At 37.4% G+C, this 52,355-nt stretch overlaps 4 protein-coding genes across 11 annotated transcripts; all 4 read right to left on the bottom strand.

Moving 5' to 3' along the window:
- Window positions 1–1,401: 1,401 nt before the first annotated feature.
- LOC139977900 (uncharacterized) lies at window positions 1,402–6,659 on the bottom strand. Its single transcript, XM_071987623.1, has 5 exons — window positions 6,410–6,659; window positions 3,927–4,016; window positions 3,628–3,756; window positions 2,928–2,974; window positions 1,402–2,470 (listed from the first exon to the last, which is right to left on the bottom strand). Exons 1-5 carry the CDS (start codon window positions 6,561–6,563, stop codon window positions 2,384–2,386), a joined length of 507 nt encoding a protein of 168 aa, XP_071843724.1. The 5' UTR covers window positions 6,564–6,659; the 3' UTR covers window positions 1,402–2,383.
- Window positions 6,660–8,528: 1,869 nt separating this feature from the next.
- LOC139977901 (uncharacterized) lies at window positions 8,529–14,992 on the bottom strand. The gene is made up of 5 exons (XM_071987624.1): window positions 14,552–14,992; window positions 11,265–11,354; window positions 10,809–10,925; window positions 10,108–10,154; window positions 8,529–9,651 (listed from the first exon to the last, which is right to left on the bottom strand). Exons 1-5 carry the CDS (start codon window positions 14,703–14,705, stop codon window positions 9,565–9,567), a joined length of 495 nt encoding a protein of 164 aa, XP_071843725.1. The 5' UTR covers window positions 14,706–14,992; the 3' UTR covers window positions 8,529–9,564.
- Window positions 14,993–17,753: 2,761 nt separating this feature from the next.
- LOC139977898 (uncharacterized) lies at window positions 17,754–51,962 on the bottom strand. Of its 8 annotated transcripts, XR_011796733.1 has the most exons (9): window positions 44,433–44,946; window positions 43,112–43,201; window positions 42,633–42,761; window positions 41,718–41,764; window positions 37,431–40,770; window positions 36,128–36,217; window positions 35,656–35,784; window positions 34,745–34,791; window positions 32,845–33,967 (listed from the first exon to the last, which is right to left on the bottom strand). XR_011796733.1 is itself a non-coding variant. In XM_071987617.1 (5 exons), exons 1-5 carry the CDS (start codon window positions 37,582–37,584, stop codon window positions 18,693–18,695), a joined length of 507 nt encoding a protein of 168 aa, XP_071843718.1. In that variant the 5' UTR covers window positions 37,585–37,765; the 3' UTR covers window positions 17,754–18,692. The 8 variants fall into 8 exon arrangements, 7 of the variants coding, with proteins under 7 accessions (XP_071843718.1, XP_071843715.1, XP_071843720.1 ...); XM_071987617.1 differs by lacking the exons at window positions 32,845–33,967; window positions 41,718–41,764; window positions 42,633–42,761; window positions 43,112–43,201; window positions 44,433–44,946 and adding an exon at window positions 17,754–18,779 and having other exon boundaries at window positions 37,431–37,765; XM_071987614.1 differs by lacking the exons at window positions 32,845–33,967; window positions 34,745–34,791; window positions 35,656–35,784; ... (4 more) ...; window positions 43,112–43,201; window positions 44,433–44,946 and adding exons at window positions 17,763–18,779; window positions 19,238–19,284; window positions 19,938–20,066; window positions 20,237–20,326; window positions 22,725–23,000.
- Window positions 24,829–30,513, bottom strand: LOC139977899 (uncharacterized). Its single transcript, XM_071987622.1, has 5 exons — window positions 30,194–30,513; window positions 27,429–27,518; window positions 27,130–27,258; window positions 26,429–26,475; window positions 24,829–25,971 (listed from the first exon to the last, which is right to left on the bottom strand). The coding sequence occupies exons 1-5, from the start codon at window positions 30,345–30,347 to the stop codon at window positions 25,885–25,887; spliced, it is 507 nt and encodes a 168-aa protein (XP_071843723.1). The 5' UTR covers window positions 30,348–30,513; the 3' UTR covers window positions 24,829–25,884.
- Window positions 51,963–52,355: the final 393 nt, after the last annotated feature.

Genomic DNA, 52,355 nt, shown 5'->3' with positions numbered 1-52,355 from the left:
TTCAATGAACACCAACAGTTATTCAGTAAAATTGATACCATGCCTCCCACATGTCTTTCCCAAACTTGAAAGCGTGAAAGTTCCTCTTTTATACCCCCCCCCCAAAAAAAACGGGGGCTTTATGTCGTGACAAACGCTCAAGAGAAAGATCATGAGTGATGGTTGGGTGTGTGATTCCTGTAACCTATCTGAATTATAACTTACATAAGTGTAGCGTTATGGGGAAAGACGTGTAAGTCTCGTTAATGTTGAGATATTTACTGAATTAATAATATGCTATGTAGAAACACGTTTTCAGATATTGTAGTCTTTTAGTTTCCTAAATCACTTTTCTGTTTATGCATATAACTATAAATTATAACGGTATGATATCTATAATTGTTTCTTTTGAAATTAAAATCGGGCTCGAATCAAATGAAGTTAGTCGGATAGAGCCATGGTATTTACTAAAGTGGCGTGCACGGAAACGGGGGTGGCGGGGGGGGGGGTGGGGAGAGTCGGCTAGGACATGATGTTGCCAAGCTCTCACCTACAATCATCAGTCGTGGGAGTTTTCTATATTTAGCCTATAGGGAGAATTAGAGTACTGCTACCGGTGTACAACCCCAGTTCTATTTTGCGGACTCACATAAGGTATTTATTAGGACGAAATTGTCTTTAGAATATATAGACCGACCTTGAAGTATAAATATGACTCAGAATGCACCATTGGTTGTTTCTGCACTTCTTTTGTTAACTGTGGGATAAGTCACAAACCCCTCTACGGCTTCAACGACCATAGGGAGGCATCCATCCTTTATAAGATCTTCTAGTCTCATATTTATATCTGTCAGAGGAATTTTGAGTTTGGCCTTCAACTTTCGACAAGTTAAGAGCACACACGACAGACTTTCATTTTTGGATTGTCAAGAGTTCCAATACGATTCTGAAGGTGTTTTGGTAGCTCGAACATATATGTAAGTATTGAAAATGTTATCACTTTGTTAATAAGTTGATCACAGGTTCAACAATTGTTGTTTTTTTTAAAAATTTCATCTCGTTAATTGAATGAATGACAAAACATAACAGCATGAACCTCCTATTCTGCTAGGAGTGTTAGCTCAGTGGGTAACGCCGGTGCCTTTCAATCATAAGGTTCTCTGCATGGTTCGAGTCACTCCAAGATTAATGTATGTCGTCCAGTTATAGGAGTTGTTGACAATTGACAATTCATAATCATGGAAGTTAAATATGAATGTAAGAGACTGACTTCGGTCAGCTTGCGGCTTTGATAAGCAAATGAGGCTTCTTCGCGAGTTTCTACTTGCAGGAGGATCTCATATACATACATACATATTTGGGTTACGTTTGTTTACGTTAAGTAATGAAACGGGCGAGAGATGAGAAGAGAGAAGGTTAAACGGAGTTTGTAAATCTGGAAACTTACTTTTGTATATTGAATCAAAACTGTCTGAGTATCTCTTAACTACATTGTGTATTACCCTAGCAAAATAGCTTATATTTACTGCTGATATACGCCTACGGGAATATACCTATCTCGGAGTCCGTCTTCATAATTTGGTGTAACTCGGGCTCAAATGCCAAGGAACTCCAGTCCCGGGTGTGCTTGGCCAGACTAAAATCCTTAACATATTTAGATACTTATTTAGAAATGTATTATTATGCAGCTAGTATCGGCTTATGTAAGTGTAATTTCTTTTGAATATCCACACTCTAATAGAGTTAAGTAAGAACAAACTGGTGAAGTATACTGGGTGCCATGAAAGAGTAGGGAAAATGCCTTGAGGGGCACTTCTTATAACACGTGACATTCCTGAATGAAGCTTTTAGAATCGTACATAAAAGAGTTTTCATTTGTATTGGTTTTCCATTGAATCTTTATGGGATAAAAGCTGTGGCTTATCCTACATATTAGCTATAGGAAGGGGGCCGCCATGCAACCGTAAAAATAATATCACAAACTATTGATAAACTACTTCTCGTCTGGACTTCACTCAAAAATATGTCGAACTCAGTTACTTGTCTCGCTATAACTGAAAGGACAGCTCATAGATATAATTATTTTTAACTAATGAAAGAAGAACGTTTACTACAGCATCCTGGTGAAATTTGTATGTAATTCCTACATTGAGCACGGCTTGAAACTTCAAAGTTATGCTTTATATGATCTCTTCCTCAATGATTACGAACGAATACTATTAGTCATCACGGTACCATTGCGATCTGCAGATAGACATTGGAACTGATCAAGCGTGGGTGGTGAAATCCGTTCTAACAATGACAAGTTAACGTTGGAAAAGTCGAGAAAAATAAGGTCATTTTCTAATTACCTTTCTGTTAGCTATAAACTGTTACAGTTAATACGTTTCGACCATATGGGTAATCAGTAAAAAGTGCAATTATTCGTGACCATTGTGATAATTTTTTCGTCATCTTGAATAAAAACTTCTGCGGCAATAGAGTATGTCCCCTGTTATACAAGTAAAAAGAAGGAAAGAAAGAAAAGAAGAACATGAAACGGCCAACAATCTAACATAGAACTTGAAATATGCAGGAAGACGTTTGGTAAGAACGATTTTGACCAAATGACCTTATTGTTAATAGCACTGATCTCCCTAGCTCTTTCCACGATCCCCAATTAACTGTGAATTACTGGGGTATGTATATATCCAGTCAGAGACCACACTGTCCCACGCAACCATATACCATGCAATGATCCCTATATAGCGGTGAACTACTTGGGTTTATATATTTATTTATATTTATACTACAGTTTCAATTCTTTTATATAAATATACATAAATGCATATACCCCTGGGGTTGGGGTTGCGGGGGGGGGGTGGTATGATGGCTAAATTTGGCCGGCCTAATTTGCCTATATGTCATCACCTAGCACGTTAGTTACAGATAAAATAAATTTTACGTACCCTTGGAAGGTAAGTTAAGTTAAACAATTTCTCGAAGTGAATATGATCTGTAAAGCGGAATAAATGGTCAATATTATTTTCAAGTATACTGTCTAGTTATATTCAATATGTATGAAGACTACTATTCCCAGTATTGAAACTGTTGACCTTATTTCAGGGTCGTGCAACGTTATGGTTTTTAAAAGCAAACAGATTCACACTGAGTTTTGTACCACAGTAAATACTGGATCATGCTGATAAATATGATAAATCCGTAGCATGCGCTATTAGGTTTACAGTAAGAACTGAGGATATGTGTAATCCAAACAAATGCATCAAACTAGAGGATTTGATGGGGTTACACGTATCCCCAGTTCTTTCTGTAATCATATGCAACTGATTTATAACACGATCCAAATTTTACTCTGGTACAAAACTTGAATATTTACAGTAGTTACTGTGTTTTCTGTTTGTATCGTGTGAATAGCAGAAAAGAAAATTGTGCAGTTTCCTGCCAAGTTTTAACTTATCGTTGGTTATATTGCGGCTGAGAACCTCCAAAATGTGTATTATGTAAGTTCAAGATTGGAATATTTTCTATTACATAATTTCATAAGAAATTCCTTCGTTTCTCTGCAGATGTTATCAACATTGCAAAAACAAACTTGTTCACAATGTTCTGAACAGTTACGTGAAGTTAATTGGTCAGCGCAATATTTACCTCCTTTCTTAGCAGGGCACCAATCATGTCTCCTGGCCAAATCACATACTGTCCTGTCCAGTTTGAAAGTTAGTTCACTGCCTTGCAATGTAGCATTTGCAGATACCCGAATTGACCATACGTCCTTTGCTGCAAATGTACCCAAAACATTATTTGAATGTTAGTAATAATTACTTATCGTATTACCTGCCCGACTACTACTGGTCGGATTAAACAAACTTGCAAATTTAAATAAATGGGAGAAAGAATCAACTGATACAGATAATGATGAGATAATGATCAATTTTATGTATACTTACGGAGCACCACATTGATAACGATATTGATGAGACTTTCTACTTTTGGTGGATTTGGTGTAAATGATAAGTTGAAGTGGTCCATCCAAGGACCTAGGAAAAAGAGAGTAAACAAATCAGAAAGTGCGGAGTCAGCCTTGGTTTATCATAAATATAACCTTTCGACATCCATACACTGCCCGAATTCTCAACTAGACCGTCGTGCCTTAGTTTGCGGAACGCGGTGAACACCGGTGGACTTACAACTGACCTCGGAACACTGATCGACGTATAAGAGCAATCACAACGACTGTTCCGCTGTTAACGAACGGAGCTCATTTAGGTCACATGTTCATTTGTCAAACCACTAATGGGTTATATTTGTTGAAACTGGGCGGTTTTCAGTCGTCGCAGACTGTACGACTGTACCCGACCCGATCCGACCAGACCCGATTTTTCGTGAAAAATGTATAACCGTTGTAACCAATGGCTATATTTGTAAAACGTGTATAGTTTTAGTTGTGAACCCGTACACACGGCACGGCTACCAGTCTCGACGAAAACGCTATATAGGCTATTCAATGTTCCAGACCGAAGCCGATACGACATAAAACTGACCAAAGTCATGATCAGTTATAGTCTTAAACACACACGCACAATGCACGACTATATATCCACGATTTTCCTCGTAACTACAGTCGAGTTGTGTTGGGTCGTCTTCAGTCCTGTAGTTTTGCAGCTGGATTTAGTTGGTGAACCGCCGCACACTCCCGGCGTGATGCGAATTTCGACCAAAAAGACAAAGAAATGCCATGGCCTATAACAAATGTATAACCATCTACCGGAGAGTTGATAGCAACTTGAACTTGAGCGTTTTCTTTAGACCTCGTACGCTATTGAATCAAATATGGTGTATTCGTACTCGCACGCAGAGCCTACTCTATAGTGTAGTTCATACTATACCTCATATGGCTTGTAACTATTTATGGTATAGCTCATAGTACTCATAGTAAAGTTCATGTATATAGCTCATAGTACTCATAGTACATCTCGTAGGGCTTGTAAATACTCATCTAATAGTATATCTTATATTATCGCTCATAGGGATAGTTGGTCTACTCATAGTATATCTTATAGTATTGATAGTATAGCTCATAGTATAGCTCATATATAGCTCATCGTATAGCTGATAGGGCTTGTTGGTCTACTCTCGGAATATCTTATAGTTTTCATAGTAAAGCTCATTGTATAATTCATGTATAGCTCAAAGTACTCATAGTATAACTCATAATACTCATAGTAGAGCTCTTCGGGCTTGTAACTTCTCATAGTATAGCTCATAATACTCATAGTGTAGCTCATATGGCTTGAAACTGTTCATAGTAAAGCTCATAGTACTCATAATATAACTCATAATACTCATAGTATAGCTCACAGGGCTTGTAACTTCTCAAAGTATAGCTTATAATACTCATATTGTATAGCTCATATGGCTTGTAACAATTCATAGTATAACTCTTAGTACTCATAATATAACTCATAATACTCATAGTATAGCTCACAGGGCTGGTAACTGCTCATAATATAGCTCATAGTACTCATAGTGTAGCTCATAGGGCTTGTAACTATTCATAGTATAGCTCATAGTACTCATAATATAACTCATAATATTCATAGTACAGCTCATCGGGCTTGTAACTTCTCATAGTATAGCTCATAGGGCTAGTAGCTCCTCATAATATAACTCATAGTACTCATAGTGTAGCTCATAGGGCTTGTAGTTATTCATAGTATAGCTCTTAGGGCTTGTAGGTCTTCTCATAGTATAGCTTATGATAGTAATTAACAAGATCTTCTGCATCATTCTGCACTGATAATTAAAGGAACTTCGACAATGAACGGTAAAGGTGTTTATGATTTGAAAAGTAGAGAGAGGAGGCGGTGTCAATTCAACCACTGATTTGGATAGCGGCATGAACCTTTATGGAAGGGCCATGCAGAAGCAAGTCAATGAATGTATAAAGAAGAACGTTTGGGCCTGATGTCGTTGACGGAGACCCCCATTAGGAAGACTAGGAGGGCGAGCGAGGGTGGGTGGTAGGGTCCCTGAAATAGAGCGTTCTCGCAAGGCAGATTAGTGCTACAAATGTGGTCTTTAATTATAAGTCTAATCTCTAACACCCCCACCTTCCGCCCCTTATGTACGTCATTGAGACAAGTTACCTGGAAATCAAATTCTGTTTGACCAAAGTAACTGGTACCTCAAACTAAGTCGTAAACGATGCAACTTGGTTAAACTTACATGTTTGTTTAAATACATACTTTGTTCGTCCATATTAAACCATACGGTTAAGTACTGGACAATTAAAAGGAGTTGTGCACGGGAAAATTAACCTGATACTATATGGGCTAATATTATATAGATGGCCTAATAATAAGAAGAGAGTGAAATTAGTGTACAACCCTATCCAAAATATAGTGTTACACAACGTTAATCAATGACTTACTAGATATGTGGTACTCGCATGGCATTGGCTGATCTTTAATAGTCGAAGATGTCTCGTGACTGTGTACCCTGTAGAGATGACTAGTTACCGGTGACGCAGGCAAACCATTTGTTATCGGGAACGCCATCAGAAACAGCAAGAGAATGGACATCATTGCTACAATTATTATTGGTCGCAGTATCGAAACTTCAGCAACAATTTACTATTTATTCAAGGCTCGTTGCTAAAACATGGATAACAACTTTAGGTGCTGACATCGAATACAGGTATAGCAAAGTTGAACAAGGAACTTCCGTATTTTACACAGCAGCGTAAGTGTGAAAACAATGGACGAATGGATGAATGACAATGGGCGAATGCATAATGATGTCATCACGGAGGTTCCTTCTTGCAATCGGGTCGTCAATATTCGTTATTGACTTAAAACTTGACAACTTTAAACTTCCTCTTCCCCCCCCCCTCAAAAAAAATGGTGCCTTTACTTTGAAAGTTCCTCTTCTTAACCAAAATAACGCGGGCTTTATGGTGTGACAAACGCTGGGTTTTCCTGTCAAACGCTGCACTCTTTCTAGCAAACGCAATTGTTGTGGGAAATTGGTAACTTCCGAACCCGCTCGACCAAAGTACATTTCTGCCGGTATCGCAACTCTGTCTCTCTTTCTGCTATATATTATTTCTTTCACTCTTCAAATTGCTGAAATTAAATTCAGCTTTTGCAAAACTCATTTCCACTACAGAAATTAAATATTGTAGTAATTAATAAAAGACAAAAACATATAAAAAGATGCACATGTGACTGAATTTATATTAAATCTCTCAGGTGGATAACATTTTACTTAGCTGTTATTGGAAGTTAAGATTCTTGACATTGATTTCTAACGCAAAGATCAAGAATAATGGTTGGGTGTGTTTTTCCTGTAACCTATCTGAATTATAACTTACATAAGTGTAGTATTATGGGGAAGAAGACGTGCAAGTCTCGTTAATGTTGAGATAGTTACTAAATTAATAATATGCTATGTAGAAACACGTTTTCAGATTTTGTTGTCTTTTAGTTTCCTTAATCACTTTTCTGTTTTATAACGGTATGATATCTATAATTGTTTCTTTTTGAATATAAAATAGAGCTCGAATCGAATGAAATTAGTCGAATAGTGCCATGGTATTAAATTCAGTGTCTTGCAAGGAAAGGGGGTTGGAGGTAAGGGATGGGGTTGCCATGCTCTCATCTACAATCGTCAATCGTGGGAGATTTCTATTTTTAGACTAGGGAGAATGAGACCACTGCTTCCGGTGTACGACCCCAGGCCTACTTTTCGGACTCACACCAGGTATTAATTAGAACAAAATTGTGTTTATAATATATAGACTTAATTTGTACTTTAAATATGACTCAGAATTCACGATTGATTGTCTACACTTCTTTTGTTTACTGTGGGATAAGTCACAAACCCCTCTACATGGGAGTCAGATTCAACGACCATAGGGAGGCACCCATCCTTTATAAGATCCTTCAGTCCCATATTGATATCAGTCAGGGGAAATTTTGAATTTAGCCCTCCGCTTGTGACAAGATGGTATCTTGAGAGCACACACGACAGACTTTCATTCTTGAATTGGCAAGAGTTCCAATACGATTCTAAAGGTGTTGTGGTACCTCGAACATATATGTTAGTATTGAAAATGTTATCACTTTGTTAATAAGTTGATCACCGTTTCAACAACTCTTTTTAAAATTTTTATTTCATCTCGTTTATCGAACGAATGACAAAACATAACAGCATTTGTTTTCATATTCTTCTATGAGTGTTAGCTCAGTGGTTAACGTCGGTGACTTTCAATCATAAGGTCCCTGGTTTGAATCATTCCAAGATTAATGTTTAGTTTGGTTTAGTGAAGAAAAGGATCAGGAGGGACACTCAAGTCCCCATCAAGGACCCTATAGAAGAGGGGAAAAATTGAAGACACAAACACTCAGACCCAAGACGCGATTCCTGCTTGCAGGAGGATCTTAAATACATACATACATACACCCTTACACATATACATATATACTTGGGTTACGTTTGTTTACGTTAAGTAATGAAACGGGCGAGAGACGAGAAGAGAGAAGGTTAAACGGAGTTAGTAAATCTGGAAACTTACTTTTGTTTATTGATTCAAATTTGTCTGAGTATCTCTTAACAACATTTTGTATTACCTTAGCAAAACAGCTTTTATTTACTGCTGATAAACGCCTATGGAATATACCTATTTTGGAGTTCGTCTTCATAACTTTGGTGTAACTCGGGCTCAAATGCAAAGGAACTCCGGACCCGGGTGTGTGCTGCAGACTCTACTAAATCCTGTTATATTTAGATATTTATTTAGAAACGTGTTTATATGCAGCTATTACTGGTTTATGTAAGTGTCATTTTCTCTGAGACCCACACTCAAATAGAGTGACACAAGGACAATCTGGTGGGCAACCATGAACGGGTAAGGAAAATGCATTGCGGGACACTTCTTAAAACATAGTTTTCTTTTCGTGACCTTCCTTAAAGAAGCTTTTAGAATCGTACATACGAGAGGTTGCAGTTGTATTGGTTATTCAGTGCATCTCTGTGGGATAACAACTGTGAAATATCCGACATATTAGCTACCAAGTGTGGGCCACCAAGTAATCGTGCAAATAATCTCACCCTATGATAAACTACTTCTCTTCTGGACTTCACTCAAAAATATGTCGAACTCAGTTACTTGTATCGCTATAATTAAAAGGACAGCTAAAAGATATAATTATTTTTAACTAATGAAAGGAGAACGTTTACTACAGCATCCTGGTGAAATTTGTATGTAATTCCTACATTGAGCACGGCTTGAAACTTCAAAGTTATGCTTTATAAGATCTATTCCTCGATGATAACGAACGAATACTATTATTCATCATGGTACCATTGCGATCTGCAGTCAGAGATTGGAACTGGTCAAGTAAGCGGAACGCGATGTGACCGACATAATAGCCAGGCTCTGTTTATTTTGGGCATGGGTGGTGAAATCCGTTGTAACAATGACTAGCTAACGTTGGAAAAGTTGAGAAAAATAAGGTCATTTTCTAATTACCTTTCTGTTAGCTATACACTGTTACAGTTAATACGTTTCGATCATATGGGTCATCAGTAAAGAGTGCAATTATTCATGACCAATGTTAAAATTTTTTCGTCATCTTGAATAAAAACTTCTGCGGCAACAGAGTATGTCCCCTGTTATACAAGTAAAAAGAAGGAAAGAAAGAAAAGAAGAACATGAAACGGCCAACAATCTAACATAGAACTTGAAATATGGAGGAACACGTTTGGTAAGAACGATTTTGACCAAATGACCTTATTGTTAATAGCACTGATCTCCCTAGCTCTTTCCACGATCCCTAATTAACTGTGAACTACTGGGGTATGTATATATCCAGTCAGAGACCACACTGTCCCACGCAATTGTAAACCATGCAATGATCCCTATATAGCGGTGAACTACTGGGGTATATATATATTTTTTTATATTTATACTACAGTTTCAAATCTTTTATATAAATATACGTAAATGTATATACACTTAGGAAGGGGGGGGGTGGGGTGGTATGATGGCTAAATTTGCCTGGCCTACTATGCCTGTATGGCATCACCTAACACGTTATAGTTACAGATAAAATACATTTTACTTACCCTTGGAAGGTAAGTACAGTTAAACAATTTCTCGAAGTGAATGTGATCTGTGAAGCGGAATAAATGGTCAATATTATTTTCAAGTATACTGTCTAGTTATATTCAATATGTATGAAGACTACTATTCCCAGTACTGAAACTGTTGACCTTATTTCAGGGTCGTGCAACGTTATGGTTTTTAAAAGCAAACAGATTCACACTGAGTTTTGTACCACAGTAAATACTGGATCATGCTGATAAATATGATAAATCCGTAGCATGCGCTATTAGGTTTACAGTAAGAACTGAGGATATGTGTAATCCAAACAAATGCATCAAACTAGAGGATTTGATGGGGTTATACGTATCCCCAGTTCTTTCTGTAATCATATGCAACTGATTTATAACACGATCCAAATTTTAATCTTGTACAAAACTTGAATATTTACAGTAGTTACTGTGTTTTCTGTTTGTATCGTGTGAATAGCAGAAAAGAAAATTGCGCACTTTCCTGCCAAGTTTTAACTTATCGTTGGATATATTGCGGCTGAGAACCTCCAAAATGTGTATTATGTAAGTTCAAGATTGGAATATTTTCTATTACATAATTTCATAAGAAATTCCCTTCGTTTCTCTGCAGATGTTATCAACATTGCAACAACAAACTTGTTCACAACTTCTTTAAAAGTTACGTGACGTTAATTGGTCAGCGCAATATTTACCTCCTTTCTTGGCAGGGCACCAATCATTTCTCCTGGCCAAATCACATACTGTTCTGTCCACTTTGAAAGGTAGTTCACTGCCTTGCAATGATACCCGGATTGACCATACGTCCTTTGCTGCAAATTTACCCAAAACAGAAAGAGAAAAATATTGCCATATTTGAATGTTAGTAATAATAACTTATCGTATTTCCTGCCCGACTACCTGATACCACTGGTCGGATTAAACAAACTTGCCAATTTAAATAAATGGGAGAAAGAATCAACTGATATAAAAATCGGCTAAAATTTGACCAACTACTGAGTCTGTGTTCGAGTAAAACTAATGCACCATGCAGTAAGTAGAATATCTGGAGAGTGTCGACGAATCGTACATCTCCAGTTCATTCTGGATTGTTGTGTATGGAGAGGTGGCGGGCGGGGAGGGAGATCATGATCAATTTCATGTATACTTACGGTACACCATATTGATAACGAGTTTGATGAGACTTCCTACTTTTGGCGGATTTGGTGTAAATGAAAAGTTGAAGTTTTCCATCCAAGGACCTAGGAAAAAGAAAGTATACAAATCAGAAAGTGCGGAGTCAGCCTTGGTTTATCATAAATATAACCTTTCGCCATCCAGACACTGCCCGAATTCTCAACTTGACCGTCGTGCCTTCGTTTGCGGAACGCGGTGAACACCGGTGGACTTACAACTGACCTCGGAACACTGATCGACGTATAAGAGCAATCACAACGACTGTTCCGCTGTTAACGAACGGAGCTCATTTAGGTCACATGTACATTTGTCAAACCACTGATGGGTTATATTTGTTGAAACTGGGCGGCTTTAAGTCCGTCGCAGACTGTACGACTGTACCCGACCCGATCCGACCCGACCCGATTTTTCGTGAAAAATGTATAACCGTTGTAACCAATGGCTATATTTGTAAAACGTGTATAGTTTTAGTTGTGAACCCGTACACACGGCACGGCTAGCAGTCTCAAAGAAAACGCTATATAGGCTATTCAGTGTTCCAGACCGAAGCCGATACGACATAAAACTGACCAAAGTCATGATCAGTTATAGTCTTAAACACACATGCACAATGCACGACTATATATCCACGATTTTCCTCGTAACTACAGTCGAGTTGTGTTGGGTCGTCTTCAGTCCTGGAGTTTTGCAGCTGGATTTAGTTGGTGAACCGCCGCACACTCCCGGTGTGATGCGAATTTTGACCAAAAAGACAAAGAAATGCCATGGCCTAACAAATGTATAACCATCTACCGGAGAGTTGATAGCAACTTGAAACTTGAGCGTTTTATTTAGATATCGTACGCTATCGAATCAAATATGGTCTATTCGTACTCGCACGCAGAGCCTACTCTATAGTGTAGTTCATACTATACCTCATATGGCTTTTAACTATTTATGGTATAGCTCATAGTACTTATAGTATAGCTCATGTATATAGCTCATAGTACTCATAGTACATCTCATAGGGCTTGTAACTACTCATCTAATAGTATATCTTATGTTGTCGCTCATAGGGCTTGTTGGTCTACTCATAGTATATCTTATAGTATTCATAATAGAGCTCGTAGTACAGCTCATGTATATCTCAAAGTAGTCATAGTATAGCTCATAATAATCATAGTATAGCTGATAGTATAGCTGATAGTAGAGCTCATATGGCTTGCTAGTCTACTCATAGTACATCTTATAGTTTTCAAAGTATATAGCTCATAGTATAGCTCATATATAGCTCATAGTATAGCTCATATATAGCTCATAGTATAGCTCATATATAGCTCATAGTATAGCTAATAGGGCTTGTTGGTCTACTCGTGGTATATCTTATAGTTTTACAGTAAAGCTCATTGTATAGCCCATGTATAGCTCAAAGTACTCATAATATAACTCACGATACTCATAGTGTAGCTCATCGGGCTTGTAACTATTCATAGTATAGCTCACAGAAATCATAATATAACTCGTAATACTCATAGTATAGCTCATCGGGCTTGTAACTGCTCATCATAATAGCTCATAATACTCATAGTGTAACTCATAGGGCTTGTAAATATTCATTAGTATAGTTCATAGTACTCATAATATAACTCATAATACTCATATTATAGCTCATAGTACTCATAATATAACTCATAATACTTATAGTATAGCTCATAGTACTCATAATAAAACTCACGATACTCAAAGTACAGCTCAAAGGGCTGGTAACTGCTCATAATGTAGCTCATAGTACTCATAGTGTAGCTCATAGGGCTTGTAACTGCTCATAATGTAGCTCATAGTACTCATAATATAACTCATAATACTCATAGTATAGCTCATAGGGCTGGTAACTGCTCATAATGTAGCTCATAGTACTCATAGTGTAGCTCATATGGCTTGTAACTATTCATAGTATAGCTCTCATAATATAACTCATAATACTCACAGTATAGCTCATAGGGCTGGAAACTGTTCACACATAGCTCATTGTAGTCATAGTGTAGCTCATATGGCTTGCAGCTATTCATAGTATAGCTCTTAGTACTCATAATATAACTCATAATACTCAGAGTATAGCTCATCGGGCTGGAAACTGTTCATACATAGCTCATAGTACTCATAGTGTAGCTCATATGGCTTGTAGCTATTCATAGTATAGCTCATAGTACTCATAATATAACTCATAATACAGATAGTATAGCTCATCGGGCTGGAAACTGCTCATAATGTAGCTCATAGTACTCATTGTGTAGCTCATAGGGCTTGTAGCTATTCATAGTATACCTCTGTACTTATAATATAACTCATAATACTCATAGTATAGCTCATCGGGCTGGACACTGTTCATACATAGCTCATAGTACTCATAGTGTAGCTCATTTGGCTTGTAACTAATCATAGTATAGCTCATAGTACTCATAATATAACTCATCATACTCATAGTGTAGCTCATATGGATTGTAGCTCTTCATAGTATAGCTCACAGAACTCATAATATAACTCATTATACTCATATTATAGATTATAGGGCTGGTAACTGCTCATAATGTAGCTCATATACTCATAGTATAGCTGATAGGGCTTGCAATTATGCATAGTATAGATCTTAGGGCTTTTAGGTCTTCTCATAGTATAGCTTATGATAGTAATTAACAAGATCTTCTATTTTGAAGAAGGTACCATTCTGCACTGATAATTAAAGGAACGACAATGAACGGTAACGGTGTTTATGATTTTAAAAGTAGAGAGAGGAGGCGGTGTCAATTCAACCACTGATTTGGATAGCGGCATGAACCTTGATGGAAGGGCCATGCAGAAGCAAGTCAATGAATGTATAAAGAAGAACGTTCGGGCCTGATGTCGTTGACGGCGACCCCCATTAGGAAGACTAGGAGGGTGAGCGAGTGGTGGGTGGTAGGGTTTCTGAAATAGCGCGTTCTCGCGACGCAGATTTGTGCTATAAATTTGATCGTTAATTATAAGTCTAAATCTCCCCCACCTCCCGCCCATTACGTACGTCATTGAGACGAGTTACCTGAAAATCATATTCTGTTTGACCAAAGTTACCGGTACCTCAAACTAAGTCGTAAACGATGCAACTTGGTAAAACTTAAAAAAAGTTGTACACGGGAAAATTAACCTTATTCTATATGCCTAATAATAAGAAGAGAGCGAAATTAGTTTACAACCCTATGCAAAATATAGCGTAAAGCTTATTAAACAGCAATCATTAAAGACTTACCAGAAATTTGGTACTCGCATGGCATTGGCTGATCTTTAATAGTCGAAGATGTCTCGTGACTGTGTACCCCGTAGAGATGACTAATTACCGGTGACGCAGGCAAACCATTTGTCATCGGAAAAGCCATCAGAAACAGCAAGAGAACGGACATCATTGCTACAATTATTACTGGTCGTAGTATCGAAACTTCAGCAACAATTTACTAATGAAGACGACAATTAATATGTTCGACTGGTAATAGCAATTACTCAAGGATGGTTGGTGAAACATGAATAACAATCTCAGGTGCTGACATCGAACACAGTTACTAGCAAAATAGAACTAGGAACTTCCGTATTTTATACAATATCATAATATATGCTGAATAATTGAAAAACCGTGGAATGCATGATTTGAGCTTGAATACTGTAATTGTTAATCCCATGGGTATATATTTAGCTACAGTAAAACGTAAGTTACCCTACAGTAGGCCTCAGTGCAGAACAATATCATCTTTGTTCATGGTGTAACTGCAGTAGGTTTTAACATCTGTGTACGTACTGTCGGCCTTTGTGTATTTGGCTAAAAGTATTCCTATATAGCTCCAAGTCTTTGCCTAGGCTAACCCAGTTTGCATTGAGTTAATTGCACGTTATTGACCTATCAGATTTCCACATTTATTATTACACCGAATCTTTTTGCAAGTAGTTGTACATAATTACCTTAAACATAATCATGATGAAAACCCTTGCTAGCTTGCTAGTATGATACTAGCGGGTAGTTTTTGGTTGGCTCAAGAGGACTTAATGGATAAAGATGACTGAGAAAATTCGTGTATATTTAACTAGTGTTTATTACAACGTGCTACGTAGTTAAGGCTTTAGCGGGAAGGGTGCACACAACAATACGAAAGTGATATGACATGAGAAACACTATACGAATAGAACACATACTATATGATGTGATAACTAGCTTGGTAATTTTGGAACTATTTAATTATTCGCCAGCCTTATCAGGTGACTGCACGTGATGTTTCTTCACATGTCAATCATCACCGATATCGGGATTTGGAATATGTTAATGAGCTAAATTGATGTCGATTTAAATAGATATATGTCAATTTGAGTTACTAGAAACTGGTATAAGTCTAAGGAAATTGACTTCTACCGATTGGATTCGACATATCACCGATTTAAACTGTTAGATGTTGATTTAAATCGGTAGAAGTCAATTTAAGCTGCTGGAAACTGGTATAAGTCGAAGGAAATTGATATATATCGATTTATATCGGTATAAGTCGATTCCCCACGATTTGAGACTAATAGCCCGCCCATAAGCAACCAGATCCAAATTGGAATGCTCCTAATTTGTCTGTGAATCCAGTAGATTCCCCAGAAGTTGTTGGTGCAGTACAAACGCACTATGAAGTAAGCAAACGGAAGGCTTTTAAACCGCTAAAGGTTATAAAGATCCAATGTCAGGGATAGTCACTTCGGATATCCTTAAGGAAAAACAACAAAGGGATTCTACTTTGGCAAAAGTGCGTGCAAAACTAGATGAAACTATTATTCATAAAACGGGAAGAACCTACTCTTATGTCATGAAGAACAATATAATCTCCTTCTAGATCTTTAACCTTTTCCCCTATTCAATAACGCCACTTGCTCAACGATATAGATTTGGAATCACTACGATAATAAGGTAGGTAGAAAACTACACACAGTCTTGAAGTCTGTATGACAACTGCTGACAACCAAATATGGTTTGAGTCCTTTTCAATGAACACCAACAGTTATTCAGTAAAATTGATACCATGCCTCCCACATGTCTTTCCCAAACTTGAAAGCGTGAAAGTTCCTCTTTTATACCCCCCCCCCCCAAAAAAAACGGGGGCTTTATGTCGTGACAAACGCTCAAGAGAAAGATCATGAGTGATGGTTGTGTGTGTGATTCCTGTAACCTATCTGAATTATAACTTACATAAGTGTAGCGTTATGGGGAAAGACGTGTAAGTCTCGTTAATGTTGAGATATTTACTGAATTAATAATATACTATGTAGAAACACGTTTTCAGATATTGTAGTCTTTTAGTTTCCTAAATCACTTTTCTGTTTATGCATATAACTATAAATTATAACGGTATGATATCTATAATTGTTTCTTTTGAAATTAAAATCGGGCTCGAATCAAATGAAGTTAGTCGGATAGAGCCATGGTATTTACTAAAGTGGCGTGCACGGAAACGGGGGTGGCGGGGGGGGGGGGGGGTGGGGAGAGTCGGCTAGGACATGATGTTGCCAAGCTCTCACCTACAATCATCAGTCGTGGGAGTTTTCTATATTTAGCCTATAGGGAGAATTAGAGTACTGCTACCGGTGTACAACCCCAGTTCTATTTTGCGGACTCACATAAGGTATTTATTAGGACGAAATTGTCTTTAGAATATATAGACCGACCTTGAAGTATAAATATGACTCAGAATGCACCATTGGTTGTTTCTGCACTTCTTTTGTTAACTGTGGGATAAGTCACAAACCCCTCTACGGCTTCAACGACCATAGGGAGGCATCCATCCTTTATAAGATCTTCTAGTCTCATATTTATATCTGTCAGAGGAATTTTGAGTTTGGCCTTCAACTTTCGACAAGTTAAGAGCACACACGACAGACTTTCATTTTTGGATTGTCAAGAGTTCCAATACGATTCTGAAGGTGTTTTGGTAGCTCGAACATATATGTAAGTATTGAAAATGTTATCACTTTGTTAATAAGTTGATCACAGGTTCAACAATTGTTGTTTTTTTTTAAATTTCATCTCGTTAATTGAATGAATGACAAAACATAACAGCATGAACCTCCTATTCTGCTAGGAGTGTTAGCTCAGTGGGTAACGCCGGTGCCTTTCAATCATAAGGTTCTCTGCATGGTTCGAGTCACTCCAAGATTAATGTATGTCGTCCAGTTACAGGAGTTGTTGACAATTGACAATTCATAATCATGGAAGTTAAATATGAATGTAAGAGACTGACTTCGGTCAGCTTGCGGCTTTGATAAGCAAATGAGGCTTCTTCGCGAGTTTCTACTTGCAGGAGGATCTCATATACATACATACATATTTGGGTTACGTTTGTTTACGTTAAGTAATGAAACGGGCGAGAGATGAGAAGAGAGAAGGTTAAACGGAGTTTGTAAATCTGGAAACTTACTTTTGTATATTGAATCAAAACTGTCTGAGTATCTTTTAACTACATTGTGTATTACCATAGCAAAACAGCTTATATTTACTGCTGATATACGCCTACGGGAATATACCTATCTCGGAGTCCGTCTTCATAATTTGGTGTAACTCGGGCTCAAATGCCAAGGAACTCCAGTCCCGGGTGTGCTTGGCCAGACTAAAATCCTTAACATATTTAGATACTTATTTAGAAATGTATTATTATGCAGCTAGTATCGGCTTATGTAAGTGTAATTTCTTTTGAATATCCACACTCTAATAGAGTTAAGTAAGAACAAACTGGTGAAGTATACTGGGTGCCATGAAAGAGTAGGGAAAATGCCTTGAGGGGCACTTCTTATAACACGTGACATTCCTGAATGAAGCTTTTAGAATCGTACATAAAAGAGTTTTCATTTGTATTGGTTTTCCATTGAATCTTTATGGGATAAAAGCTGTGGCTTATCCTACATATTAGCTATAGGAAGGGGGCCGCCATGCAACCGTAAAAATAATATCACAAACTATTGATAAACTACTTCTCGTCTGGACTTCACTCAAAAATATGTCGAACTCAGTTACTTGTCTCGCTATAACTGAAAGGACAGCTCATAGATATAATTATTTTTAACTAATGAAAGAAGAACGTTTACAACAGCATCCTGGTGAAATTTGTATGTAATTCCTACATTGAGCACGGCTTGAAACTTCAAAGTTATGCTTTATATGATCTCTTCCTCAATGATTACGAACGAATACTATTAGTCATCACGGTACCATTGCGATCTGCAGATAGACATTGGAACTGATCAAGCGTGGGTGGTGAAATCCGTTCTAACAATGACAAGTTAACGTTGGAAAAGTCGAGAAAAATAAGGTCATTTTCTAATTACCTTTCTGTTAGCTATAAACTGTTACAGTTAATACGTTTCGACCATATGGGTAATCAGTAAAAAGTGCAATTATTCGTGACCATTGTGATAATTTTTTCGTCATCTTGAATAAAAACTTCTGCGGCAATAGAGTATGTCCCCTGTTATACAAGTAAAAAGAAGGAAAGAAAGAAAAGAAGAACATGAAACGGCCAACAATCTAACATAGAACTTGAAATATGCAGGAAGACGTTTGGTAAGAACGATTTTGACCAAATGACCTTATTGTTAATAGCACTGATCTCCCTAGCTCTTTCCACGATCCCCAATTAACTGTGAATTACTGGGGTATGTATATATCCAGTCAGAGACCACACTGTCCCACGCAACCATATACCATGCAATGATCCCCATATAGCGGTGAACTACTGGGGTATATATATTTATTTATATTTATACTACAGTTTCAATTCTTTTATATAAATATACATAAATGCATATACCCCTGGGGTTGGGGTTGCGGGGGGGGGGGTGGTATGATGGCTAAATTTGGCCGGCCTAATTTGCCTATATGTCATCACCTAGCACGTTAGTTACAGATAAAATAAATTTTACGTACCCTTGGAAGGTAAGTTAAGTTAAACAATTTCTCGAAGTGAATATGATCTGTAAAGCGGAATAAATGGTCAATATTATTTTCAAGTATACTGTCTAGTTATATTCAATATGTATGAAGACTACTATTCCCAGTATTGAAACTGTTGACCTTATTTCAGGGTCGTGCAACGTTATGGTTTTTAAAAGCAAACAGATTCACACTGAGTTTTGTACCACAGTAAATACTGGATCATGCTGATAAATATGATAAATCCGTAGCATGCGCTATTAGGTTTACAGTAAGAACTGAGGATATGTGTAATCCAAACAAATGCATCAAACTAGAGGATTTGATGGGGTTACACGTATCCCCAGTTCTTTCTGTAATCATATGCAACTGATTTATAACACGATCCAAATTTTACACAGGTACAAAACTTGAATATTTACAGTAGTTACTGTGTTTTCTGTTTGTATCGTGTGAATAGCAGAAAAGGAAATTGTGCACTTTCCTGCCAAGTTTTAACTTATCGTTGGATATATTGCGGCTGCGAACCTCCAAAATGTGTATTATGTAAGTTCAAGATTGGAATATTTTCTATTACATAATTTCATAAGAAATTCCTTCGTTTCTCTGCAGATGTTATCAACATTGCAAAAACAAACTTGTTCACAATGTTCTGAACAGTTACGTGAAGTTAATTGGTCAGCGCAATATTTACCTCCTTTCTTAGCAGGGCACCAATCATGTCTCCTGGCCAAATCACATACTGTCCTGTCCAGTTTGAAAGTTAGTTCACTGCCTTGCAATGTAGCATTTGCAGATACCCGAATTGACCATACGTCCTTTGCTGCAAATGTACCCAAAACATTATTTGAATGTTAGTAATAATTACTTATCGTATTACCTGCCCGACTACTACTGGTCGGATTAAACAAACTTGCAAATTTAAATAAATGGGAGAAAGAATCAACTGATACAGATAATGATGAGATAATGATCAATTTTATGTATACTTACGGAGCACCACATTGATAACGATATTGATGAGACTTTCTACTTTTGGTGGATTTGGTGTAAATGATAAGTTGAAGTGGTCCATCCAAGGACCTAGGAAAAAGAGAGTAAACAAATCAGAAAGTGCGGAGTCAGCCTTGGTTTATCATAAATATAACCTTTCGTTTCGACATCCATACACTGCCCGAATTCTCAACTAGACCGTCGTGCCTTAGTTTGCGGAACGCGGTGAACACCGGTGGACTTACAACTGACCTCGGAACACTGATCGACGTATAAGAGCAATCACAACGACTGTTCCGCTGTTAACGAACGGAGCTCATTTAGGTCACATGTTCATTTGTCAAACCACTAATGGGTTATATTTGTTGAAACTGGGCGGTTTTCAGTCGTCGCAGACTGTACGACTGCACCCGACCCGATCCGACCAGATCCGATTTTTCGTGAAAAATGTATAACCGTTGTAACCAATGGCTATATTTGTAAAACGTGTATAGTTTTAGTTGTGAACCCGTACACACGGCACGGCTACCAGTCTCGACGAAAACGCTATATAGGCTATTCAATGTTCCAGACTGAAGCCGATACGACATAAAACTGACCAAAGTCATGATCAGTTATAGTCTTAAACACACACGCACAATGCACGACTATATATCCACGATTTTCCTCGTAACTACAGTCGAGTTGTGTTGGGTCGTCTTCAGTCCTGTAGTTTTGCAGCTGGATTTAGTTGGTGAACCGCCGCACACTCCCGGCGTGATGCGAATTTCGACCAAAAAGACAAAGAAATGCCATGGCCTATAACAAATGTATAACCATCTACCGGAGAGTTGATAGCAACTTGAACTTGAGCGTTTTCTTTAGACCTCGTACGCTATTGAATCAAATATGGTGTATTCGTACTCGCACGCAGAGCCTACTCTATAGTGTAGTTCATACTATACCTCATATGGCTTGTAACTATTTATGGTATAGCTCATAGTACTCATAGTAAAGTTCATGTATATAGCTCATAGTACTCATAGTACATCTCGTAGGGCTTGTAAATACTCATCTAATAGTATATCTTATATTATCGCTCATAGGGATAGTTGGTCTACTCATAGTATATCTTATAGTATTGATAGTATAGCTCATAGTATAGCTCATATATAGCTCATCGTATAGCTGATAGGGCTTGTTGGTCTACTCTCGGAATATCTTATAGTTTTCATAGTAAAGCTCATTGTATAATTCATGTATAGCTCAAAGTACTCATAGTATAACTCATAATACTCATAGTAGAGCTCTTCGGGCTTGTAACTTCTCATAGTATAGCTCATAATACTCATAGTGTAGCTCATATGGCTTGAAACTGTTCATAGTAAAGCTCATAGGACTCATAATATAACTCATAATACTCATAGTATAGCTCACAGGGCTTGTAACTTCTCAAAGTATAGCTTATAATACTCATATTGTATAGCTCATATGGCTTGTAACAATTCATAGTATAACTCTTAGTACTCATAATATAACTCATAATACTCATAGTATAGCTCACAGGGCTGGTAACTGCTCATAATATAGCTCATAGTACTCATAGTGTAGCTCATAGGGCTTGTAACTATTCATAGTATAGCTCATAGTACTCATAATATAACTCATAATATTCATAGTACAGCTCATCGGGCTTGTAACTTCTCATAGTATAGCTCATAGGGCTAGTAGCTCCTCATAATATAACTCATAGTACTCATAGTGTAGCTCATAGGGCTTGTAGTTATTCATAGTATAGCTCTTAGGGCTTGTAGGTCTTCTCATAGTATAGCTTATGATAGTAATTAACAAGATCTTCTGCATCATTCTGCACTGATAATTAAAGGAACTTCGACAATGAACGGTAAAGGTGTTTATGATTTGAAAAGTAGAGAGAGGAGGCGGTGTCAATTCAACCACTGATTTGGATAGCGGCATGAACCTTTATGGAAGGGCCATGCAGAAGCAAGTCAATGAATGTATAAAGAAGAACGTTTGGGCCTGATGTCGTTGACGGAGACCCCCATTAGGAAGACTAGGAGGGCGAGCGAGGGTGGGTGGTAGGGTCTCTGAAATAGAGCGTTCTCGCAAGGCAGATTAGTGCTACAAATGTGGTCTTTAATTATAAGTCTAATCTCTAACACCCCCACCTTCCGCCCCTTATGTACGTCATTGAGACAAGTTACCTGGAAATCAAATTCTGTTTGACCAAAGTAACTGGTACCTCAAACTAAGTCGTAAACGATGCAACTTGGTTAAACTTACATGTTTGTTTGAATACATACTTTGTTCGTCCATATTAAACCATAGGGTTAAGTACTGGACAATTAAAAGGAGTTGTGCACGGGAAAATTTACCTGACACTATATGGGCTAATATTATATAGATGGCCTAATAATAAGAAGAGAGTGAAATTAGCTTATAACCCTATGCAAAATATAGTGTTACACAACGTTAATCAATGACTTACTAGATATGTGGTACTCGCATGGCATTGGCTGATCTTTAATAGTCGAAGATGTCTCGTGACTGTGTACCCTGTAGAGATGACTAGTTACCGGTGACGCAGGCAAACCATTTGTTATCGGGAACGCCATCAGAAACAGCAAGAGAATGGACATCATTGCTACAATTATTATTGGTCGCAGTATCGAAACTTCAGCAACAATTTACTATTTATTCAAGGCTCGTTGCTAAAACATGAATAACAACTTTAGGTGCTGACATCGAATACAGGTATAGCTAAGTTGAACAAGGAACTTCCGTATTTTACACAGCAGCGTAAGTGTGAAAACAATGGACGAATGGATGAATGACAATGGGCGAATGCATAATGATGTCATCACGGAGGTTCCTTCTTGCAATCGGGTCGTCAATATTCGTTATTGACTTAAAACTTGACAACTTTAAACTTCCTCTTCCCCCCCCCAAAAAAATGGTGCCTTTACTTTGAAAGTTCCTCTTTTTTACCAAAATAACGCGGGCTTTATGGTGTGACAAACGCTGGGTTTTCCTGTCAAACGTTGCACTCTTTCTAGCAAACGCAATTGTTGTGGGAAATTGGTAACTTCCGAACCCGCTCGGCCAAAGTACATTTCTGCCCGTATCGCAACTCTGTCTCTCTTTCTGCTATATATTATTTCTTTCACTCTTCAAATTGCTGAAATTAAATTCAGCTTTTGCAAAACTCATTTCCACTACAGAAATTAAATATTGTAGTAATTAATAAAAGACAAAAACATATAAAAAGATGCACATGTGACTGAATTTATATTAAATCTCTCAGGTGGATAACATTATACTTAGCTGTTATTGGAAGTTAAGATTCTTGACATTGATTTCTAACTCAAAGATCAAGAATAATGGTTGGGTGTGTTTTTCCTGTAACCTATCTGAATTATAACTTACATAAGTGTAGTATTATGGGGAAGAAGACGTGCAAGTCTCGTTAATGTTGAGATAGTTACTAAATTAATAATATGCTATGTAGAAACACGTTTTCAGATTTTGTTGTCTTTTAGTTTCCTTAATCACTTTTCTGTTTTATAACGGTATGATATCTATAATTGTTTCTTTTTGAAAATAAAATAGAGCTCGAAACGAATGAAAATAGTCGAATAGTGCCATGGTATTGAATTCAGTGGCTTGGACGGAAAGGGGGTTGGACGTAAGGGATGGGGTTGCCATGCTCTCATCTACAATCGTCAATCGTGGGAGATTTCTATTTTTAGACTAGGGAGAATGAGACCACTGCTTCCGGTGTACGACCCCAGGCCTACTTTTCGGACTCACACCAGGTATTAATTAGAACAAAATTGTGTTTATAATATATAGACTTAATTTGTAGTTTAAATATGACTCAGAATTCACGATTGAATGTCTACACTTCTTTCGTTTACTGTGGGATAAGTCACAAACCCCTCTACATGGGAGTCAGATTCAACGACCATAGGGAGGCACCCATCCTTTATAAGATCCTTCAGTCCCATATTTACATCAGTCAGGGGAAATTTTGAATTTAGCCCTCCACTTGTGACAAGATGGTATCTTGAGAGCACACACGACATACTTTCATTCTTGAATTGGCAAGAGTTCCAATACGATTCTAAAGGTGTTGTGGTACCTCGAACATATATGTTAGTATTGAAAATGTTATCACTTTGTTAATAAGTTGATCACCGTTTCAACAACTCCTTTTTAAATTTTTTATTTCATCTCGTTTATCGGAAGAATGACAAAACATAACAGCATTTGTTTTCATATTCTTCTATGAGTGTTAGCTCAGTGGTTAACGTCGGTGACTTTCAATCATAAGGTCCCTGGTTTGAATCATTCCAAGATTAATGTTTAGTTTAGTTTAGTGAAGAAAAGGATCAGGAGGGACACTCAAGTCCCCATCAAGGACCCAATAGAAGAGGGGGAAAATTGAAGACACAAACACTCAGACCCAAGACGCGATTCCTGCTTGCAAGAGGATCTTAAATACATACATACATACACCCTTACACATATACATACATATTTGGGTTACGTTTGTTTACGTTAAGTAATGAAACGGGGGAGAGACGAGAAGAGAGAAGGTTAAACGGAGTTAGTAAATCTGGAAACTTAATTTTGTTTATTGATTCAAAACTGTCTGAGTATCTCTTAACAACATTTTGTATTACCTTAGCAAAACAGCTTTTATTTACTGCTGATATACGCCTATGGAATATACTTATTTTGGAGTTCGTCTTCATAACTTTGGTGTAACTCGGGCTCAAATGCAAAGGAACTCCGGACCCGGGTGTGTGCTGCAGACTCTACTAAATCCTGTTATTTTTAGATATTTATTTAGAAACGTGTTTATATGCAGCTATTACTGGCTTATGTAAGTGTCATTTTCTCTGAGACCCACACTCAAATAGAGTGACACAAGGACAATCTGTTGGGCATATTGGGAACCATGAACGGGTAAGGAAAATGCATTTAGGGACATTTCTTAAAACATAGTTTTCTTTTCGTGACCTTCTTTAAAGAAGCTTTTAGAATCGTACATACGAGAGGCTGCAGTTGTATTGGTTATTCAGTGCATGTCTGTGGGATAAAAACTGTGAAATATCCGACATATTAGCTACCAAGTGTGGGCCACTAAGTAATCGTGCAAATAATCTCACCCTATGATAAACTACTTCTCTTCTGGACTTCACTCAAAAAGATGTCGAACTCAGTTACTTGTATCGCTATAATTAAAAGGACAGCTAAAAGATATAATTATTTCTAACTAATGAAAGGAGAACGTTTACTACAGCAATCTGGTGAAATTTGTATGTAATTCCTACATTGAGCACGGCTTGAAACTTCAAAGTTATGCTTTATAAGATCTATTCCTCGATGATAACGAACGAATACTATTATTCATCATGGTACCATTGCGATCTGCAGGCAGAGATTGGAACTGGTCAAGTAAGCGGAACGCGATGTGACCGACATAATAGCCAGGCTCTGTTTATTTTGGGCATGGGTGGTGAAATCCGTTGTAACAATGACTAGCTAACGTTGAAAAAGTTGAGAAAAATAAGGTCATTTTCTAATTACCTTTCTGTTAGCTATACACTGTTACAGTTAATACGTTTCGATCATATGGGTCATCAGTAAAGAGTGCAATTATTCATGACCAATGTTAAAATTTTTTCGTCGTCTTGAATAAAAAGTTCTCCGGCAACAGAGTATGTCCCCTGTTATATAAGTAAAAAGAAGGAAAGAAAGAAAACAAGAACATGAAACGGCCAACAATCTAACATAGAACTTGAAATGTGCAGGAACACGTTTGGTAAGAACGATTTTGACCAAATGACCTTATTGTTAATAGCACTGATCTCCCTAGCTCTTTCCACGATCCCTAATTAACTGTGAACTACTGGGGTATGTATATATCCAGTCAGACACCACACTGTCCCACGCAATTGTAAACCATGCAATGATCCCTATATAGCGGTGAACTACTGGGGTATATATATATATTTATTCATATTTATACTACAGTTTCAAATCTTTTATATAAATATACATAAATGTATATACACTTAGGAAGGGGGGGGTGGGGTGGTATGGTGGCTAAATTTGCCTGGCCTACTATGCCTGTATGGCATCACCTAACACGTTATAGTTACAGATAAAATACATTTTACTTACCCTTGGAAGGTAAGTACAGTTAAACAATTTCTCGATGTGAATGTGATCTGTAAAGCGGAATAAATGGTCAATATTATTTTCAAGTATACTGTCTAGTTATATTCAATATGTATGAAGACTACTATTCCCAGTACTGAAACTGTTGACCTTATTTCAGGGTCGTGCAACGTTATGGTTTTTAAAAGCAAACAGATTCACACTGAGTTTTGTACCACAGTAAATACTGGATCATGCTGATAAATATGATAAATCCGTAGCATGCGCTATTAGGTTTACAGTAAGAACTGAGGATATGTGTAATCCAAACAAATGCATCAAACTAGAGGATTTGATGGGGTTACACGTATCCCCAGTTCTTTCTGTAATCATATGCAACTGATTTATAACACGATCCAAATTTTACTCTGGTACAAAACTTGAATATTTACAGTAGTTACTGTGTTTTCTGTTTGTATCGTGTGAATAGCAGAAAAGAAAATTGTGCAGTTTCCTGCCAAGTTTGAACTTATCGTTGGATATATTGCGGCTGAGAACCTCCAAAATGTGTATTATGTAAGTTCAAGATTGGAATATTTTGTATTACATAATTTCATAAGAAATTCCCTTCGTTTCTCTGCAGATGTTATCAACATTGCAACAACAAACTTGTTCACAACTTCTTTAAAAGTTACGTGAAGTTAATTGGTCAGCGCAATATTTACCTCCTTTCTTAGCAGGGCACCAATCATGTCTCCTGGCCAAATCACATACTGTCCTGTCCAGTTTGAAAGTTAGTTCACTGCCTTGCAATGTAGCATTTAAAGATACCCGGGTTGACCATACGTCCTTTGCTGCAAATGTACCCAAAACATTATTTGAATGTTAGTAATAATTACTTATCGTATTACCTGCCCGACTACCACTGGTCGGATTAAACAAACTTGCAAATTTAAATAAATGGGAGAAAGAATCAACTGATACAGATAATGATGAGATAATGATCAATTTTATGTATACTTACGGAGCACCACATTGATAACGAGTTTGATGAGACTTTCTACTTTTGGTGGATTTGGTGTAAATGATAAGTTGAAGTGGTCCATCCAAGGACCTAGGAAAAAGAGAGTACACAAATCAGAAAGTGCGGAGTCAGCCTTGGTTTATCATAAATATAACCTTTCGACATCCATACACTGCCCGAATTCTCAACTTGACCGTCGTGCCTTAGTTTGCGGAACGCGGTGAACACCGGTGGACTTACAACTGACCTCGGAACACTGATCGACGTATAAGAGCAATCACAACGACTGTTCCGCTGTTAACGAACGGAGCTCATTTAGGTCACATTTTCATTTGTTAAACCACTGATGGGTTATATTTGTTGAAACTGGGCGGTTTTCAGTCCGTCGCAGACTGTACGACTGTACCCGACCCGATCCGACCAGATCCGATTTTTCGTGAAAAGTGTATAACCATTGTAACCAATGGCTATATTTGTAAAACGTGTATAGTTTTAGTTGTGAACCCGTACACACGGCACGGCTACCAGTCTCGACGAAAACGCTATATAGGCTATTCAGTGTTCCAGACTGAAGCCGATACGAAATAAAACTGACCAAAGTCATGATCAGTTATAGTCTTAAACACACACGCACAATGCACGACTATATATCCACGATTTTCCTCGTAACTACCGTCGAGTTGTGTCGTGTCGTCTTCACTCCTCTAGTTTTGCAGCTGGATTTAGTTGGTGAACCGCCGCACACCGCCGTCGTGATGCGAATTACGACCAGAAAGACAAAGAAATGCCATGGCCTAACAAATGTATAACCATCTACCGGAGAGTTGATAGCAACTTGAACTTGAGCGTTTTATTTTAGACCTCGTACGCTATCGAATCAAATATGGTGTATTCGTACTCACACGCAGACCCTACTCTATAGTGTAGTTTATACTATACCTCATATGGCTTGTAACTATTCATAGTATAGCTCATAGTACTCATAGTAAAGTTCATGTATATAGCTCATGGTACTCATAGTACATCTCGTAGAGCTTGTAAATACTCATCTAATAGTATATCTTATATTATCGCTCATAGGGATAGTTGGTCTACTCATAGTATATCTTATAGTATTGATAGTATAGTTCATAGTATAGCTCATATATAGCTCATAGTATAACTGATAGGGCTTGTTGGTCTACTCTCGGAATATCTTATAGTATTCATAGTGAAGCTCCTTGTAGAGCACATGTATAGCTCAAAGTACCAATAATATATACGATAATAATATATACGATACTCATAGTACAGCTCATAGGGCTGGTAAATGCTCCTAATATAGCTCAGAGTACTCAAAGTGTTGCTCATATGGCTTGTAGCTCTTCATACTATAGCTCAAAGAAATCATAATATAACTCGTAATACTCATAGTACAGCTCATCGGGCTTGTAACTGCTCATAATATAGCTCATAGTACTCATAGTGTAGCTCATAGGACTTGTAGCTCTTCATACTATAGCTCAAAGAAATCATAATATAACTCGTAATACTCATAGTACAGCTCATCGGGCTTGTAACTGCTCATAATATAACTCATAGTACTCATAGTGTAGCTCATATGGTTTGCAACTAATCATAGTACAGCTCATAGTACTCATAATATAACTCATAATACTCATAGTGTAGCTTACAGGGCTTGTAACTGCTCATAATATAGCTCATAGTACTCATAGTGTAGCTCATAGGAATTGTAGCTATTCATAGTATAGCTCATAGCACTCATAATATAACTCATAATACTCATAGTATAGCTCATCGGGCTTGTAACCTCTCATAGTATAGCTCATAGTACTCATATTGTAGCTCATAGGGCTTGTAACTATTCATAGTATAGCTCATAGTACTCATAATATAACTCATCATACTCATAGTATTGCTCATCGGGCTTGTAACTTCTCATAGTATAGCTCAAAATACTCATAGTATAGCTCATAGGTCTAGTAGCTCCTCGTAATATAACTCATAGTACTCATAGTGTAGCTCATAGAGCTTGTAGTTATTCAAAGCATAGCTCTAAGGGATTGTAGGTCTTCTCGTAGTATAGCTTATGATAGTAATTAACAAGATCTTCTATTTCGAAGAAGGTACCATTCTGCACTGATAATTAAAGGAACGACAATGAACGGTGAAGGTGTTTATGATTTGAAAAGTAGAGAGAGGAGGCGGTGTCAATGCAACCACTGATTTGGAAAGCGGCATGAACCTTTATGGAAGGGCCATGCAGAAGCAAGTCAATGAATGTATAAAGAAGAACGTTCGGGCCTGATGTCGTTGACGGCGACCCCCATTAGGAAGACTAGGAGGGTGAGCGAGGGGTGGGTGGTAGGGTCTCTGAAATAGCGCGTTCTCGCGAGGCATATTAGTGCTACAAATGTGGTCTTTAATTATAAGTCTAATCTCTATCACCCCCACCTTTCGCCCCTTATGTACGTCATTGAGACGAGTTACCTGAAAATCAAATTCTGTTTGACCAAAGTTACTGGTACCCCAAACTAAGTCGTAAACGATGCAACTTGGTGATACTTACATGTTTGTTTGAATACATACTTTGTTCGTCCATATTAAACCATACGGTTAAGTACTGGACATTTAAAAGGAGTTGTACCCACGGGAAAATTAACCTGATACTAGATGCCTAATAATAAGAAGAGAACGAAATTAGTTTACAACCCTATGCAAATTATAGCGTAAAGCTTGTTTAACAGCGTGCATTAAAGACTTACCAGAAATGTGGTACTCGCATGTCATTGGCTGATCTTTAATAGTCGAAGATGTCTCGTGACTGTGTACCCCGTAGACATGACTAATTACCGGTGACGCAGGCAAACCATTTGTTATCGGAAACGCCATCAGAAACAGCAAGAGAATGGACATCATTGCTACAATTGTTATAGGTCGCAGTATTGAAACTTCAGCAACAATTTACTAATGAAGACGACAGTAAATATGTTCGATTGCTAATAGCAGTTGTTCAAGGCTCGTTGGTAAAACATGAATAACAACTTTAGGTGCTGACATCGAATACAGTTACTAGTAAAATAGAACTAGGAACTTCCGTATTTTACACAGCAGCGTAAGTGTGAAAACAATGGACGAATGGATGAATGACAATGGACGAATGGATGAATGACAATGGTAGAATGCATAATGATGTCATCACGGAGGTTCCCTCTTGCAATCGGGTCGTCAATATTCGTTATTGACCTAAAACTTGACAGCTTTAAACTTCCTCTTCCCCCCCCCCCCCAAAAAATGGTGCTTTATTTTGAAAGTTCCTCTTTTTATACTAAAACAACGGGGGCCTTATGTTGTGACAAACGCTCGGTTTACCTGTCAAACTCTTTCTAGCAAACGCAATTGTTGTGGGAAATTGGTAACTTCCGAACCCGCTCGGCCAAAGTACATTTCTGCCCGTATCGCAACTCTCTCTCTATCTGCTATATATTATTTCTTTCACTCTTCAAATTGCTGACAATATTTTATTCAGCTTTTGCAAAACTCATTTCCACTACAGAAGTTAAATATTGTAGTACTTAATCAAAGACTAAAACATATAAAAAGAAGCACATGTGACTGAATTTATATTAAATATCTCAGGTGGATAACATTTGTCTTAGCTGTTATTGGGAGTTATAATTCTTGACATTGATTTCTAACGCAAAGATCAAGAATGATGGTCGGGTGTGTGTTTCCTGTAACCTACCTGAATTATAACTTACATAGGCGACTCATTATGGGGAAGAAGACGTGTAAGTCTCGTTAATGTTGAGATAGTTACTAAATTAATAATATGCTATGTAGAAACATGTTTTCAGATTTTGTTGTCTTTTAGTTTCCTTAATCACTTTTCTGTTTTATAACGGTATGATATCTATAATTGTTTCTTTTGAAAATGAAATCGAGCTCGAATCGAATGAAATTAGTCGAATAGTGCCATGGTATTGAATTCAGTGGCTTACAAGGAAAGGGGGTTGGAGGTAAGGGATGGGGTTGCCATGCTTTCATCTACAATCGTCAATCGTGGGAGATTTCTATTTTTAGACTAGGGAGAATGAGACCACTGCTTCCGGTATACGACCCCAGGCCTACTTTTCGGACTCACACAAGGTTTAATTAGAACAATATTGTGTTTATAATATAAAGACTTAATTTTTAGTTTAAATATGATTCAGAATTCACGATTGAATGTCTACACTTCTTTTGTTTACTGTGGGATAAGTCACAAACCCCTCTTCATGGGAGTCAGATTCAACGACCATAGGGAGGCACCCATCCTTGATAAGATCCTTCAGTCCCATATTGATATCAGTCAGGGGAAATTTTGAATTTAGCCCTCCACTTGTGACAAGATGGTATCTTGAGAGCACACACGACACACTTTCATTCTTGAATTGGCAAGAGTTCCAATACGATTCTAAAGGTGTTGTGGTACCTCGAACATATATGTAAGTATTGAAAATGTTATCACTTTGTTAATAAGTTGATCACAGGTTCAACAAATCTTTCTAATTTTTTTATTTCATCTCGTTTATCGAACGAATGACAAAACATAACAGCATTTGTCTTCATATTCTTCTAGGAGTGTTAGCTCAGTGGTTATCGCCGGTGCCTTCCAATCATAAAGGTCCTGGTTCGAGTCACTCCAAAATTAATGTTTAGTTTGGTTTAGTTTAGTTGAAAAGGGATCATGAGGGACACTCAAGTCTCCATCAAGGACCCTATAGGAGAGAGAAAAAAACTGAAGACACAAACACTCAGACCCGATTACAATGCTCAAAGTGCTTCTCCAAGGCATTCTTAAACCCATTGACATTACTTGCAAGTACAGCTTTCTCATGCAAACCGTTCCACTCATTCACAAACCTATTAGAAAAAAAGTAATGCCGAATAATAATCCTACTTTGTGACTTTTGGAGTTTAAGACAGTGACCTCTGGTACAACTACTGTTAGGCAAACATAAAAAGTCGGTAAAGAATAAATTGTCAAAACCATACAGAATCTTGAAAACCTGAATCAAGTCCCCAGGTAACCTCCTAAGCTCCAGTGCGGTGAGATTCAACAGTTGTAACCGCCTATAATAAGGAACACTGTTTAAGGAACGATTGTATGTCGTCCAGTGACAGAGTTGTTGACAATTGAGAATTCATCAGTCATAATCGTGGACGTTAAATATGAATGTAAGAGACTGACTTCGGTCAGCTTGCGGCTTCGATAAGCCAATGAGGCTTCTTCGAGAGTTCCTGCTTGCAGGAGGATCCTATATATACATACATACATACACACACATACATACATACATACATACATATGTGGGTTACGTTTGTTTACGTTAAGTCATAAAACGGGCGAGAGATGAGAAGAGAGAAGGTTAAACGGAGTTAATAAATCTGGAAACTTACTTTTGTTTATTGAATGAAAACTGTCTGAGTATCTCTTAAATACATTGTTTATAACCTTAGCAAAACAGCTTATATTTATTGCTGATTTACGCCTACGGGAATATACCTATCTCGGAGTCCGTCTTCATAGATTGGTGTAACTCGGGTTCGATTGGCAAGGAACTCCAGACCCGGGTGTGCTTGGCCCGACTAAAATCCTTAACATATTTAGATACTTATTTGGAAACGTATTAATATGCAGCTAGTACTGGCTTATGTAGGTGTAATTTCTTTTGGATATCAACACTCCAAAAGAGTTAAATAAGAACAAACTGGTGGGTATACTGGGTGCCATGAAAGAGTAAGGAAAATGCTTTGAGGGGCACTTCTTATAACATGTGACATTCCTGAATGAAGCTTTTAGAATCGTACATAGAAGAGTTTGCATTTGTATTGGTTATCCATTGCATCTTTATGGGATAAAAGCTGTGGCTTATCCTACATATTAGCTATCGGAAGGGGCCGCCATGCAACTTAAAAAATGATCACACGCTATTGATAAACTACTTTCCTTCTGGACTTCACTCAACAATATGTCGAACTCAGTTACTTGTCTCGCAATAATTAAATGGACAGCTCATAGATATAATTATTTTAACTAATGAAAGAAGAACGTTTACTACAGCATCCTGGTGAAATTTGTATGTAATTCCTAAATTGAGCACGGCTTAAAACTTCGAAGTTATGCTTGATAAGATTTCTTCCTCGATAATAACGAACGAATACTATTATTCATCACGGTACCATTGCGATCTACAGTCAGAGATTGGAACTGGTCAAGTAAGCGGAACGCGATGTGACCGACATAATAGCCAAGCTCTGTTTATTTCGGGCATGGGTGGTGAAATCCGTTCTCACAATGACAAGCTAACGTTGGAAAGACTTAAAGTTGAATAAAATAAGGTCATTTTCTAATTATTTTTTTTTAGCTATACACTGTTACAGTTAGTACGTATCAAACATATGGGTAATCAGTATAAAGTGCAATTATTCACAACAATTGTTACAAATTTTTCGTCATCTTGAATAAAAACTTCTATGGCACCAGAGTATATCCCCTGTTATAGAAAGAAAAAGAAGGGAAAAAGAAGGCAAGAACATGAAACGGCCAACAATCTAACATAGAACTTCTAATATGCAGGAACACGTTTGGTAGGAACGATTTTGACCTTATTGTTAATAGCCCTGATCTCCCCAGCTCTTACCACGACCCTCAAATATAACTGTGAATCACTGGGGTATGTATAATGTCCAGTCAGAGACCAAACAAAACAAACTTCTTGTTTAACCAAGAGAATGTGAAGTAAACAATGATACTAATAACAGCCGTGCATTCATATTGATATGAATCCCAATTTTGAAGTAGAATAATTATACTTTGGAGAAACACATAAAACAACCAGTTAGTGTGCTTTTATAACACCAGGGACCGAGGCAGGGAAAGAGAGACTACGTGTAGTGAAACGTTTAATGGTGCAATAGGCATGCAGAAGGTTTGCATAAAACACGTAGTCCAGCGTAATAACTATATATGTCATAACAGTATCATAGAAAAGATAGTTGAAACCGTCAAGATATAAATAACATACATATACATATATATATATATATATAAATAAATATATATATATATATATATATATATATATATATATATATATATATATATATATATATATATATATAAATATTTATTTATATTTATACTACAGTTTCCATTCTACTATATTAATATACGTATATGTATATACAATTAGGAAGGGGGGGGGGTGGCCTAATTTGCCTATATGGCATCACCTAGCACGTTAGTTACAGATCAAATAAATTTCACTTACCTTTGGTAGGTAAGTTAAGTTGTACAATTTCTCGAAGTGAACATGATCTGTAAAGCGGGATAAATGGTCCATATTATTTTTAAGTATAGTGCCTAGTTATATTCAATATGTATGAAGACTATACTATTCCCAGTATTGAAACTGTTGACCTTAATTCAGGGTCGTGCAACGTTATGGTTTCCAAAAGCACAACCGATTCATATTGAGATTATAGTAACTACTATAAATCTTAAAGTTTTGTACCACAGTAAATACTGGATCATGCTGATAAATATGATATATCCGTAGCATGCGCTATTAGGTTTACAGTAAGAACCGAGGATATGTGTAATCAACAAATGCATCAAACTAGAGGATTTGTTGGGGTTACATGTATCCTCAGTTCTTACTGTAATCCTAAAAGTATATGTAACTGATTTATAACACGATCTTAATTTTACACAGGTACACAACTTTAATATTTACTGTAACTGTAGTTACTGTGGTTTCTGTGTGTATCGGGTGCATAGCAGTAAAGAAAATTGTGCAGTTTCCTGCCAAGTTTGAACTTATCGTTGGTTATATTGCGGCTGAAAACCTCCGAAATGTGTATTCTGACATATACTTATATCCAAAGTGACGCAAGAGATATTGGTGATATCAAGCCAAACAATAAGCCGAATATATGTTGGTAAAAAGACATATACAATTTATTCACTAGAGCCTGTTTCAGATGAACACACCAGTAGTACAAGATGTGAAGCCGTTGTTGCGGTCATCTCAACTTTGGAATAATTTCTATTACATAATTTCATAATAAATTCCCTTTGTTTCTCTGCAAATGTTATCAACATTGCAAAAAAAAAAAAAAAAAACTTGTTCACAACGTTCTTAAAAGTTACGTGCCGTTAATTGGTCAGTGCAATACTTACCTCCTTTCTTAGCAGGGCACCAATCGTGTCTACGTTCAAAATCACATACTGTCTTGTCCACTTTGAAAGTTAGTTCACTGCCTTGCATTGTAGCATTTAAAGATTCCCGGATTGACCATACGTCCTTTGCTGCAGATGTACCCAAAACAGAAAGAGAAAATTCTTGTCTTATTTGAATGGTAGTAATAATTACTTATCGTATTGCCCGTGCGACTATCTGATACCACTGGTCGGATTAAACAAACTCGCAAATTTAAATAAATGGGAGAATGAATCAACTGATATAAAAATCGGCTTAATTTTGACCAAACTGCTGAGTCTGTGTTCGAGTAGAACTAATGCACCATGCAGTAAAGTAGAATATCTGGAAAAAGTGACGAATCGTACATCTCCAGTTCATTCTGGATTGTTGTGTATTAAGAGGTGGCCGGCGGGCAGGGAGGGGGTCATGATCAATTTTATGTATACTTACGGTAAACCATATTGATAACAAGTTTGACGAGACCTCCTAATTTTGGTGGATTTGGTGTCAATGAAAAGTTGAAGTTTTCCATCCAAGGACCTAGGAAAAAGAGAGTAAACAAATCAGAAAGTGCGGAGTCAGCCTTGGTTTATCATAAATATAACCTTTCGCCATCAATACACTGCCCAACTCCCAACCTGAATTCCCGACCCGAATTCCTGACCCGAACTCCCGACCCGAATTCACAATCCGATCCGACCCGACCGTTTATTCGTGCAAAATCTCTAACCGTGATAACTAACGGCTATATTTGTAAATGTTTATAGTTTTAGTTGTGAACCCGTACACACGGCACGGCTACCAGTCTCAAAGAAAACGCTATATAGGCTATTAAGTGTTCCAGACTGAAGCCGATACGAAATAAAACTGACCAAAGTCATGATCAGTTATAGTCTTAAACAAACACGCACAATGCCGGACTCATATCATATCTACGATTCTCCACGTAACTATACAGTCCAGTTGTGTTGGGTCGTGTTCAGTCGTGTAGTTTTGTGGCTGGATTTAGTTGGTGAACCAAAGCACACTGCCGGCTGCTATTCCGGAAAACGCCTCATATGGTGGGTTTTCTCAGCCGTCGACTCGAAGCCGACAATGTACGGGCTGCGAATCACGACGATGAACGGGAACGGTGTTTATGATGTTAAAAGGAGAGAGAGAGTTGGCGGTGGACAAATTGTTAATTTCAACCACTGATTTGGATAGCGGCATGAAACTTTATGGAAGGGCCATGCAGAAGCAAGTCAATTAATGTATAAAGAAGAGCGCGTCGCCGTGGGCCTGATGTCGATGACGGCGACCCCCATTAGGAAGACTAAGAGGGTGAGCATGGGGTGGGTGGTAGGATTTCGGAAATAGCGCGGTCTCGCGAGGCAGATAAGTGCTATAAATGTGGTCGTTAATTATAAGTCTAATCTCTAACACCTCCACTTTCCGCCCCTTACGTACGTCATTGAGACGAGTTACCAGAAACTCATATTCTGTTTGACCAAAGTTTCCGGTACCTCAAATTAAATCGTAAACGATGCAACGTGGTTAAACTTACATGTTTGTTTGAAAACATACTTTGTTCGTCCATATTAAACCATACGGTTAAGTACTGGACAATTTTAAGTTGTTGTACACGGGAAAATTAACCTTATACTAGATGGGCTACTATTATATAGATTAATAAGAAGAGAGCGAAATTAGCTTATAACCCTATGCAAAATATAGCGTAAAGCTTATTAAACAGCGTTCATTAATGACTTACTAGAAATTTGGTACTCGCATGGCATTGGCTGATCTTTAATAGTCGAAGATGTCTCGTGATTGTGTACCTCGTAGACATGGCTAATTACCGGTGACGCAGGCAAACCTTTTGTTATCGGAAACGCCGTCAGAAACAGCAAGAGAACGGACAACATTGCTACAATCGTTATTGGTCGCAGTATCGAAACTTCAGCAACAATTTACTAATGTAGACGACAATAAATATGTTCGATTGCTAATAGCAGTTGTTCAAGGCTCGTTGGTAAAACAAGAATAACAACTTTAGGTGCTGACATCGAATACAGTTACTAGCAAAATAGAACAAGGAACTTCCGTATTTTACACAGCAGCGTAAGTGTGAAAACAATGGACGAATGGATGAATGACAATGGACGAATGGATGAATGACAATGGTAGAATGCATAATGATGTCATCACGGAGGTTCCTTCTTGCAATCGGGTCGTCAATATTCGTTATTGACCTAAAACTTGACAACTTTAAACTTCCTCTTCCCCCCCCCCCCCAACAAAAAAATGGTGCCTTTATTTTGAAAGTTCCTCTTTTTTACCAAAACAACGCGGGCCTTATGGTGTGACAAACGCTCGGTTTTCCTGCAAACGCCGCACTCTTTCTAGCAAACGCAATTGTTGTGGGAAATTGGTAACTTCCGAACCCGCTCGGCCAAAGTACATTTCTGCCCGTATCGCAACTCTGTCTCTCTCTCTGCTATATATTATTTCTTTCACTCTTCAAATTGCTGAAATTAAATTCAGCTTTTGCAAAACTCATTTCCACTACAGAAATTAAATATTGTAGTACTTAATAAAAGACAAAAACATATAAAAAGAAGCACATGTGACTGAATTTATATTAAATATCTCAGGTGGATAACATTTGTCTTAGCTGTTATTGGAAGTTATAATTCTTGACATTGATTTCTAACGCAAAGATCAAGAATGATGGTTGGGTGTGTGTTTCCTGTAACCTGAATTATAACTTACATAAGTGTAGCATTATGGGGAAGAAGACGTGTAAGTCTCGTTAATGTTGAGATAGTTACTAAATTAATAATATGCTATGTATATAGAAACACGTTTTCAGATTTTGTAGTCTTTTCTTTTAGTTTCCTTAATCACGTTTCTGTTTTATAACGGTATGATATCTATAATTGTTTCTTTTGAAAATAAAATCGAGCTCGAATCGAATCGAATGAAATTAGTCGAATAGTGCCATGGTATTGAATTCAGTGGCTTACAAGGAAAGGGGGTTGGAGGTAAGGGATGGGGTTGCCATGCTCTCATCTACAATCGTCAATCGTGTGAGATTTCTATTTTTAGACTAGGGAGAATGAGACCACTGCTTCCGGTGTACGACCCCAGGCCTAATTTTCGGACTCACACAAGGTATTAATAAGAACAACATTGTGTTTATAATATAAAGACTTAATTTGTAGTTTAAATATGACTCAGAATTCACGATTGAATGTCTACACTTCTTTTGTTTACTGTGGGATAAGTCACAAATCCCTCTACATGGGAGTCAGATTCAACGACCATAGGGAGGCACCCATCCTTTATAAGATCTTTCAGTCCCATATTTACATCAGTCAGGGGAAATTTTGAATTTAGCCCTCCACTTGTGACAAGATGGTATCTTGAGAGCACACACGACAGACTTTCATTCTTGAATTGGCAAGAGTTCCAATACGATTCTAAAGGTGTTGTGGTACCTCGAACATATATGTAAGTATTGAAAATGTTATCACTTTGTTAATAAGTTGATCACCGGTTCAACAATTCTTTTTTTAAGTTTTTATTTCAAATCGTTTATCGAATGAATGACAAAACATAACAGCATTTGTCTTCATATTCTTCTAGGAGTGTTAGCTCAGTGGTTAACGTCGGTGCCTTTCAATCATAAGTGCCCTGGTTTGAGTCATTCCAAGGTTAATGTTTAGGTTTGTTTAGTTTAGTTTAGTAGAAAAAAGGATCAGGAGGGACACTCAAGTCCCCATCAAGGACCCTATAGAAGAGGGTAAAAACTGAAGACACAAACACTCAGACCCAAGACGCGATTTCTGCTTGCAGGAGGATCTTAAATACATACATACATACACCCTTACATACATACATACATATTTGGGTTACGTTTGTTTACGTTAAGTAATGAAACGGGCGAGAGACGAGAAGAGAGAAGGTTAAACGGAGTTAGTAAATCTGGAAACTTACTTTTGTTTATTGATTCAAATTTGTCTGAGTATCTCTTAACAACATTTTGTATTACCTTAGCAAAGCAGCTTTTATTTACTGCTGATATACGCCTATGGAATATACCTATTTTGGAGTTCGTCTTAATAACTTTGGTGTAACTCGGGCTCAAATGCAAAGGAACTCCGGACCCGTGTGTGCTGCAGACTCTACTTAATCCTGTTATATTTAGATATTTATTTAGAAACGTGTTTATATGCAGCTATTACTGGCTTATGTAAGTGTCATTTTCTCTGAGACCCACACTCAAATAGAGTGACACAAGGACAATCTGGTGGGCATATTGGGAACCATGAACGGGTAAGGAAAATGCATTGCGGGACACTTCTTAAAACATAGTTTTCACTTTTCGTGACCTTCCTTAAAGAAGCTTTTAGAATCGTACATACGAGAGGTTGCAGTTGTATTGGTTAGTCAGTGCATCTCTGTGGGATAAAAACTGTGAAATATCCTACATATTAGCTACCAGGTGTGGGCCACCAAGTAATCGTGCAAATAATCTCACCCTATGATGAACTACTTCTCTTCTGGACTTCACTCAAAAATATGTCGAACTCAGTTACTTGTATCGCTATAATTAAAAGGACAGCTAAAAGATATAATTATTTTTAACTAACGAAAGAAGAACGTTTACTAAAGCATCCTGGTGAAATTTGTATGTAATTTCTACATTGAGCACGGCTTAAAACTTCGAAGTTATGCTTTATAAGATTTCTTCCTCGATAATTACGACCGAATACTATTATTCATCACGGTACCATTGCGATCTGCAGTCAGAGATTGGAACTGGTCAAGTAAGCGGAACGCGATGTGACCGACATAATAGCCAGGCTCTGTATATTTTGGGCATGGGTGGTGAAATCCGTTCTAACAGTGACAAGCTAACGTTGGAAAGACTTAAAGTTGGATAAAATAAGGTCATTTTCTAATTTTTTTTTTTTTAGCTATACACTGTTACAGTTAGTACGTATCAAACATATGGGTAATCAGTATAAAGTGCAATTATTCACAACCAATGTTAGAACTTTTTCGTCATCTTGAATAAACATCTCTGCGGCACCAGAGTATGTCCCCTGTTATACAAAGAAAAAGAAGGGAAAAAAGAAGGCAAGAACATAAAACGGCCAACAATCTAACATAGAAACTTGAAATATGGAGGAACACGTTTGGTAGGAACGATATTCGACCTAATGACCTTATTGTTAATAGCCCTGATCTCCCCAGCTCTTACCACGACCCTCAAATATAACTGTGAATCACTGGGGTATGTATAATGTCCAGTCAGAGACCAAACAAAACAAACTTCTTGTTTAACCAAGAGAATGTGAAGTAAACAATGATACTAATAACAGCCGTGCATTCATATTGGTATGAATCCCAATTTTGAAGTAGAATAATTATACTTTGGAGAAACACATAAAACAACCAGTTAGTGTGCTTTTATAACACCAGGGACCGAGGCAGGGAAAGAGAGACTACGTGTAGTGAAACGTTTAATGGTGCAATAGGCATGCAGAAGGTTTGCATAAAACACGTAGTCCAGCGTAATAACTATATATGTCATAACAGTATCATAGAAAAGATAGTTGAAACCGTCAAGATATAAATAACATACATATACATATATATATATATATAAATAAATATATATATATATATATATATGTGTGTGAGTGTGTGTTTACATATATATATATATATATATATGTATATATATATATATATTTACGATTTTCATATATATATATATATATATATATGAAAATCGTAAATACACACACACATATATATATATATATATATACACACATATATATATATATATATATAAACACACACTCACACACATATATATATATATATATAAATATTAATTTAAATTTATACTACAGTTTCAATTCTACTATATTAATATACGTATATGTATATACAATTAGGAAGGGGGGGGGGGGGGTTGGCCTAATTTGCCTATATGGCATCACCTAGCACGTTAGTTACAGATCAAATAAATTTCACTTACCTTTGGTAGGTAAGTTAAGTTGTACAATTTCTCGAAGTGAACATGATCTGTAAAGCGGGATAAATGGTCCATATTATTTTTAAGTATAGTGCCTAGTTATATTCAATATGTATGAAGACTATACTATTCCCAGTATTGAAACTGTTGACCTTAATTCAGGGTCGTGCAACGTTATGGTTTCCAAAAGCATAACTGATTCACATTGAGATGATAGTAACTACTATAAATCTTAAAGTTTTGTACCACAGTAAATACTGGATCATACTGATAAATATGATATATCCGTAGCATGTGCTATTAGGTTTACAGTAAGAACCGAGGATATGTGTAATCAACAAATGCATCAAACTAGAGGATTTGTTGGGGTTACATGTATCCTCAGTTCTTACTGTAATCCTAAAAGTATATGTAACTGATTTATAACACGATCTTAATTTTACACAGGTACACAACTTTAATATTTACAGTAGTTACTGTGGTTTCTGTGTGTATCGGGTGCATAGCAGTAAAGAAAATTGTGCAGTTTTCTGCCAAGTTTGAACTTATCGTTGGTTATATTGCGGCTGAAAACCTCCGAAATGTGTATTCTGACATATACTTATATCCAAAGTGACGCAAGAGATATTGGTGATATCAAGCCAAACAATAAGCCGAATATATGTTGGTAAAAAGAAATATACAATTTATTCACTAGAGCCTGTTTCAGATGAACACACCAGTAGTACAAGATGTGAAGCCGTTGTTGCGGTCATCTCAACTTCAAGTTTGGAATAATTTCTATTACATAATTTCATAATAAATTCCCTTTGTTTCTCTGCAAATGTTATCAACATTGCAAAAAAACAAAACAAAAACAAACTTGTTCACAACGTTCTTAAAAGTTACGTGCCGTTAATTGGTCAGTGCAATACTTACCTCCTTTCTTAGCAGGGCACCAATCGTGTCTACGTTCAAAATCACATACTGTTCTGTCCACTTTGAAAGTTAGTTCACTGCCTTGCAATGTAACATTTGCAGATAACCGGATTGACCATACGTCCTTAGCTGCAGATGTACCCAAAACAGAAAGAGAAAATTCTTGTCTTATTTGAATGGTAGTAATAATTACTTATCGTATTGCCCGTGCGACTATCTGATACCACTGGTAGGATTAAACAAACTCGCAAATTTAAATAAATGGGAGAATGAATAAACTGATAGAAAAATCGGCTTAATTTTGACCAAACTGCTGAGTCTGTGTTCGAGTAGAACTAATGCACCATGCAGTAAAGTAGAATATCTGGAAAGTGTCGACGAATCGCACATCTCCAGTTCATTCTGGATTGTTGTATATGGAGAGGTGGCGGGCGGGGAGGGGGTCATGATCAATTTTATACTTATATATGTGTACTTACAGTAAACCACATTGAAAACGAATTTGATGAGACTTCCTACTTTTGGTGGATTTGGTGTCAATGAAAAGTTGAAGTTTTCCATATAAGTACCTAGGAAAAAGAGAGTAAACAAATCAGAAAGTGCGGAGTCAGCCTTGGTTTATCATAAATATAACCTTTCGCCATCAATACACTGCCCAACTCCCAACCTGAATTCCCGACCCGAATTCCTGACCCGAACTCCCGGCCCGAATTCCGACCCGAATTCCCGACCCGAATTCCCAATCCGATCCGACCCGACCCGACCGTTTATTCGTGCAAAATCTCTAACCGTGGTAACCAATGGCTATATTTGTAAAAGTTATAGTTTTAGTTGTGAACCCGTACACACGGCACGGCTACCACTCTCAAAGAAAACGCTATATAGGCTATTAAGTGTTCCAGACTGAAGCCGATACGACATAAAACTGACCAAAGTCATGATCAGTTATAGTCTTAAACAAACACGCACAATGCCGGACTATATCATATCTACGATTCTCCACGTAACTAAACAGTCCAGTTGTGTTGGGTCGTGTTCAATCGTGTAGTTTTGTGGCTGGATTTAGTTGGTGAACCAAAGCACACTACCGGCTGCTATTCCGGAAAACGCCTCATATGGTGGGTTTTCTCAGCCGTCGACTCGAAGCCGACAATGTACGGGCTGCGAATCACGACAATGAACGAGAACGGTGTTTATGATGTTAAAAGGAGAGAGAGGTGGCGGTGGACAAATTGTCAATTTCAACCACTGATTTAGGTAGCTGCATGAAACTTTATGGAAGGGCCATGCAGAAGCAAGTCAATTAATATATAAAGAAGAACGTGTGGGCCTGATGTCGTTGACGGAGACCCCTATTAGGAAGACTAGGAGGGCGAGCGAGGGTGGGTGGTAGGGTCTCTGAAATAGCGCGTTTTCGCGAGGCAGATTTGTGCTATAAATTTGGTCTTTAATTATAACTCTAATCTCTCCCACCCAGCCTGCCTTCCCTTACGTACGTCATTGAGACGAGTTACCTGAAAATCAAATTCTGTTTGACCAAAGTTACCGGTACCTCAAATTAAATCGTAAACGATGCAACTTGCTTAAACTTACATGTTTGTTCGAATACATACTTTGTTCGTCCATATTAAACCATACGGTTAAGTACTGGACAATTGAAAGGAGTTGTACACGGGAAAATTAACCTTATACTAGATGGGCTAATATTAAATAGATTAAAAAGAAGAGAGCGAAATTAGCTTATAACCCTATGCAAAATATAGTGTAAAGCTTATTAAACATCGGTCATTAATGACTTACTAGAAATTTGGTACTCGCATAACATTGGCTGATCTTTGATAGTCGAAGATGTCTCGTGACTGTCTACCCTGTAGAGATGACTAGTTACCGGTGACGCAGGCAAACCATTGGTTATCGGAAACGCCATCAGAAACAGCAAGAGAATGGACATCATTGCTACAATTATTATTGGTCACAGTATCGAAACTTCAGCAACAATTTGCTAATGAAGACGACAATAAATATGCTCGACTGGTAATAGCAGTTGTTCAAGGCTCGTTGGTAAAACATGAATAACAACTTTAAGTGCTGACATCGAATACAGTTACTAGCAAAATAGAACTAGGAACTTCCGTATTTTACACAGCAGCGTAAGTGTGAAGACAATGGACGAATGACAATGGACGAATGGATGAATGACAATGGACGAATGGATGAATGACAATGGTAGAATACATAATGATGTCATCACGGAGGTTCCTTCTTGCAATCGGGTCGTCAATATTCGTTATTGATATAAAACTTGACAACTTTAAACTTCCTCTTCCCCCCCCCCCCCAACAAAAAAATGGTGCCTTTATTTTGATAGTTCCCCTATTTTACCAAACAACGCGGGCTTTATGGTGTGACAAACGCTGGGTTTTCCTGTCAAACTCTTTCTAGCAAACGCAATTGTTGTGGGGAATTGGTAACTTCCGAACCCGCTCGGCCAAAGTACATTTCTGCCCGTATCGCAACTCTCTCTCTCTCTGCTATATATTATTTCTTTCACTCTTCAAATTGCTGAAATTAAATTCAGCTTTTGCAAAACTCATTTCCACTACAGAAATTAAATATTGTAGTAATTAATAAAAGACAAAAACATATAAAAAGAAGCACATGTGACTGAATTTATATTAAATATCTCAGGTGGATAACATTTGTCTTAGCTGTTATTGGAAGTTATAATTCTTGACATTGATTTCTAACGCAAAGATCAAGAATGATGGTTGGGTGTGTGTTTCCTGTAACCTATCTGAATTATAACTTACATAAGTGTAGCATTATGGGGAAGAAGACGTGTAAGTCTCGTTAATGTTAGGATAGTTACTAAATTAATAATATGCTATGTAGAAACACGTTTTCAGATTTTGTTGTCTTCTAGTTTCCTTAATCACTTTTCTGTTTTATAACGGTATGATATCTATAATTGTTTCTTTTGAAAATGAAATAGAGCTCGAATCGAATCGAATGAAATTAGTCCAATAGTGCCATGGTATTGAATTCAGTGGCTTACAAGGAAAGGGGGTTGGACGTAAGGGATGGGGTTGCCATGCTCTCATCTACAATCGTCAATCGTGGGAGATTTCTATTTTTAGACTAGGGAGAATGAGACCACTGCTTCCGGTGTACAACCCCAGTTCTATTTGTCGGACTCACATGAGGTATTTATTAGGACAACATTGTCTTTAGAATGTAAAGACCAACCTTGAAGTATAAATATGACTCAGAATGCACCATTGGTTGTTTCTACACTTCTTTTGTTTACTGTAGGATGAGTCACAAACCCCTCTACGGCTTCAACGACCGTAGGGGAGCATCCATCCTTTATAAGATCTTCCAGTCTCATATTTATATCAGTCAGGGGAATTTTGAATTTAGCCCCTCCACCTTTAAGTTGAGAGCACACACGACAGACTTTCATTCTTGGATTGTCAAGAGTTCCAATACGATTCTAAAGATGTTTTGGTACCGCGAACATAGATGTAAGTATTGAAAATGTTATCACTTTGTTAATGTTGATCACCGGTTCAACAATTGTTTTTATTTTTTTTTTATTTCATCTCGTTTATCGAATGAATGACAAAACATAACAGTATGAACCTCCTATTCTTCAAGGAGTGTTAGCGCAGTGGTTAACGCCGGTGCCTTTCAATCATTAAGTCCCCGGTTCGAGTCACTCCAAGATTAATGTATGTCGTCCAGTTGTAGAGTTGTTGACAATTGACAAATCATAATCATGGACATTAAATATGAATGTAAGAGACTGACTTCGGTCAGCTTGCGGCTTTGATAAGCCAATGAGGCTTCTTCGCGAGTACCTGCTTGCAGGAGGATCTTAAATACATACATACATACATACATACACACACATGCATACATACATATGTGGGTTACGTTTGTTTACGTTAAGTAATGAAACGGGTGAGAGATGAGAAGAGAGAAGGTTAAACGGAGTTAGTAATTCTGGAAACTTACTTTTGTTTATTGAATCAAACTGTCTGAGTATCTATTAATTACATTGTTTATTACCTTAGCAAAACAGCTTATATTTACTGCTGATATACGCCTATGGAATATACCTATCTCGGAGTCCGTCTTCATAATTTGGTGTAACTCGGGTTCGAATGACAAGGAACTCCAGACCCGGGTGTGCTTGGCCCGACTAAAATCCTTTACATATTTAGATACTTATTTGGAAACGTATTAATATGCAGCTAGTATTGGCTTATGTAAGTGTAATTTCTTTTGGATATCCACACTCCAATAGAGTTAAGTAAGAACAAACTGGTGGGTATACTGGGTGCCATGAAAGAGTAGGGAAAATGCTTTGAGGGGCTCTTCTTATAAAACGTGACATTCCTGAATGAAGCTTTTAGAATCGTACATAGAAGAGTTTGCATTTGTATTGGTTATCAATTGAATCTTTATGGGATAAAAGCTGTGGCTTATCCTACATTTTAGCTATATGAATATGTCGAACTCAGTTACTTGTCTCGCTATAACTAAAAGGACAGCTCATAGATATAATTATTTTTAACTAATGAAAGAAGAACGGTTACTACATCATCCTGGTGAAATTTGTATGTAATTCCTACATTGAGCACCGCTTAAAACTTCGAAGTTATGCTTTATAAGATTTCTTCCTCGATAATGACGAACGAATACTATTATTCATCACGGTACCATTGCGATCTGCAGTCAGAGATTAGAACTGGTCAAGTAAGCGGAACGCGATGTGACCGACATAATAGCCAGGCTCTGTTTATTTTGGGCATGGGTGGTGAAATCCGTTCTAACAATGACAAGCTAACGTTGGAAAGACTTAAAGTTGAATAAAATAAGGTCATTTTCTAATTATTTTTTTTTAGCTATACACTGTTACAGTAAGTACGTATCAAACATATGGGTAATCAGTTTAAAGTGCAATTATTCACAACCAATGTTAGAATTTTTTCGTCATCTTGAATAAACATCTCTGCGGCAACAGAGTATGTCCCCTGTTATACAAGGAAAAAGAAGGGAAAAAAAAGAAGGCAAGAACATGAAACGGCCAACAATCTAACACAGAACTTGTAATATGCAGGAACACGTTTGGTAGGAACGATATTCGACCTAATGACCTTATTGTTAATAGCCCTGATCTCCCCAGCTCTTACCACGATCCTCAAATATAACTGTGAATTACTGGGTTACGTATAATGTCAAGTCAGAGACCACACTACCCTATCTTATTATAAACCGTGAAATGATCCCTATATAGCTGTGAACTACTGGGGTATGTATAATGTCCAGTCAGAGACCACACTACCCTATCTTATTTTAAACCGTGCAATGATCCCTATATAGCTGTGAACTACTGGGGTATGTATATATCCAGTCAGAGCCCACACTGCCCCATGCAATTCAATACTGTGCAATGATCCATATGTTGCTGTGAACTATTGGGGTATGTTTATATCCAGTCAGAGCCCACACTGCCCCATGCAATTCAATACTGTGCAATGATCCATATGTTGCTGTGAACTATTGGGGTATGTTTATATCCAGTCAGAGCCCACACTGCCCCATACAATTACATATTGTGCAATGATCCTTATATAGCTGTGGAACTACTGGGGTAAGTTTAAATCCAGTCAGAGACCACATGCCTCATGCAATGGTATTTATTGCAACAATCAGGAATCACACCTAGAAATTATCCGATAAATGGAGTTGCATCGATGCTTTGCTCTCTTCTTAATTTCTTTTCTCATTAAAAAAAAAACCCAAAACAATTTCAATTTTTTTTACCTCTAGCCTATATAGTATCAACTATAAAGTGTCAACGGGTAGCAGGAATATATATATATATATATATATATATATATATATATATATATATATATATATATATATATATATATATATATATATATATATATATATATTGCGGGTCATGCTTTGCCTATATGGCATCACCTAACACGTTAGTAACAAATTAAATTATTTTTACTTACCTTTGGAAAGTAGTCAAATTTATAAGTTTTCTCGAAGTGAATATGTTCTGTAAAGCGGGATAAATGGTCAATATTATTTTTTTTTTAGTTTCTCGTTATATTCAATATGTATGAAACTAAGTATTGAAACCGTTGGCAGTAGTGTTTGGACGTGCAACGTTATGGTTTCTAATAGCAGAAACAAAATTGTGCAGTTTCCTTGACAAGTTTGAACTAATCGTTGGCCATATTGCGGCTGAGAATCTCCAATATGTGTATTCTGACATATGCTATCCAAAAATGACGCAAGATATAGTTGGTGATATCAGCACAGTTTATAAAGAAAATGCTAAAGTAAAAAAAATAAAAATAAAAATAAGAAATCACTAAAGCCTGTTTTACATTAACACACCAGCATCACAAGAGTGAAGCCGTTAATTTACCCCAGGCGAACTTGCATTTTGAATATGTGGAGATTACAACTCGGTAATCCAAGTGATTGGGAATCTCTTCTATTACATTACTTCATAACAAATTCTATTCGTTTCTCTCCAGATTTTTTCAACATTGCAAAAAACAAACTTGTTCACAACATTCTTAAAAGTTACGTGACTTTAATTGGTCAGTGCAATATTTACCTCCTTTCTTAGCAGGGCACCAATAGTATGTGCTGCTAAAATCACAGAATGTTTTGTCATATCTGAAAGTCACTTCACTGCCATGCAATGTACCATTTCCACTTGCCCGGATTAACCATATGTCCTTTACTGCAAATGTACCCAAAACAGAAAGAGAAAAATCTTTTCTTTTTTGAATATTAGTAATGATTACTTATCGTATTGCCTTGCGCGACTTCGTGATACCAATGGTCGGATTATACAAACTTACAAATTTGAATAATTTAGATAAAACATTAATTGGTAAATAAATTGGCCAAATTTTGACAAAACTAGTGAGACCTTGTTGAGTAAAACTATAATCCACGATGCAGTATAGTCGAATATCTAGAAATTGTGGACGGATCGCACATCTCCATTTTATTCTGGATTTGTTTATGTGGAGGTAGGGGGAGGGGAGGGCAGGGGGTGGTATAAATAAAAAAGTTCATGTATACATACAGGGCACCACATTGGCCACAAGTTTGACGAAACCACCTAATTTTGGTGGATTTGGTGTAAATGAAAAGTTGAAATGGCCCATCCAAGGACCTAGGAAAAAGAGAGTAAACAAATCAGAAAGTGCGGAGTCAGCCTTGGTTTATCATAAATATAACCTTTCGCCATCAGTACACTGCCCAAATTCCCGACCCGACCCGAACCGACCGTTTTTTCGTGAAAAATCTCTAACCGTGTTAACTAATGGCTACATAAAGTTTATAGTTTCAGTTGTAAACCCGTAAACACGGCACAGCTACCGGTCTCGAAGAAAACGCTATATATTCATTGTTCCAGACTGAAGCCGATACGACATAAAACTGACCAAAGTCATGATCAGTTATAGTCTTAAACAAACACGCACAATGCCGGACTATATCATATCTACGATTCTCCACGTAACTAAACAGTCCAGTTGTGTTGGGTCGTGTTCAATCGTGTAGTTTTGCTGCTGGATTTAGTTGGTGAACCACCGCACACTGCCGGCTGCCAATTCGGAAAACGCCACATGCTCGGTTTTCCGAGCCGTCGGACTCGTAGTCGGCAATGCACGGGCTGCGAATCACGACCAAAAAGACAAAGAAATGCCTGGGCGTAACAAATGTATAACAATCTACCGGAAAGTTAATCAAAACTTGAAATTCAGCGTTTTGTATAGATCACGTACGGTTATCGATCAAAAAATGGTGTACTCATACTCACACGCAGAGCCTACTCAGTAGTACTCAGTAATACTCATAGTGTATCTCGTAGTATAGATCATATGGCTTGTAACTACTAATAGTACTTATAGTATGGCTCATAGTATTCATAGTATAGCTCACATATACTTCGTTATTCTCATAGTGTAGCTCAGAGTACACTCATAGTATATTGTCTTGTAGGGCCTATACAAAAATTATAATACATACTATAAGGTAGGGGGGGGGGGAGGAAGTCTACTTTCAATCACGTTACTCGTCCTATTGTACTCCTACTACAATTCTAAGCACGCCATGTTCTTATCGCAAAATGGTCATCACGAAATTAACAAGATCTTCTATTTTGAAGAAGGTACCATACTGCACTGATAATTAAAGGAACGACAATAAACGGTAAAGGTGTTTATGATTTTAAAAGTAGAGAGATGAGGCGGTGTCAATTCAACCACTGATTTAGGTAGCAGCATGGACCTTTATGGAAGGGCCAGAAGAAAATTAATAAATGTATAAAGAAGAGATTGTGGGCCTGATTTCGTCAAAGTCGACCCCATTAGGAAGACTAGTTGGGTAGGCGTGGGGTGGGTGGTAGGATTTCTGAAATGGCGCATTCCAAGGCAGATTTGTGCTATAAATTTGGTCTTTAATTCAAAGTCTAATCTCCCCCAAAGTTACCGTTAACGATGCAACTTGGTAAAACATATACATGTTTGTTTTAATACATAATTTGTTATTCCATTTTAAACCATACGGTTAAGTACTGGAGAAATAAAAAAAGGGTTGTAACCACGGGAAAATACTAGATGGGCTAATATTACATGGCCTACTAATCAGAAGAGAGCGAAAATAAAGCGTAAAGCTTGTTAACAGCGTGCATTAATGACTTACTAGAAATTATGAACTCGCATGTCATCGGCTGATCTTTGTTAGTCGAAGATGCATCTTGACTGTCTACCCTGTAGATATGAGTGATTCCCGGTGACGCAGGCAAACCATTTGTTATCGGAAACGCCATCAGAAACAGCAAAAGAATGGACATCATTGCTACAATTATTATTGGTCGCAGTATCCAAACTTCAGCAACAATTTACTGATGAAGACGACAGTAAATATGTTCGATTGCTAATAGCAGTTGTTCAAGGCTCGTTGGTAAAACATGAATAACAACTTTAGGTGCTGACATCGAATACAGTTACTAGCGAAATAGAACACGGAACTTCCTCTTTTACACAGCAGCGAAAATGTGAAAACACTTGACCAAGCTATATGACCCGATCAAGTTATGAGTGACAATGGTATAGAATACATAATAAAGTTCCTTCTTGCCATCATGTCGTCTTTATTGTATATTTACTTAAAACTTGGCAATGGCAATTTGATATGGTACAATGCATAATTGTCACAAGTACTTTTATGATTACTAATATGTTAAGCCTTCCTCGAAAACTGGGGTGTTTCACACAACCGCAAAAGACACAGATACGATTTACAGCTTTGCGATATATTTAAGAAATGAAGCATGAACAAAGATACATAGCAAGTGAATGCCTACTGAAAGTTGAACTTTTAACTTAGCTAACTTTCACTTTCACTTTTGATACTGTTGATACTATATTGTTTCTTAAACAGGTCGGTAGATTTTCTCAAAAAGTCTAATCAACGAGTAAAGGGCGCCCTCTATTTGGTTTTCTGTTAATTGTTCCCCCAGTCAGCATTGGACAAATGTCAAATTTGGTGGGCTTTTTGTTCTCCAGAAGACCCTCCATAGGGATTGTTTTATATTACTCTACTCCTCCACCCTGGCTATTACAAAAAACTTCCAAATTCATCATAGCCATATATGGGCAGCTAGCC

The sequence above is a fragment of the Apostichopus japonicus genome, chromosome 12, assembly GCF_037975245.1.
Source record: "Apostichopus japonicus isolate 1M-3 chromosome 12, ASM3797524v1, whole genome shotgun sequence".
NCBI classification, from domain to species: domain Eukaryota; kingdom Metazoa; phylum Echinodermata; class Holothuroidea; order Aspidochirotida; family Stichopodidae; genus Apostichopus; species Apostichopus japonicus.
Note: the sequence above shows the minus strand (reverse complement) of the source record. Positions and strands in the feature narration are given on the sequence as shown.

Excerpts from the sequence above, each read along its gene's own strand:
- LOC139977899 (XM_071987622.1), bottom strand. The coding sequence starts at position 30,347 with ATGATGTCCATTCTCTTGCTGTTTCTGATGGCGTTTCCGATAACAAAT. Across the intron at positions 27,259-27,428 it reads CGTTATCAATGTGGTGCTCC|CAAAGGACGTATGGTCAACC; the intron begins GTAAGTATACAT and ends GTACATTTGCAG. Across the intron at positions 25,972-26,428 it reads ACTGTACTTACCTTCCAAGG|GGGACATACTCTGTTGCCGG; the intron begins GTAAGTAAAATG and ends CTTATATAACAG.
- LOC139977900 (XM_071987623.1), bottom strand. The coding sequence starts at position 6,563 with ATGATGTCCATTCTCTTGCTGTTTCTGATGGCGTTCCCGATAACAAAT. Across the intron at positions 2,975-3,627 it reads GTGCCCTGCTAAGAAAGGAG|ATCATATTCACTTCGAGAAA; the intron begins GTAAATATTGCG and ends TCCGCTTTACAG. Across the intron at positions 2,471-2,927 it reads ACTTAACTTACCTTCCAAGG|GGGACATACTCTATTGCCGC; the intron begins GTACGTAAAATT and ends CTTGTATAACAG.
- LOC139977898 (XM_071987619.1), bottom strand. The coding sequence starts at position 51,543 with ATGATGTCCATTCTTTTGCTGTTTCTGATGGCGTTTCCGATAACAAAT. Across the intron at positions 36,218-51,389 it reads ATGCGAGTTCATAATTTCTA|GTCCTTGGATGGAAAACTTC; the intron begins GTAAGTCATTAA and ends TCTTTTTCCTAG. Across the intron at positions 34,792-35,655 it reads GTGCCCTGCTAAGAAAGGAG|ATCATGTTCACTTCGAGAAA; the intron begins GTAAGTATTGCA and ends CCCGCTTTACAG.
- LOC139977901 (XM_071987624.1), bottom strand. The coding sequence starts at position 14,705 with ATGATGTCCGTTCTCTTGCTGTTTCTGATGGCTTTTCCGATGACAAAT. Across the intron at positions 11,355-14,551 it reads ATGCGAGTACCAAATTTCTG|GTCCTTGGATGGAAAACTTC; the intron begins GTAAGTCTTTAA and ends TCTTTTTCCTAG. Across the intron at positions 10,926-11,264 it reads CGTTATCAATATGGTGTACC|CAAAGGACGTATGGTCAATC; the intron begins GTAAGTATACAT and ends GTAAATTTGCAG.